This window comes from Ipomoea triloba, chromosome 12 (assembly GCF_003576645.1).
Source record: "Ipomoea triloba cultivar NCNSP0323 chromosome 12, ASM357664v1".
NCBI lineage: Eukaryota > Viridiplantae > Streptophyta > Magnoliopsida > Solanales > Convolvulaceae > Ipomoea > Ipomoea triloba.
This window is the reverse complement of record NC_044927.1, coordinates 8613244-8679939: the sequence shown is the minus strand read 5'-3', so window position 1 is coordinate 8679939 and position 66696 is coordinate 8613244. Positions and strand designations below refer to the sequence as shown.

Below are 66696 nucleotides of genomic sequence, written 5' to 3'. Positions count from 1 at the left end.
TATATATATATATATATATATATATATATATATATATATATATATATATATATGTATATATATATATATATATATATGTATGTATGTATTGCCGAAGGAGTTGTAGTACTTGTAGTAGTGTGTGTGAAGAAATAAAGCAAAGCAAAATCTCAAAAGCTTTCCTAGTTATATTCCTTCCTCCTTTCCCCTCTAACTCTCAATTAAATACATAGATATATTTTGATTAAATATATCTAACAAATACTTGTCTTATTTGCATTCTCAATGCACCATATCATTATCAATTCATCTATTTGTGTTTCTTTCCTCACGCACATATATGTATATTCTTTGCATTCTCATTTGAGAGATTATATATATATATATATATATATATATTATTGGTATATTTTCCCATTTACTCAATTCATTTGTTGTTTATATATATATTTTTTCCTATTATTTAACTTCTATTTCGCATTATTCCGCCATATTCTTAACATACTTGAAATGACTTGGTTAATTAATTGACTAATACTGCATATTGTCATCACTTCTACTCCATTTTCTACTCCCTACCGTTTACACTACACATTTTGATTTATTTAAAAAAATGAACTACAGTTTTTATTACTTTCTTTCCTTCGTTTTATAATAAAATCAATACATGTGGCGTAAATTTTCTCCCTTGGAGTCCATTTATCATTTTCAAGTTAAATTATATATAGGTCTAAAATGCCAATGACCTTGTGGTCTAGGAGCACGAAGTGGCTTTCTCAAGTGGGATGTAATAGGTTTGAGCCTCAACAGGGGCCGTACATGTAGCTAATAATTAATTAAGCATTCCTCCTCTTGGGACTATGCTCTGATACTAATTGTATCCCATTCGAGACTGGACTCGGCTTTCGCCTCGTCATTGATTTGAACCCGTGACCTCAGCTCTGATACCAATTGTTGGATCTCAGCGTTGCACGATGCTTACTTCCAATGAGTCACCCATCCTGTAAGTCAAGCATGTTTGTCATTGATTTGAACCCGTGACCTCAGCTCTAATACCAATTGTTGGATCTCAGCGTTGCAGATGCTTACTTCCAATGGGTCACCCATCCGTAAGTCAAGCATGTTACTTCCAATGGGTCACCTATCCTGTAAGTCAAGCATGTTACTTCCAATGGGTCACCTATCATGTAAGTCAAGCATGTTAAATCACAGAGTTTTTTGGATATCTAATCACAGAGTTTTTTGGATATCTAGTTGTCATATCCTACTTAAAACTAATTGGTGATAAATAAGTGGTCATTAATCATTTAACCACATCTCTCCATGATAAGCCACAACACTACGTCTCGAATCGAGCAGGGACTGAACTCAGTCAACCCAACCAATGTCCAACAAGAGACACATTACAGATGCCAAAACCAAAGATATGAAAGCAAAACAATACCAAGGTAATAATGACAATTGATCTATTTGTCATCAATCAAAAATGGATTGATCCTACCTTGTTGGAAGGAAGGAGTAAGTTTTTCTTTCCTAATTATCAGCTTGCATAAACTCATGTTAGCTATGGCATAATACTGATCAGTGATTTTTTGACATTTTTATGCATGAGACCTATTTCACTATTTGTAGTAATACTATTTTTTTTTTGGCACCAACCGTCGAACACATTGATTAATTCATTCGCTGAATTATACGTACCTTTTTGGGTGGGACAACTGTCATGGAGATTTAAGACTGCGCTGCTCCATACCCAATATCATTGATTGAATCTTTGACTTTTGATTAAAGATGAATGAATCCATTACCACTTAACCACGCTCAAGTTATTTATAGTAATACTATATAGAGTTAATACCAACCAAGGTCCCTCGAGTATAGTAGTTCCGCCATCTATCGTCCTAAACTTTCAAATCAACTCGTGTTGGGGCGGACTAACGAGCTAAATGAGCCAGCCCGTCAGTCATTTATTTATTTATATATCCATTTAATATTGTTAAAATTTATTAATTTTTGTAAAGGTTAGGAATCAAACAATTAACCTCTAAGTTAACAACTAAAACCATTTTGAATTAAGCACATTAAAAATTTTGAACAAATACCATGTATGTGTATATATATAAATTTATATACACACACTATATATACATACAAACACATATAATTAGATTTTAATTTCTAATATATAATTATATATAATTTATTCAATTTATATTTAATACTAGTATAGTTTACGTGCAATATTGTTTATTTTGTAATTATAATATTATTAAGTTATAAAGTTTATAACTTTATATAACTTATATAAATATATAATACATGTCGGATTGAAAATTCTCCATCCCATCTCGTATAAAATACGGGTTAAACATGCCCAATCCGGCGAATTGGGCCCGTTTTGACCGCTTTACATCCAATTATATACAAATATACATCAACCCAGACCATTTGTCTGATCATTAGAAGTCTAGCACAATACAATTGTAAATTGATTTTACACTTTTAATTTGGGAGCTATTACGCTATAATGTTGATACCAAAAACAAAATAATATGTATTAAAAAAAAAAAGGGAGCTCCTAAGTCCTAATCAACTAAAATACCTAAACAAATGGTAGAGTACAAATCTTTGGTACTCACGAGTCCAAAAGTCAATACCAATAGTCGAAAATTTGAAATTAAGTTTTTTAAAAAAAAAACTTGATACATTCGAATCATATTTAAATATCATTAACTATATTTATAACTTAATTTAGAAAAGAAAAAAAAACTATATTTATAACTCTCGTTTTGACTTGTCACCTTTAAATCCATGAAACATTTACGATATTTATAATATTCTTACTTTCATGTAAACAAAAAGCGTTTGTAGTCCAACGGTTAGGATAATTGCCTTCCAAGCAATAGACCCGGGTTCGACTCCCGGCAGACGCAGATTTCTCTTTCCATTTTTCTCAAGTCTCCCAACGCAAAATTACTATTTCAATTTTAACTTTCTGTTTATACTTTTCTTAAATCTCCCAACGTAACGCAAATTTAATATTACTATTTCAAAAGTGAAATTAACTCTAGTGAAATACTACTACACTAATACCTTTGTTTTTCCAGTTTGCAAGTAAATTGCATAATCAGTTTAAGCTCTAAGAACTAAGTAAGAAATGTAAATAAAAGGAATAAGACACAGGAGCAATTATCCTTAAGAGAGAAACTAAGGCTTAGTATTTGAGTCTAGTAAAAAGAATGTGGAATAAAAGACCTGGCTCAAAACACAAAATAAACCACAAAGTTCGTTCACACAACCTAACCAAAAGAATTATGGCTAAATCTCAAGGATTCTTCACCTTAATCCTTAACTTCCTGGCTATATATGTTTGTTGCTCAACTGTGCACTGGTCTTTTACTAGAATCACACTGTTCCACCTCTACCCAGTTTATAACTTTCAGTAAAGGTGCTCCTTCCCACCAACTTCTTGAAAGTAGATTATTTTTTGTAAGAATTTGCAGCCAATACATGGTAAAAATATGTATTTTAATTATTAACAAGTGTAGTAGGTTTATCTATTATGATTAAACTTGATGATTTTTTGTTGGGAGTAGGTTCACCATAAATTGAGTATGAAAGTATATACATAGAGGGGTAAGAAAATAGTAGTTTTATTGCTTAGAACGTTAGACCCAAAATGATATGTACAAAAGTCGAGATACTGACCCAAAAAGGCAGTCAAAATAATAAATAAATATTGCATGCTATAATAACCAATAATTATTATGTGGATCATACTATCAAATAATGTACTTATAGTATATTTAAAATGTATATTATATTCAGTACACGAATAATGTACTTTTATAACTTTTGTTATTGTCCTCACCATAGTTCAAATAGTGGACTAAAATAATAATACTACTGCTAAGAATCGAACTCTATAGTGTATGGGTTGGGGGTTTAATACCGGCAATTTATATCGTGGACCAAGGTCCACGTAGCATTGTGGACTCTGGATCAAAACGACGTCATTTTATATTTAAGTTTTAACATATTTTGTAACTTTCCGTTTATCATGTTTAAACACAAATTTTAATTTATTCTATGTACATAATCTTTATGCGTAAGGTACAAAATTTCGTAACATGATGTACAAAAACGCATAACATGAGATGCATACACATGTTCTCTATTTTATTTATTCTCATATCTTATTTATGTAAATCATTTGTGTTATATGCACATAATTTCATAATTACATGACATAAATTCGTTAAATAACACACAATATGTTTTCTGTTATACAACTATTAATCAATTTCATGTACAAAATCTTTATGCTTAAGGTACATAATTTCGTAACATGATGTACATACAGAAACGCATAACACGATATACATACACATGTTTTCTATTTTTATTTGAAAAGAATACATGTTTTCTATTTTACTTATTCTCATATCTGATTTATGTAAATAATTTATGTCTTATATGCACATATTTTCATAATACAAGACATAAATTCGTTAAATAATACACACAATATGTTTTGTGTTATACAACTATTAATCTATTTCATGTATAGAATCTTTATGCTTAAGGTACAGAATTTTGTAACATGATGTACAGAATCGTGTAACACGATATACATACACATGCTTTACCAAAAAAAAAAAAAAAAAAAAAAAAAAAACCTCCGTAACACGAACTGAACAACAAATGGACTCTTGGTAAAATAAAGTTTAAAACGACGTCGTATAGGACCATGGTCCATAGTTGTCCGCGGTATAGTGATTGTTTAATACCCTTGGTGGCACCTTTTTTAATATTTTAATCCATGCTTCATTTTTTCCATAGCCCAATTAATTTCCGTTATTCTTATTGGGCCAACACCTTATTAATAAAGATCGACACTCCACTTGGACTAACTTTTTCAATAAAATAGACCCCATATCTCATGGCTCCATCAAAACTTATGTAAATATCTTGTTGTGTTTGTATTTTAGTTGGTACTGTCGCGCTTTTGAGTTTTCTTAATGGAACTGGGTGTTAGAATCATATGATGATGTGTTCCAAAACTACAAGATATATTTGGAATTTTGATTATGATGGCTTCATGGCTGGGTGTAATAATTTGAATACACACTTAGGATTGACAAATGATGATGGTTGTGCTGTTGTTCTTGTTTGGGTGTGTATATGTGATTTTTTTTTTTTAAATAATGTTTGTTATGATATTGTATGGATGCTAGTGTAAGAATCATTTACCATTGCTAGGCATGCAATTATAGCATAAATGAGGACATGTATGGATACATTACATTGCATCGCGAAGTTTTAGCTAATTTATAGAATAATAATGTACTTCTTGGAAATGACACCAAATAGCATCTTAGCTTTTTTTTAGGTAAACGTAACTATTTCATTAAATTATAACATAAAATATTTACATCGACGATCAATGAAATGGTAAACCATTTCTTATAGTCCGTCATAGAAATAATTTTTCTAATTATGCTATAGAAAATTCGAATTGCAGACTGTTTCATAACTTGGAAGCTAGGTCCCTTCAAGGAACTTAACGCTTATTAATTAATCAAAGATATGGGCCTTTATCTTCATTCTTTTTGTTCGTTGCCCAGGATAAGATCAACATTTGCCGAAGCCACACTAAACGATTTATATTTATGAAAATGAAAAGCTTGTGAAAGTAACGAGAGGAAAAAGCTCGTAAAAGTAATAAGAGGGAAACACAATCATTATTATGAAGACAAAAACATAAAAATAAGAAAATGAAAAGTGAGTAAAGACAAAGTAAGGTTGGGAGCTCAAGGCTACCAACACAAACCCAAATAGCATCTTAGTTAAATTCTTTAAAAAGTGATTCACTTCGCTTTATTATAAGAATGCCTTTGCCCTTTGTTTAAGTGAGATAATTGATGTGCAATTATACATGCGCATCTAAATACAGGGCCAAAGAGCTTGAACCCACATTTCACGGCACACATTATCTCCTCTAAATTCCTTACTTTTCTGCCGCTTCACAATTTTACGCTAAGAAATATTCTCTACTGCACTAGTAAGGCAGGATGTCCGCTTAATTCTCTGTTTGGTAGAGCTTATTTAGGAGCTTATAAGCTCTGTTTGGTAATGTCCTCAAAATAAGCTAGTAACTTAAAATAAGAGCTTATTTTAAAACGCTACTTGGGATAGCTTTTCAAAAATAAGCTAGTAGCTTTTTAACTTTTTTACATCTTTATCCTTATTATTTTAAATAAATGACCGTACGGTTCTGGTTTCGATTCTAACAGTGCACGGTTCAGTTTGAACCGTCCGATTTGAATCAAGCCGTGGTCATCCCTACAGTGGGCGGATTGTGTCACTTGAGATTGACCTCCGCAATGGTGCAGCGATTCTAGAGGCAGAGTCTTGTGAGCTTAGGATTAGTGGTCCAGTAAAATTGGAATCACTTAAGTTACAAAATAATAATAATAATAATAATATAGGGAAAATTGTAATTTATGCCCGCTATAATATGTCAATTATTAATGTCACCCCTTAATTATTAGTGGTGTAAATGTTGCCCCTCAATTTTAAAAAACGGAACATATATTGCCACTCTCGTAACGACAGGAGGGGCAATATTTACACCATGGGAGGGGCAATATATGTACTGTTTTTGAAAATTAAGAGACAATATTTACACCATTAATAATTCAGGGGTGACATTATCAATTATTAAAATGGTCACTTGACTATATCAAAATGATTGATTTAGTTATTGATATTTTTTATCAATTAAGTTCCTCAATTTAAATTTTTTTTAACCAATTTAGTCTTTCGTTTGTTTTGGGGTTAGACATCCATTAAGTTGGGATCAAATTTGTAATTTTGCTATAGTTAAGGGCATTATTGAAAAAAATCATTAGGCGCTCCTCGGGCGCTCGGGGAGCGCCTAGTGCCTAGGACGCCTATGCGGGGATTAATCAGCACCTAGGCGCACGTGTATTTTTTTTTATTTTGTTTCTTATTTTTTAAAAATTTGTTTAAGTATTTTAAATGTTTAAAGACTAATAATTATAAATTATAAATTATATAATACTTTAATAGTTAATATTAAAATATTAAATATTAACCTAAAAAATATCTAGAGTTTGAACAATTTAGGGTTATTTCGCTCAAAACGATGTTGTTTTGAGTGAAATAACCCATTAGAAAAAAACAATAGTTAATCGGCCGACTAGGCGCCCTAGTCGGTGCCTAGTCGATTTAGTCGGCGTCTAGGAGGCCTAGGCGGTCAGTGCCTAAGCGGCCTAGGCGGTCGCCTAGCTGGCCAGGCGCCTAAACCACCATTTAAGGTGATACGCTAGGCAAACGATCGGCGCCTAGCGCCTAGGCGGGATTTTTGCAACACTGGTCAAGGGACCATATTGGTCATCACATGCACCCTTTTCTCTGAAAAGTTAATTACTGAAATGGTCTCTTGATTATAACGAAATTACTAATTTAGTCCCCGTGTTAACGGATGTCTAACGGCAAAATAAACGAATGACCAAATTGGTTAAGTTTTTTTTAAATTAAGGACTTTAATTAGTACAAAAATAATTAAGGACCAAATTAATAATTTTGCTATAGTCAATGGGCTATTTCAGTAATTAACTCAAATAATGCAGAAGAAAATTAAAAGTATATTATTACCTTTATGGCATTTTCCAGGCCAGCGTACCTTTGGTAAAATATAAAGGTACCCATTATGACTTTAGGATTGCTAACTAACCTAACCAAATTGTTTTTTTTTTTTTTTTTTTTTTTTTTTGGTGAAAACAACCAAATTGTGTTGATCTCACAGAGAATTGAACATAGTACAATGTACAATAACGGAACGATGATGGACATGGGCCACATGGCGGCGGGCATGCATATGAGTCTGTTCTGGGGCAAAGATGTGACCGTTTTATTCGACGATGGCCGGAAAACCGCCTTGGCATGTAAAGTTTAATGTGCTAGCTTGTGCCTAGCTTTGTGGTAATTGGTAAATAATAAATAAGAGATAATTGGTTTTTTTTTTTTTTCTAGATTTATATATGACATTCTATTTTTAGTTCTTTTAATTTTCATAATATTTTCTGTAGATTCTAGTATTATTGTGACATTATTATTTTTTAGTCCTTTGTTAACAAAGCTATTTAAATGGTGGCCTTAAATATGAAGACATTTCAGTCTATTCAATTCTAGGTGTTATTTTTTTGTCTTACATTTATATATGTCATTCTACTACTGTAGAGACTAGAGACTCAAGTTGTGGAGACTCTGCTGCGGAGGCGTGGATTGCATTTGAAGAAATCAAAAAACTCTAGTCAATGAATTGGAGTTTTTTTTTTTTTTTTTTTTAAAAAAATAAAAGGAAAATATGGCGAGATAACCCACTTTGTGTGTATATATATATATAAAAGACCGAAATATCATTGTATTTAACGTTATTTAAACATGTTTGTTAAAGTCATTTATGTAAAAGTATTACATTTTCTCATATAAGTAACAAACATTTTATTCATGATTTAGTATTACATTTGCTAGTAAAAGTATTACATTTCATTTTGACTCGACCCGTTTCACGGACAAGGATCCGTGAGACAGTCTCACACAAGTAATATATATATATATATATACTTTATTATTTCAATTATTTATACTTTACTTATCCAATCATTAATGTTGGCCTTGACGACTAATTACCTCCTGTGACTATAAAACTAACATGCACCCTCTGTGGGGATCGATACAAATGGTCCTGTGATATCTACCTCGACAAAATCCTACTCGATCAATCACCATCTAAAGCCTTTCAATCCGGCGGTCGAAAATTTGAATTCAGACCACCAATCCTCGAAAGTGAAGACGGGCAGTAGGCATCAACTATCCATTAGCCTGGCGCACATACATTTTTCGCGAATCACTCTAGCACACCATGTTATCTCATATTGAAAGTTTGTGCATGGGATATTGGTTTGGCATTTGGGTAAAACACAATTGGGGAGAATATATTTGGGTGAGACGAAGAAAATCTCAATATCAAAAATGAAATTTTAATAGCAAAGCCCAAAATACGGACGAACATATTAGCTGAGCTCCAACACTTGAGATGATCAACCATATGTACACATGCACGAGCATGTGATGAATGTCTTAAACTTATGCTTTTTCCCTGCACATTTTGGTACTTTTTGCTTGTTACTCATTATATTATGGAGTCATTTTGGTCACTTATGAATTTATTACTTGTGTTAGGTGATTTGATATTGAAATGATGTTTTGAAGCATTTTAAGAAGTTTTGATCAAGTTTTTGGTATCGCCTTAACACAATGAGCTTTGGATGTTTTAGAATGGATTGTGACGTGACATGCAGCTAAGGAGAGCACCAAAGCAACTCACAAAGCGGCCGAAGACCTACCCGAAGAGCTACGACGTGTCCGCGCCCGAGGAAACCAGACAAATATGGTAATTAAAAATAGAAAAAATTTTCCCGCCCAAAATTATTGCCTCCCATTCCCGCTGTCAAATAAACCATTTGTTCACTCTTCATGAAACTTTTCATGTGTCTATTAAATGTTTTAATATTCAATTGAATTATGATTACTGATATTTGGAAGTAATCTTGGAATTCGCACAGCCGCAGGAAGAACATTAATAACATATATTATCTTGGTACATTATTTGAGATCAGCTTTCAAAAAAAAAAAAAAGACCTTTCAAGTACATTCCACATGATGGCCTCTTCAATCTCCAATGGATTAATAACAAGCATTTAATTATCTACAGATATACAACTCATAAAATGTAATATAAATAGGAGTAATTCTACATATACTCCTAATTCACACTCTCATTTTTTACTCCATATGAGTTGGCATGCTTTGATTGATCAATTTAATAGGGGGCCATGTGTTTATTCATTCCTTTTTGTTTCATCCTCCAATCAAATTTGAACACAAGTGGGAGTAAAAATTAGGAGTATAATTTTGGGAGTGCATCTAGTATTTTTGTATTAATAGTGGTGCAGTCAGGCATTGTACTCCACAAACTAAAGGCTTTCAAATTTATCTCTGCGAAATCTACTGTAAAAATGCCCTCACAAGACCTTCTTGCCTCTAACGTTTGCCTTTTCCACACAAGGCGAGCAATAAAAGTCCGGTTGGTCCGAACTTATGAAATCCCTAAACTGCAATGAGGGACAACAATCAAGAGCAAGGAGTGTCTTTTCCATGAAGAACATGTAAGATTTATGTCTGTTTATATATTTGTATCTATATACAATCAAGTAAAATTAAAGTTTCACTACAACAAGGCATAAAAGTCAACTCTTCAATTTTCGGAAAGGATCCATATATATGCAGTTTCATGAAAAAGTGTGATTATACCAGGTAATAATAATTATTATCACATGCCATTATTATATAGGCTGATAAATAGCAATGAGTTCATAGGCAACAATTGCAACTCATACACGTTTTTAAGCATGTAATTTTAGAAGTTAGAACTGAGAAGACATGTCAGTCAACCATTAAAAAATACAAATTGTCAATTTCTAAATAGCAATGAGTTCATAGGCAACAATTGCAGCACATACACATTTTAAACATGTAATTTTAGAAGTTAGAACTTAGAAGACATGTCAAACAACTATTCAAAAAGATAAAGGTTAATTTCTATACACTGCAAGAGGAAATACACAATAGTGAATAAAGTTTTGGGTTCAGAACATACTACTTTAATATCATTATATCTATTAGGATGCATTACTTGACTTATAGTCCTTCAAAGAAGCAATAAGCTTTAGCATAACCTAGGAAATTTGAATTGTAAAAAGTGGGAATATTACACTGCTTATGTGAATGATTTGCAATTGAATAAAACTAAACTTAGAACTATTTTGATCATTGTCTGTGTATTCTATGTTTATATTTCCAGGTATTAGCAGAATGTTTAGAAAACATGGATATTGAGCATTTGGTTGAAACTTGACCATTAGCAAGAGGAAGAAATACATTATGCAAGAGACACATAGGGAGGTAGATTAGTATTTGAGCAATCACAATCGTATATCTTCTTATATATATCTCCCAACTATTAATTAGGTATTCCCTATTGCATGTAAAGGGAGATTAAAGACTTGTGGAAAGTGAGTGCACGGTTGAAGATTTCATATGATCCAATTTTATACCCTTACTTTCTCCTGCATTTTTTGTTGTATCATATAAAGTATTACAAAAAAAGAACATTTTTCCCTAATTCAAAGTATAACCCAAAGTCATGCATAGAAATATAAAACTCAAATTAAATTAATTATGAAAAGTAAAAAAAAAAAATTAAATACTATTGACTCCATGGTTTAATCAAATAGATACTTACCATTTTCAAAAAAAAAAAAAATAGATATTACCACAAACGTTTCACTCATTTTATATGTAGTTAAATTTTTCTAAGACAAATTCATTTTTATTGTACCTAATAGTAGACCTTGGTTTATTGCTTCACAAAATTCAAGCATCCATCATATATCATGATACATAACAAAAAAAAAATATCTTAACCGCTCTGTTATAAATTGCGTGCCGCGTGCATGGGGATTGGGGACGCACCCATCTTAGATTTCAACTATAAAAGTTAGTAGAACACATTTCTCTCAGAAAGTCGACCTGCATTTCTTTGAGGTGAATCAGAAATGGCGCGCAAGAAAAGCAAGGTAATTCCACAAATTGCTTATTTTGACTGTTTGGATTATTGAATGTGTATCAGTTTCACTATCTGATGTATTTCAAATAGGCTAAGCAAAAGAGGCTAGTTGCTAGGTTGTTTTGACTGTTTGGATTATTGAATGTGTATTCAGTATTTCATTATCTGATGTATTTCAAACAGGCTAAGCAGAAGAGGCTAGTTGCTAGGTTGTTTTGATTAATAGAATGCTACTTAAAAAATATTTATTTCGAAGTAAAAAAGAAATTGAACAGTTAATAGAATCACAACTAACTGCTCTGATTCTAACTCTAATATGCTCTGATCTACTGTAAGGGATCAAGGTTATGATAATTGTTCTAATAGGAAATGAAAACAACAAGGGGGTCAAAAACCATTACTTGAAATATGGTCTTTTTAAAAAAAAAAAAAATTCGTCCGGACCTATAAAATGTTTGGACCGATTCTGGTAGTAGATTTATCATCCTACAATATATCTCACTTTTAAAAGTGGTCCCACCTTTATATTATATTATAAATATAATAACCAAATAATAATATAATAACTAATAAGAAATAAAAAAAATAAAAAAAAAGTACACAAAGGCTGCCGCAGCTGCCATGCGGCAGCCTTTGTCAGTTTTAGCAAGCTTTCTTAATTAAAAAGCTTGCAAGACACCTAGCCAAAAAAAAATAAACAAAAAAATAAATAAAATTCACATCAAATGGCCACCTCACCTAGCAAGTGGAAGACTTGCTAGGATGAGGACAACCTAAAAAATGGAGTAGAGAGTGATAGACTGATAGTACATGTAGTATTACTTTTATAGTATAGATTTTATATTACTATATATTATGTATATAATTTCAGTAAGGACCTTGTGATCTAGTGTCACCAAGTTGTTCTCCCATATGGGAGGGTTTAGGTTTCTCATTTCAGTTGATACTTTGTGTTTTGGTAGGTTGAGAAAGTAATTATGAACAGATATTACATTGTAATAGAGTCATTATTACTCAAAAAAAAAATATGTTCAATTTTACAAATAAAATTAAATATAAATTTCTTTTCTTAAGCCAACAAAAATATCTTTATGTTTTTTTTTTCAAAGAAACAACATTATTATTAAAATTCAACGAGAAAATCATACAAATGAGAGTTATAACATATCATAACCTAAAAACATAATAAATGTGAATGAAGGTTATACCCCTCATTTATGTCCATTTTTTCCGTTAAATTTTTTTGTACATTATGCTATAAAAGTTGTACTACATAATATTTTGGACAAATATACCCCTACCGTTATAACTTCCGTTACCTTTTCCACTATTGTTACTATGCACATGCATCCACCATATATTTTCTTATATTCTTCAATAATAATAATAATATATACACTTTAAATATTAGATTAATATGTTAGTTATTTTTTAAAATATAAATATCCAATTTATAAAAATATTTTACATTATTATTATTATTATTATGTACTATATTAAAATTTAAATAAATATAAAATACTAATATTGGGCACTTATTTTTTGCGCATCGCCCATAAAAAAAATTAGTTATATTGATACAAGTGAATACAACTTAACTTCTTATATAAAAAGCATAGAATTTATATATTTTATGGATTAACACGTACAGCCAGCTAAGCCTTTTATTAGTCAATATAATAATAATAATAATAATAATAATAATAATAATAATAATATAGCATTATTTATATATCAGTGATGAATAGGGGTTCCTTTTCCGGCAATACGAGACTGGTAATAGGCCAGTAATTTATCTCTGGGAGGCAGATTTTCCTTGATAACACTGCACTTACTCAATAACGCCTCCATCCATTCATATATTTTTGCATGTTTTTCTCTGCTCAGTATTTCCAGCCCTGCTGCCTCTTGAAGAACATCCATCCAATACCCTACCACAATCGCAGCGATATCCACAACTCCCACACTCTCTCCTCCGAACAATGTTTTCCCCTTGAGTTCATCAACCAGAAGTTTTAGGGCCCCCTGCATTTCGTCTCTTGCCTTCTCGCTTTCTTCACCATACACTATTTTCCTCGCTGCAGGCACGCACTGTGGAGCATATATATATAATATATAAACATAAATGTGCAGCCCATTTAAGTTTTTAGTAAGTTGAGATGAAGCACATGCTTCAATTGGTTATTAAGTCAATCCATGCCAAAGATAATGGACTGGGTTCTAATCTTCGTAAGTGACACTCACAGGTGAGACTCGTGTTAAGCATATAATATTGATCTATAAGGTATTAGGGCGCTGACTGGTCGAACTGCCCCTTCGACAGTTGGTCAGATTGAAAGATCTCAAGACCGGATGGTACAAGCCCAAGAAGCAATCAAAGAGCAAGAAAACCCAAAAAGGACACCGGTAAATTATTGTGTGGACTATGAATACAATATACATTTTTAATATACTAAAAGGTATTGAATATACATTATTTAATAATATAAAAAAATTATGTATTTTTAAATAATATACTTTTAATATATTAAAAATGTACTATTCACACCAATGTGTGGACCATGGTCCATTGAATAATGATTGCATCCAATACAAAACAACTTAGAAGCTTAATTAATAGGATGACTCTCAGCCCACCATGCAAATAGACCACTCCATACATGGGGACAAGGACAAACAATTTTCCATAATAGAAAATATTTATTCTCACTATATTCGGTCTATACTTGATATTTTAACCGACCCTAATGTTGGACCGCAAATTATATTGTGGACCATGGTCCATAATGCATTGTGGACCATGATCATAACTGATACTGCAGTTGTGTTGAACGCTGCAGTTGTATTGAAAAGATACTGCACTTGTGTTGAAAGGAAACTGCAGTTGCTCGGAACAGAGGTTGTTCATCCGTTCAACACAACTGCAATATCTATTCAACACAGCTGTATCTTTTCAACACAACTACATTATCCGTTCAACACAATTGCAGTTCCAGATGAATGACACGGCCTCTGTTCCGCACAACTGCAGTTCCTTTTCCAACACAACTACAGTATCTTTCAACACAACTATAATATCCTTTCAACACAACTTGCAGTATCAACCATAACCCATGGTCCACAATGCATTATGGACCATGGTCCACGGTATAAGGACCGGTGTTGGACAACCATATTGTTGACTATAAAATTAACAAATTAAATATAATGAAGATGGAGGATGATTATTGTACCTTTTCGTCGATAAATTTAGCCCAAAAACGAGCCTGAGCTCGGTGGTAAGGGTCTTTTGGTAAGAGAGGGGCAGTGGTGTCCCAGGTCTCATCAATGTATTCAAGAATGAGGAGAGACTCGGCAAGGGGCTTCCCGTTGTGAACCAGCACGGGGATCTTCTTGTGGACAGGGTTGTACTTTACAAGTAAAGGGCTCTTGTTGAAGTGATAATCTTCTTGTATGAAATCATATTGTATGCCCTTCAGTTTAAGGGCGATCTCCACTCTGAAACTGAATGGGCTCAACGGACCCCCTACCACCTCTACTTCTGACATCTTTCTTGGCTTTCAATTCGCAAATCTCAAGTGATTTTAATTTGGTTCCCAGCTGATGTTAGATGAGCACCTGAATTGCCTCCTTATATAGATAGATAATGCTTTTTGTTTTGGGGTAAACCACGAGGTGTTTTGAGTCTTTATCCGTCCACTTAAAGATTCAGGTCCGCCTGAATAATTCCTGCTCGCTCCGAGAGATACAGGAGAAGTTCCTTTGGCACTTGAACTACTCTTTGGATTATAAATAGATAATGCAGATTGGAAATTTATTTGTACCTAACAATCTTGGTTTTCAATCTCGGGGGCGTCAGGTTGAACAATACAAAGAGGAATATGAATTGGAATCGTGGTTTTCAAAAAAAAAAAAAAAAATGAATTGGAATCGTGAAAGTAGTATTGATTGAATAGCATAGATCAAAACGTGGTTCCTTTATTATATATATAATATATATATATATTAAATAAACGAGTATTGGGTGATTTGCTTTGTAATTCCTGGGTGTAAAGTGAATCATGATGTACACTTTTATGTGTGATTAGTGCACACAAAAGTCCATCAGATTCCTCAATCCCTTTTATATAATAGCTCTGATTATGACAGCTACCATTCCCAAAAACTCATTATGATAAAGTGATAATTGAGTAGTTGTTAGAACAATCTCAATAGTTCTAATTTTAGTAGGTTTTCGTAGAGCCATATAGGAGTGAGGGAGAATAGAGAAGACGAAAAAAAGAGAAAATAAAAATAAAAATAAAAATTTTGGACATGAGACGAAGAAAAAAAAAAAAAGACTACGTGCCCAAAATGGCACGTGCAAACTGTTGCGCCATTGCTAAGCGCGACAATGTGCACACTCACCAGCGGGAGAGAAACTTTATTTTTTTTTCTTCTATAGTGGACCTTACAAAAATTTGTTGTTTTCAAGAATAAAAATTATCCAAAAACTCCTACCAAAATTCATTAATGTAGATACTATTATTGATTACAACTTCACTTCTATTTAAAAATTAATGGTTCGGAAAACCTGAAAAAATGATTTTTGAAAATTATTTTCTAGATTTTCAATGTTTGGATGTGCTTGAAAAATCCAATCAACGAAAATCGTTACCCAACAACCCTTCCCCATTTATTAAAAAATCCAATTCAAGTTCTTTCTACTAGAAACCCCTCAAAATCCATTAATGTGAATATGGTATTATTAATTACAACTTCACTTCTACTTACAAACTAAAGTATATTAAAAAATCTATCTATCTCCCAACGTGACATGTGCGCTTATGTCACAACATCCTAACTTTTACCAAACTCATATGTGGCTGACTGGCTAGCTTCTGTTCCAATATAATAATATCAGCTGAAGTTTTATGCTGACCATACTTAAGAGGTAAAAGGGATAGAGCAAAACAATATAATAATTTTTTAAAAGAAAAATGCTCATTACACTAAAACTTTTGACAAATATTTAATTTTGTTAGAAAATTAGTATGAAAATATAGCATATGATAGTGTCCATAACAAAAATCAAATTGCATTGCACAAAGTGCAAAAAACAATGTCACAATTGTAGGTGGTGTAGACCCACGCCAACTCACAAATGAGTGATAAGGATGACAAGCACAGAAGTCAACAACTAGTACTATCATTTTTGTTAGACTACAAAGTGATATTTTTGTTTATTTTGGCGGTGGATATACACTGTAAACTTCTAATCACTTTGTGTAAGCAAAAATGAATACTGTCATTTTTTCATGGATATACACTGTAAATTACTAGTGATATTATTGTTGATTCAAAGAATTATTGCCTACAAATCATATTCAAATAGCATTGTTGTTCTTTTGTGAATTTTTCTCTTTTACAGCACAACGTGATAGATGGAAAAAGAAGAATAATGGGGGATGGGGAAAGGCTAACAAGGTGTACGTGAGGGCTGGGAATGAAAGAATAATGGGGATGGGAAAAGGGAAAAATTATTAATTTTTTAATTAAAATAATGAAATAACAATTTTGCCCTTAAGTTAAATCATTCGCCAAAAAAAAAAGTCACCCGTGACCGGAATTTTGATCGGAAGGACCAAATGTGGTAGAGATTTGAAAGTTGTGGGACCAAATGTGAAAATTTTAATAGTCATGGACCAAATGTAAAAATGGTTCCATCCATACTCCTGGGACCAAAAGTGGAAATAACTCTTAAAACAATCAAGCACTACAATTAGTGCTTAATCACCACTTTAGTTCTTTTAAATAACACTTTAAATTCCTTGTTAATGACTTCATTTTGAATGTTACTGTTAGTGCTACTAGCAAGCACTCTCATAGTGCTTAATTATCACTTTCCAGCACTACCATCATTCATAATTAAGCAATTAAAGCTTAATAACAAATGTAAATAGGTACTACCTTTTGTGGCACTAACCAAAGTGCTAAACAATTAAGTACTAATTTGACTTCTCTCAAATAGGTTCACTTTGAGAATCAATTTCTCATTCACCTATTACCCATTTTGAGCGTACATTGTATCAATTTCTTCGTCTCACTACGAAGACTGCAAATCCACTTTGACCCGATCCAAATCGAAAGCAGATCCCACATACAATTGTACCACAAAATAGACGTTCAAAAATTGTCATTTTTGCTAAAAATTCCAACATACCAGACTAAGCTTGGGGGGCCATTGACGGTAATAATGTGTTTCCCGGTATATTATTTGAGTAATGTTCGAATACAATATTGAGCGTAGTGCTCAGTGTACAAGAGAGTTCAGTATGTGTTGTCCAGTAAGAAGTATAGTCAGAAGTCCCCCTTCACTATGTGGTTGTGAGTCTTTTTATTCCCTTCAGCTCAGTAACGGAGCATTGATGAGGAGTTGAACGTTGGACATCAGTACCTGAGGTGTTGAATGCTGAGGAGCTGAACGTCGGTCATCAATGCTGAGGAGCTGAACGTTGGCCATCAATGCTGAGGAGTTGGACCGTTGCGCATTGATGCTGAGGAGTGAGGTGTCTTGGGTAGTTTGAACGGCAACTGTCTTGGTCAACGGTTCCGGGTCGGGTGCCCAATTACCCTGTCAGCCATTTCAATGGATTTTATAGAGGGGTTACTCAAATCCCAAGCCAGATAGGTCATTTTGGTGGTGGTTGATGAATTTACCAAATATAGTCATTTCATAGCCTTGGCACAAGCCAATCCTTATATTACTAAAGTTGTAGGAAAGGCCTTTATGGAGAATGTCTACGAGCTTCATGGGTTGCCTAAAGATATTATATTAGATAGGGACAAGGTATTCCTCAGCAAATTTTTGTAGACGATCTTCAAACAATTTCAGGTGCATCTAAGTTTATCTACAATCTATCATCCCCAAACTGATGAGCAAACAGAGAGGTTGAACAAGTGTTTAGAAACTTGTCTCAAGTGCATGGTTTTTCAATAACAAAAATATTGGGTGAAGTGGCTTCATTTGGTTTAATATTGGTATACCACCAATTACTATTCCACCCTACAGTGTTCCCCATTCCAAGCTCTTTATGGCTATTCCTCTTATGCTAAGTATATAAAGAACAATGAAAAGGATGTTGAACATGACTAGATAGTAGGGAGGGCTACCTTGGTGGCCATATTGAGGGATAACTTGACCAAGGCACAAAACATAATAAAGCAATAAGGTGATAAAAGGAAAAGTGAGAGAATATTGGAGATTAGAGATTGGATTTATCTCAAAGTGCAACCCTAATAACATTGAAGGCTAAGAAGGAGCAACAGGCAATAGTGCAAGTGGAGAAGGAAACGGCGCCGTTTGACAAGCGGTTAGTGGAAGTTGAAATGAGATTCAGACAACCTCGTATAAAGAGTTCGTTGGGAGGAGTTCATGGGATGACCTAATGACATTGTTTAGGCCTATTTGTGGAATTCTATTATGTTGTGGTCTTAGGAGATTTTGTGGGACGTTAAGTTTGGGGGTATTTTAGGCTTGTTATTGATTCCTTGGGGAGTTTAAATATAAAGAAACAACATGTATGGATTCATGCTTGAATTAAATACAATATCTTAGTTTTCTCTCCCTTTTCTACTCTATTTCTTTCTCAGTTTTCTATTGTTCTTTTATCCATGTTATGATACTGTGTTGGGTTGTCACATAATCATGTTCAAAAAGTGTCACTTTAAAATAAAAGATTGTAGTGATAATCTTGCTAGATTTAAACCATATACACATTACAAAGATTAAGAGAGTTGTACATAAGTTAATTATCATTTTTGAACACGTAAAATAGACTAGATAATTTCTCTCAATTATCATTTTTGAACCTTGATTACATGTCAAAAAGTGAGAATTCGATTTAATTATCTTGACTATTTTGCATACATAAGTTAAAAGAATGATGACAATGGGAAAAAGTTAACTGTAAGTAATGGGGATATACATAGCATATATCATGCTTACTAGCCTGGTCTGATTCGATTGGCACGTTCGTGAGCCCTCAGGTCAGGAAGTCAACCTTCTAGACTTGGTATCCGACCTCCAAAACGTTTATTTAGTCGTCACATCAACCCAAGTTACTCTGAAACCAACACATAGCATGTCATTGACGTGTCGTCTGGGTGGTGTCACCTTGACACACCTGGAATAGGAAAATTGACATATTCCAAAATGGTCGTCTCATAATCATGTTGATGGTTGTGGAATTCTATTTAAGCGGCGTTTCAACACTTTTGAGAGACTACTTTTGAAAACTTCAACCATGTTTTAGGAGACCACTTTATACCTCGGAAAAGTTTGGAATCAAGATTTTTCACGAACTAAAGTGGCTTTTCTATGTTATTGAATTCCTTTATCGTTTTTGTCTCCATGCTTAGAGGTTAAACTCCTTTTTTCTATGTTATTGAATTCCTTTATCGTTTTCCTAATGAAGCACAAAGAATCAACAGTTGCCTCCACTGAGGCTCGAACCCACTCCCATCATCAATGTGGGAGTGTTAACCGGGACACCGGATGCCACTAAACTCCTAATATTTGAATTTATGATGAACCCTAAAATGAAACCTTGTCCTTAATTGTTTTTAAACTCAATACAATTGTTTATCCTTTGATCAAATCCTTGAATTAATAATTGCTAACTTATTAAATTTATGTTTGATGAAAATATTTGCAACAGAGATACCCTTTCTATGTTTAGGTCATCACACGATTAACAGGGAGTGCATGTAACCCTAGAGATTCGATGTCATCAATCTTTTAGTTAAATTTTTTCCAACACACTATTAAATTGTGCCTCCGATTGATGCCTCATTCATTCAATTACGCTTATTCTTTATTACTCATTTCTTTATTTTGGTAATAGAATGAATAATTAATATATCTCTAATGTCCCTTGTCAACACCGTGATGATCATGTGTCACTCTTTACATCAAATATTGTAGTGATAATCTTGCTGGATTTAACCCATATACACATCACAAAGATTGAGAGAGATATCCAGTTAATAATAGAGGGGGGGAATGAATCTAAGAACTCAGCCAATATGGTAGTATTAGTATTGTAACTAAAACTGTATTATTACATGACAATATGGGCGATGTGTTAACAGATGTATAGAGTGCAACTCTATTCACAACTATGACCCTGGCTGGCATCTTATGGTTCACATCACTACACCAACTAAACTAGTCAGTCTATATGAAATCTAGACCACCTCCAAAGTGCTACAGATCAGGATGGTTCCTACCTCTTCCGGCGTCTAGTTGGGTCCCTGCAAAAATGTTGCCAACAAAAATTGCACTTAGTCGCGGATGAGATGAGCTACCAATATAGAGTTTTGCCTTTTGCATTGCAATATAGAAAATATTATTTTGAAATGCTATTCTAAAAACATAACTAAATAAGACTTCCCAAATGCTATAATTCGGCAGTACCCTTATATAGGAACACTATTTAACCAAAATAATTGACTATGATCAATATGCATAAATATACCTGCTAAAATGACCTGGCTCAGAACCAGGAACGTCAGGTGGACCAAATGGATCAAAACGACCACCTGGTGGAATACCCCTGTAACAATAATAGGGCAGTTTAGAGTCAACACAAAGTAGATTTACGTATAGATGGGAGGGAGGAGATAAAAGAGTGATTGCATTAAGAGCCTTGTAGTCGGTGACACATGCTCGAGACTTTATATAAGAAGAGGTCTTAGGTCCAATTCCCATTACCCTTCGATGTATCAAAAATAAAAACAAAAAATAAGTCTGCAAAGGAGAATGCAGTGGAAGAGAAGCAACTTACTGGGCTCCCCTAGGAAGACAAGGATCTCCACTTATCCCAGTTAAAAAAAAAGCATCACTAGGTCCTAAAAGAAATTAGAGTAGCCATCAACTTTAGAAAAGGATTTAATTCAAGATTTGAAAATCAGAAAATCAAACACCAGGTAGGAACTGTCACAAACCTAAAAGCATGCCTTCATAGCCTCCACTATATCTGAAAGGACATGTATCAAAAAATAAATAAGCACATTTAGAAGTGCCATCAAAGAAGAGCCATCTAAAATGGACGTGCAAGGGGAGCTAAGGTAACCTGGTAGGGTAAACACCGGGACCTGGTGCATGGTATATGGGACTGCCACCAAAAGCACATTTAGAAGTACCATCAAAGAAGAGCCATCTAAAATGGAGAAGAGGTGCAAGGAGAGCTAAGGTAACCTGTTAGGGTAAATACTGGGACCTGGTGCAGGGAATCTGCCACTGCCACCAAAAGCACATTTAGAAGTACCATCAAAGAAGAGCCATCTAAAATGGAGAAGAGGTGCAAGGAGAGCTAAGGTAACCTGGTAGGGTAAACACCGGCACCTGTTGCAGGGAATATGCCACTGCCACCAAAAGCAGGAACGGTTCTGCCACCAAAAGCAGGAACGGGAAGAACCGCATATCTATATAGACAGATAATAATAATAATAATAATAATAATAATAATAATAATAATTATTATTATTATTATTATTATTGTTATTATTATTATTATTATAAGAGAATCATAAATAGAAAGGAATAATAACAAAACAAGAAACACTCCCCATGAAAATCAATCAAAATCTACAAAAGTATTTTCACAATGTTAAAGAAAAAAAAAAGGATTGAACATAAACCAGAAATACAGGAGCAAAAATTACATATTCAGATGCATATTTTATTGATATTCCATAAGACATGCTTATTACTGCTACAAACAAGGGAGAGTTGAGAAAAACACTGGCACTTCGTATTTACTCAATGTTCAGCTACTTCATGTTATAGCCCAACATAGCATCTAGGTGCAGTTTAACAAAGAATAACACATAACAGGTTGTCTACATCTATAATCCAAGAATGCTAGTTATACATCTGAATTAATTATTATGTACTTTGACATTCAAACTCCAAGCAATTCCCAGGGCATCTGAATACGTCAATCACATGAATTCAATTCCACATGATTCAAGAAAACAGTTGGTATAAGTACCCACTTAGGCAAAAACCAATAAATAACACATCAAATAACATAAAAAAGCATATCTACAATTTAATTGCTAGTTTAATGTAATCCTAAGTGCAAAGAACCTGTGGGTCAAAGATTTCAAGACATGTCGAATTCCGATGAGTACCTCATGGGCAACACAACCAATTAATACAATAGCATATACAAGCAGATAAATAAGTAGTGCAATCCAACTTCTAATTTGGCATTACCCTGGAGGAACTGAACCCGAAGGCTGATATGAGTCATTAGATTCAGCGCCACGTCGATCAACATTATCTCTGATTCCTCCCTTTTCAGAACTGTACATGGGTATAGCAAAGTAATTCATTAGTGGCAACTAAAATCAACAACGTCTTTAGCTAAGCTAAACACAATAAGGATGACTACAACAACCATCCAGATCACACTGAAGTAGTACCGTTCCTTTTGTAACAGGCCCTGAAACGGGACCATTCTTGTCCCAGTTTAGGGTCCTATATTTTGAGGAACAGAATAGGTGTCTCCCATTCGAAACTTGCTATCTTATATTTTTATTCTTTTATAATTTAAAATGCAATTCAATCAAATGTACAAATATTTTTTACAACAGAAGTTTAATTACTTTCAATTTTGCACTAGTTTATATTTCCAAATCCACAATTGTCTCATATTCCAAATAAAAAAGGAAAACTCTAATGCAAAAAAGGAACAACAAAGTGTCAAGATCATATTTCAATTTCAATACACATGTTCGCCAACAAGCTAAGTAGACCAGATAACCCGTACCTTGATGATTTCGTTGATGGAGAGCCCTTGCTCAAAATTTCTTTATTAATTTCTTCAACAAGCTTACCAAAATTCTTATACTGGGAATCATAATTAGCCCCTCCATTCTCAACATAATCCTGAACACTGAACATTACCAGCAATGACAATCACAAACAGAGTAGATTTTAAAGAACTCCCTTATTCCTATGCTTACTTCACTAATTAAAAACAGAAAATAATTTGGAAGGAACTTACTTCAGTTCAAGATGAAGAGAAGCACTAGCGCCTTCCCACAATGCACCAATGAGGAGTTTACCATTCAAGACAAGGCACCGTATTAAAAACTTCTTTGAAGGTCCCTCAGGAGTTGAGTAGATAAAGCCGTAGTTGTCCCCAAAATCATTCCAGTGATCAATCCCCACCTCATCTAAAACAAAAAGTAAATAATAAACCTCAAAACTTTCACAAGTTATTTCGCTATACATTAGCACGCCCATAACCGTAAACCACACGTCCACACCCTAAAATTCACAAATATAACCGCAAGAATCGAAATAATAACTTGTAAATTTTATTATAGAGGGAGTTTACCGGCGAAGGGTAAGGAGAATGGATCGCCGGAAAAAGCAGAGGGGCCGGTGGCAAGAAGAACAAAACCAGAAGCAAGACACGAAGCGTGGACGGCGAAGGCGACCTTGTCGTAGGGATTTCGGAAGGTCGGTCTCGATGCCCTAATCACCATCATTACTGTGTTCGCCATTGGAGATGAAAATGAAATTGAGATTTACGCTAAGGTGAGGGACTAAGGGAGGGTTTAACAAAATATGGTGATCGGTGCTTGAATATCAAATGTCAGGTGGAAATATAATTGCCAATATTTTTCCCGCCACACAAAACGTAGTCGTTTTGATAGGGTCAAAATATTATATGTCAAATTGATTAAATATGGAAACGGTGGCCAATGGCCTTGTTCGTACATACAAGATCCCACAGACAAAAAGGGAGTGAAGCCATCAAAGATAAAGAAGTAGTTTTTCATGATCAAAAGGTATATTAATTTATTAGTTTTTTAGATTAATTTTTTCATAATTTTTTGAAGATAGTCTTTCGTGTACCATTTCACAAATCTATCAACTTAGAGAGGTATTTTATATTACTCTTTTGAATATGTGTACCACAAAATATATAGCATTAGATTTTAATAGAGTTAATTTCACCAATGGTCCTCCGACTATGTTGATTTTCCAAAATTAGTCCCCCGACTTTTAATTTGGACAATTTAGGTCCCTTGACTTTCAAATTCTTTTCAATGTTGGTCCTTTCGTCAAATTTTGGTTAAGTTAAGGTCAAATGAATGGGTAAATTATTCGTTCACATGTTTAATGTATTATTACTCGTATTTCTTCTGTCCTATACATTGTATATATGAATATAATCTCAATCGAAGTCTAAATCGGAACCATTAATCTCAGTCAAAGTCTCTTCGACTGAGATTATATTCATATATATAGCATATAGGACAGGAGAAATACAAGTAATAATACATTATACAGGTGAACGAACAATTTTACCCCTTCATTTGACCTCAACTTAATCAAAATTTGACTAAAGGACCGACATTGGAAAGAATTTGAAAGTCAAGGAACTTAAATTGTCCAAATTAAAAGTCGGGGACTAATTTTAAAAAATCAACATAGTCGGAGGACCATTGCTGGAATTAACTCGATTTTAATATCATCATTTGTCAAGTGTTTCGGAGTTAGTATGTGTTATAATAAACAGATTAAAAAGATATAATATTATATCAATTAGAGGTAAATAGACAAATAATCTACTTCATGTATTGACAAGCAAAGGCAATATAAATAAGTTCTATTCTACTTATATTTGTTATAATGTGCTTTTTTACCGTATGGGAATTATTGGGTTGCTGCCAAAATTGTTGGCATTGAAGGTTCAATCGATTGGTGTTATAGTTCGTGCAAGAGCACTGGTTGCAACAAGAAGCTCATTCCAAATAATCGGCTATATGATTATCTGAGATGTAATACGAGTTGGGCACACAATTTTAAACTTGAAAATTTTGTAAGTATTGTGCATGTTTACTTACAACTGTATTCGTGTGTGTGTCTATATATATATATATATATATATAGGGGTTGCTCCCATGCAAAGTGTTTCTCCTCTGAAAAATAGGACTAAATCTAAGCCATTGATAGGGGTTGATCAAATGGCCCAAATATCAGTGCCTTTTTTAACGTTTAATGCTAATTAGAAACTTTTTTGTACTTTTGTAATATTCATAACCGACTCTCCTAACCACCTTCAAGAGTATCTTCTTCCCATTCTCTCTTTCATAATCTCCATTATTATGTTTTCAGAGTTCTTTTCTTCTTTCTCTATACGTAAATATTAGGCAAAACTATGGTAATTGTTCTTAGATGGAAGAATTCGATCAAGGTATATTTTTTACATTCAATTCCAATCACTCTTAAACGTAAATTGTAATTGTGCTCATATATTTAAATCCTTTAACTTGTATGCATTATGTTTTATGAAGTTTTAAATTACATGCATTCAAATATTAAGGATTATGAATAACAAATTTCAAACTCTAGGTGCATGGATTTAAGGCTTAAGGTGCATAGTTTTTCAACTTAAAGTGCATCAATTTAACCATTAAGGTGCATCACTTTGATTCCTTATAAACATCATCTTACATACTCTAGGTGCATCACTTTAAAACCACGCACCTTAAACACTAATTCCATGCACTTTAAGGCTTCATAGTTGTAATTCTTAAAGTGTAAATTAGCACACCTTAAGTCTTAAAATCACGCATCTTAAGGTTTAAATTCACGTACCTCAAGGCTTTGCAGTTGTAATTCTTAAATAGTAAATTAGCGCACCTTAAGCTTTCAAACCACGCACCTTAATGTTTAAATATACACACTTAAAGCTTTGGCAATTGAAATTCTTTACTTTTTGGTCTAAGGTAGTTGAAATTCAAATTAGCGCACCTTAAGTCTTAAAACCACGCACCTTAATTAAACACTAAATCCATGCCCCTTAAGGTTTAAATATATGCACCTTAAGGCTTTGGCAATTGAAATTCTTTACGTTTTGGTCTAAGGCAGTTGAAATTCAAATTAACGCACCTTAAGCTTTCAAACCACGCACCTTAAGCATTAAATCCACGTATCTTAAGGTTTAAATATACGCGCTAAAGGTTTTGGCAGTTGAAATTCTTTACTTTTTAGTCTAAGGAAGTTGAAATTCAAATTAGCGCACCTTAAGCTTTCAAACCACGCACCTTAAACACTAAACCACACACCTTAAAGACTAAATCCACGCACCTTAGGACTTTTGCAGTTGAAATTCTTAACTTTGTACTGTAAGGCCGTGAATATTCAAATTAATGCACCTTAAGGTTTAAATAGACGCACCTTAAAGAGTAAATTTGTGCACCTTAAAGTGCATAAATTTAACCATTAATTAAGATGCATAACTTTGATTCTTTATGGACATCAATTTCCAGACTATAAGTGCATAAGTTTAAAGCTTAAGGTGCGTGGATTTAACACTTAAGGTGCACAACTTTGATTCTTGATTTTCAGAGTGTAGATGCATAACTTTAATGCTTTTGAAGAACTCAAATACTTTAATTCATATACCCACATAATGTTTTATATGTTATAGTTCCAGAATCATTACTCCATGACTTACAATCCGGAAACAACCTCAATTTGAGTGATATAAATTCCAGCAACAACAAGGATGGTTAATCTTTGACTATATTGTTGGTCCCGAAGGGTTAGATCACAAGTCAGGGAGATAGGGTGAATAGACTTGTGTACTTAAAAAATATTATCTACCTTTCATAACCCTTAATTTGAGTTTCGTTAAATTAAGAATATACTAGAAGTAATTTTGAAAGTAATGCAGTGGAAAATTAATTACCCTTCTTAATTTAGTTGGCATGAATTTTATCTTGCAAAATACTTAGCTTATGTGAGCAATGCAAAATGAGATAAGCAGCAAGTAAATAAAGCAAATAAAGAAAGAGAGAGTGATTTTTAAGTGGTTCGGCCAACTTCAGCCTACGTCCCCTTTTCTCCTAAAAACTCCTTAGGAGTATTGCACTATCTTTCCTTAGTAGTTAGTACAATGAAGAGCGCTTGTGTTTTGAACACCAAGCCAACCTCAAGCCTAGTGTTTACAAGACTCACTTCTTGTTACTCCACCTCTATCTACTTTCCAAATAGAGATTGATTAGGTTGAACAAGTAAATTTAGTTCGCCCAACAAAAGAATCTTGGCCTAGGATGATCGCCAAGTTCTTTGTATCTTGATATAGCTTCAATTCCTTTTTGTGTATCTTGATCAATTGCTTGTGCTTGCTTCTCTATTCTCTATCTTTTTCTCTTATTGAATTTCATCCCTTATATAGAGAAGAATTAATCCGTTAAGAAGATTAATTCTATAAGTATCCGGCTTTCGATAATCTTTTTCTCTTATTGAACTTCATCCCTTATATAGAGAGAAGAAGTTAAGAAGATTAATTCTATAAGTATCCGGCTTTCGATAATCTTTTTCTCTTATTGAACTTCATCCCTTATATAGAGAGAAGAATTAATCCGTTGGGAAGATTAATTCTATAAGTATTCGTCTCGATGACCTCCCGTATGAAAGAGCCACTACATGCCATCACTACTCGATGACCTCCCGTATGGAAGAGCCACTACATGCCATCACTACTCGATGATCTCCCGTATGGAAGAGCCACTACATGCCATCACTTCTCTTACTTTCTTAAGATGGCACTTCTCTTACTTTCTTAAGTTGTCGGGCATTATGTTCTTACTTTCTTAAGATGGCACTTATCTTCTTACTTTCTTAAGTTGTAGTTGTCTGTCGGGCATTATCTTGAAAATGGTCTAAGACTGCCTTGGGTAGAGTATTTCTTCATCTTAGGACTGCTTGTCTCTGTCCAAAACGTTACCTTCTGGAAATATTCACGTTTGGCTGAGAAGTAGTTTCCACCGAGATTTGAACTCGGGTTACTGGATTCAAAGTCCAATGTCCTGACCACTAGACCATGGAACCACTTACAAACAAATTGAATGCACAAGTTACAGTAGATATGAAAGAAGAGCTTTCTAAGTACAATCTATTGGAAATGTTTTATCTTGATTTCTCTTCTTCAAAATGTTTGCTGCCACTTGTTCTTGGATTTCCTTGTACTTTCTATTTATTGCCATCCTGGAAACATATTAACATACGCATCGCATGGTACTACTAAGGATGCCCAATCTGAAGTTACGTTCATCCTTAGGTAGTTTGCAAGTGCTTCACCTATGTTATCACCTTCAATGATGTTCCTTCTCCACCATTGAATGCACTCCCGCGCACTTAACCCATTAGAGAAGGATAATTGGGTTTCCTTTAGAATATTGGTTAAGTTTACGCTGATTTTTGGTGTACTAATGGAGAAATGAAAAATAATACAGAGTAAATAAATATACACGCGCGCACACATACATATTTCTTTATTTTGGTAATATAATGAATAATTAATATATCTCCAATGTCCCTTGTCACCACTGTGATGATCATGTGTCACTCTTTACATAAAAGATTGTAGCGATAATCTTGCTGGATTTAAACCATATACACATCACAAAGATTGAGAGAAATATCCGTAAGTTAATAATAGAAGGGGGGAATGAATTTAAAAACTCCGCCAATATGGTAGTATTGTAACTAAAACTGCATTATTACATGAAGATATGGGCGATGTGTTAACAGATGTATATAGTGCAACCCTATTCACAGCTATGACCCTGGCTTCTTGTGGTTCACATCACTACACCAACTAATCAGTCTATATGAAATCTGAACCACCTCCAAAGTGCTCCAGATCAGGATGGTTCCTGCCGCTTCCAGGTCTAGTTGGGTCCCTGCAAAATGTTGCCAAGAAAAATTGCACTTAGTCGCGGATGAGATGAGCTACCAATATTCATAACTCCCAGAGAGTTTTGCCTTTTGCATTGCAATATAGAAAATATTATTTTGAAATGCTATTTATAAAACCTTCCCGGCTTCACCAAATAAGACTGACTTCCCAAATGCTACTATTCGGCAGTACCCTTATAAGGAACACTACTTAACCAAAACAATTGACTATGATCAATATGCATAAATATACCTGATAAAACGACCTGGCTCAAAACCAGGAACGCCAGGTGGACCAAATGGATCAAAACGAGCACCTGGTGGAATACCCCTGTAACAATAATAGGGCAGTTTAGAGTCAACTCAAAGTATATTTACGTATAGATGGGAGGGAGGAGATAAAAGAGTGATTGCACTAAGAGCCTTGTAGTCGGTGACACGACATTACATAAGAGGTCTTAGGTCCAATTCCCATTACCCTTCAATGTAATCAAAAATAAAAAACAAAAATTAAGTCTGCAAAGGAGAATGCAGTGGAAGAGAAGCACTTACTGGAATCCCCCAGGAAGACGAGGATCTCCACTTATCCCAGGGAAAAAACGACGATCTCTGGGTCCTAAAAGAAATTAGAGTAGCCATCAAGTTTAGAAAAGGATTTAATTCAAGATTTGAAAATCAGAAAATCAAACACCAGGTAGGAACAGTGACAAACCTACAAGCATGCCTTCATAGCCTCCAATATCTCTGAAAGGACATGTATCAAGAAATAAATAAGCACATTTAGAAGTACCATCAAAGAAGAGCCATCTAAAATGGAGAAGAGGTGCAAGGAGAGCTAAGGAACCTGGTAGGGTAAACACCGGCACCTGGTGCAGGGAATATGTCACTGCCACCAAAAGCAGGAATGGGAGGAACCACATATCTATATAGACAGATAAAAGTAGTAATAATTATAATATTATAAGAGAATCATAAAGAAACTAATACTAACAAAATAAAAAACACTCTCCATGAATATCAATCAAAATCTACAAAACAATTTTCACAATGTTAAAGAGGAGGAAAAAAAAAAGGATTGAACATAAACCAGAAATACAGGACAAAAAATTACATATTCAGATGCATATTTTATTGATATTCCATAAGACCTGCTTACTACTGCTACAAACAAGGGAGAGTTAATAAAAATACTGGCACTTCGTATTATCGTATATACTCAATGTTTAGCTACTTCATGTTAGAGGCTTATAGCCCAACATAGCATCTAGGTGCAGTTTATTAAAGAGTAACACATAAAAGGTTGTCTACATCTATAACCCAGGAATGCTAGTTATACATCTGAATTCATTACTATGTACTCTGACATTCTAACTCCAAGCAATTCCCAGGGCATCTGAATACGTCAATCAGTTGAATTCAATTTCACATGATTCAAGAAAACAGTTGTTACTTCAATCGCATATAAAAGAAAGGAGAACCAGATTATTGCATATTCAAAATCATTCTTGTAAAATAACACAGTTCTAAAGACATGGAGTACAAAATATGAATCATAATAAGCACACACTTAGGCAACAACGAATAAATAACACATCAAATAACATAAAAACGCATGTCTACAATTTAATTGCTAGTTTAATGTAATCCTAAGTGCAAAGAACCTGTGGGCCAAAGATTTCAACACATGTCAAATTACGATGAGTCCTCATGGGCGACAACCAATTAATAATATAGCATATACAAGCCGATAAATTAGTGCAATCCAACTTCTACATTACCCTGGAGGAACAGAACCCGAAGGCTCATATGAGTCATCAGATTCAGCACCACGTCGATCAGCATTATCTCTGATTCCTCCCTTTTCAGAACTGTACATGGGTATAGCAAAGTAATTCATTAGTGGCAACTAAAACCAACCACCTCTTTAGCTAAGCAAAACACAATAAGGATGACTAAAAGTCTAAAACAACCATCCAGATCACACCGAACTAGTACCGTTCCGGTTTGTAACAGGCCCTGAAACGGGACCATTCTTGTCCCAGTTTAGGGTCCTATATTTTGAGGAACAGAATAGGTGGCTCCCATTCGAAACTGGCTTTCTTTATATTTTTATTCTTTTATAATTTAAAATGCAATTCAATCAAATGTACAAATAGTTTTTACAACAGAAGTTTAATTACTTCCAATTTTGCACTAGTTTATATTTCCAAACCTAAAATTGTCTCATATTCCAAATAAAAATGGAAAACTCTAATGCAAACTATGCATAGGAACAACAGTGTCAAGATCATATGCCAGTTTCAATGCACATGAGTTCATCAACAAGCTGAGTAGACCAAATAACATGTACCTTGATGATTGAGTGGATGATTTCACTGCTGGAGAGCCCTTGCTCAAAATTTCTTTATTAATTTTTTCAACAAGTGTACCAAAATTCTTATACTGGGAATCATAATTAGCCCCCCCATTCTCAACATAATCCTGAACACTGCACATTACCAGCAATGACAATCACAAACAGAGTAGATTTTAAAGAACTCCCTTATTCCTATACTTACTTCAGTAAGTAAAAACAGGAAGGAACTTGAAAGGAATTTGGAAGGAACTTACTTCAGTTCAAGATGACGAATAGTACTAGTGCCTTCCCACAATGCATCAACGAGGAGTTTACCATTCATGACAAGGCACTTTACTAAAACCTTCTTTGAATTTCCCTCAGGAGTTGAATAGATAAAGCCGTAGTTGTCCTCAAAATCATTCCAGTGATCAATCCCCACCTCATCTAACCAAAGTAAATAATAACCCCCAAAACTTCCACAAGTTATTTCGCTATAAATTAGCACGCCCATAATCGTAAACCAAACCCTAAAATTAACAAATATAACCGCGAGAATCGAAATAATAGCATGTAAATTTTGTTCTAGAGGGAGTTTACCGGCGAAGGCTGAGGAGAATGGGTCGTCGGCAAAAGCAGAGGGGCCGGTGGCAAGAAGAACAAAACCAGAAGCAACACACGAAGCGTGGACAGCGAAGGCGACCTTGTCGTAGGGATTTCGGAAGGTCGGTCTCGATGCCCTAATTATCATCATTACTGTTTTGTCGGTCGCCATTGGAAATGAATATGAAATTGAGGTTTACGCTAAGGTGAGGGAGGGTTTAACAAGCTGATGGAACTGTGATGATCGGTGCTTAAATAGCTGAATGTGTGTGTGTGTATATATATATATATATATATATATATAGTGTAATTGTATGATTAGTGTGGTTCATGTATACTTATTTCATTTCTCCAAATTATTTTACTAGTTTAGACCTTATTTTATTGCATTCAAGTTAATTAATTTCAAGTCTGTAAATTGCATATATAATATCAATTCCCTGGTTCAAACCTTTCGTTGCACGCTATATTACAATTGACTCGTGCAGTTGCGATGACTTATTAAAATTGTCCATCAGACACCATTAACAATGCAAGCCTCCAAAGATTTGTTGAGGCCTATAGTAGTTGTGGCCTCCTGGATCCCAGATATTCAGGTTTGAAGTTTACTTGGTGTCGGTCTGTGGGTAACAGAATCACCAAAATGCATAGACTAGATAGAATGCTTTGGAATGTGGAAGCCCAATTGGCATTCCCTGGTTGTTCTCCCTAGGCTACATTCAGACCACAATCTTGTTCTCTTTATGGGCGTGACAGGTACCCCCCCCCCTAATAGCAATAGGCGCCGAAGGCGCTTAGAGGCGGCTTGGTTGACTAGAGAGGACCATGGTAACATTTGGAGTGAAGCTACTCGGTCGAACGACAGTAACATCGTGGATATCATCACAGACGTTTCGGAGAAAAGTTTTCAGTATAATTGAAACGCCTTTGGGAATATTTTTAAAAGGAAAAGGCATTTTGAAGCAAGAATTCTGGGAATCCAAAGAAAAACTAACTATACCTCTTTAGCAAATCTTCAGGCCCTCGAGAGGAAACTTATTAAGGGTCTCAACAAAGTCCTAGACCAAGAAGAAACCTTGTGGTTTCAGAAATCCAGAAAGGATTGGATAAGAGATGAGGACAGGAATACCCGGTTCTATCACAATGTGACCGTGATTAGGTTGAACAAGGGTCGTGTTCATTTTTTGAAACTTCAAGGGAGCTAGACGGATGACTCTACAATTGTATCTAACCACATTATTGATTATTTTTCTTCCCTTTTTTGTAGGTCGGTGCGGGAGGAAGAATTGGACTTGGCGCATATTGATGAAAATCATAGAATCCCTAAGGCACAAGTGGATAAGTCGAGACGTAGAGTTACCACCGAAGAAGTTAAAAAAGCGGCGTTCGGTATGAAGAAGTTTGGTAGTATGGGTCCTGATGGAGTCGAGACGATTTTTTTCAACATTTCTAGGAAGAGATCGGTCCTGCATTGACTAAGCTGGTTAACCAAACGCTGGAGATGCGTTCGGTACATAAATCCCTGCTGCAAGCTGTCATGGCTCTCATTCCTAATCCTAAAAAAGATGTTTCAGAGTCGGCAGCTGACTTTAGGCCAATTACATTGCTCAATGTCGCCTTCAAAGTTATATCCAAAGTGTTAGTTAACAGATTGAGACCTATCATGTGCAAGTTGATAGGTCTCCATCGGAATAGCTTCCTACCGGTCGTTCTACTCTTGACAATGTAATTATAACTCAAGAAATCATCCATAATATAAACAGAAGAAAGGGTAAGAAAGGGCGTATGGTGGTTAAAATTGACCTTTATAAAGCCTATGGCAGTGTTGACTTGAACTTCCTTGAGGAGACCTTGGAGGGCTTTGGATTTCCAATAAAGATCACCGATCTCATTTTGTTCTCTCTTAAAGAATGTGAAATATCTATTATTTAGAATGGTAGTTGTCTCCCCTCCTTTACTCTAGGGAGGGGTCTTCGCTAGGGGGACCCCTTAGCACCCAACTTATTCAATCTCATCATGGAGAAGTTGGCACATGACATAATTCAGAAGAAGGTGCCCCTAGGATCTTGGAAACCAGTTCGTATCACGAGAGGGGGGATTAGCATCTCTCACCTCTTCTTTGCCGACGACGTCATGCTCTTTGGAGAGACCACTGAACAACAAGCAAAAACGATGATGGATTGTCTCAACAGACTTAGCAAGGCTTCTAGCGTAAAGGTAAATCTTTCTAAATCCCAAATTTTCTGTTCTCCTAACACTAATGCAGGACTAAGAAGACGCATTGCGGACAAGATGGGCATTCCTATATCCTCTCACCTAGGCTCTTACCTCGGGATCCCTATGCTTAGCAAACGGGTATCTAAGGAGACGTTCAATGCTGTCATTGATAAAATGAGAAAAAAAAAACTAGTCATGTGGAAAGCTAGTTCTCTTAGCATGGCCGAGAGGAAAGTTCTAGTCCAAGCTTCTTTGGCCATGGTCCCAACTTACACTATGCAGTCCATGGCTCTCCCGGTGAGTTTTGTAATGACATTGATAAAATTTGCAAAAACTTCCTGTGGGGACATTCCGAGGATACGAGAAAAATCCACACCGTCAATTGGTCTAAGATATGTAAACCCCAGGACGAGGGGGGTTGGGTCTTTAGAAAGTTAGGGACTTTAATCTGGCTATCCTTACGAAATTAGGGTGGAAAATCCTTACCAACGAGAATAAATTGTGGGTCAAAGTGTTGAAAGATAAATATATCAAGGATGGAGCTCTCTTCAATGCTAACACTGGGAGCAATTGTTCTTGGGGTTGGCGCAACATTATGTAAGGTAAATGTATTCTTGAGAAAGGTGTGAAATGAAATATAGCCATTCTGACATCGATTAACTTTTGGCATGAATGGTAGACGGGTGATGGATTCCTTGTGAATGCTCCTAACATGAACATGCCGACAAATAACAATAATATGCTGGTTAACCATCTCATTATTGCTGACAGAAGTTGGGACGTGGAAGCTTTGGAAGGTCTTATACCCAATAGCGTCGTTAACACCATTCGCGTCACTCCAATCCCAATGGATAAGAACTAAGAGGACTCTCGTTCGTGGCCGCACTCAGGTACTGGTCTTTTTTATATCAAATATGCTTACTCTCTCATTGTAGGTTCTCTTGAGCAAGAGGGGAGCCATGGCTGGATTTGGAAATTAAAATGCATAGAGAAGGTAAAACTCTTTATTTAGAAGATCATCACCAATGATCTCCTCATCAACGCGGAACGGAAAAGACGCGGGCTGACTGAGCATGGAGACTACATGATATGTGGCGATGGGGAGGAAACACTAGATCATTTGTTCAGGTGGTGCTCTGTGGCGATAGATTGCTGGAATCTTTCCAATACTCCCCCCGGTTTCAATGCTAGCTCGCATATCCCCCTAGCGAGATGGGTTAAAGACAATTGCTTTGTAAGCAGCAGACAAAGGATGCGGGATACTAGTTGGCGGTGACGGTTTTCGTACATACTTTGGAATATTTGGAAGGCGAGAAACGCATTCGTCTTCAATAACGTTACGGTAGCAGCGGGATAAATCTCAAGATAGGCAACCAGTGAGGTCTCTGATGCTGCGAAATTCATCCTCAAGCACCATGGTCCCATGCTGAGTAAAAAAAATTTGGGTTTGTTGGTCCCCTCCTCGTCAAGGGTTCATCAAGCTCAATTCTGACAACACTAGAAAGGCCAGCTCAGGGCTAGCAAGTGCGAGGGGAATCTTTTGTGTTCATCATGGTTCATGGATTGTGGTTTTCACATCCAAGATCGGGATTACAAATAGTTTTATCGTTGAGCTCTAGGGACTCCGTGAGGGCTTGAACATTGCGATTAACTGAGGCTTAATAATCTCATTGCCAAAACGGACTCCAACTCGATGGTGCAAGCATTGGGCAACGATGCGGAGTCTAGGCCAAATGCCGATACGCTTATTGCAGATTCCAAATTCTTGATGAACCAATTCCAAAATCTAGAGCTCGTCCATGTACTCAGGGAAAGGAACTAGTGTGCTGACTATCTGGCGAACATGGGTCAAAACAGTCAATGGGGCACCTCTATCGTGAATCTTCCTCCAGTTGGCTTCATAGGCATCCTCAACCAGGACGCCAATAACTGTGCTTCTAAGAGGATTTACTAAGTCTCTTCCGGGGATCAATGTTGTCTGGACCTTGTTAACAAGGTTGTTGTTGTTGTTATTGTTGTTTTACACGCGCATTGCGTGAATGAGTTAATGCCCAATGTTTATATTTAAATAAATATTTAAAAGTATATCAATACAAGATTATATAGGAGAAATTTATACATAGATAATTGAATGTCGAATTTGTTTATTTAAATATATATGTAACTCAAAGTATATGAATCCAAGATAATATAAGAAATTTATTATAATTGTCACTAAAATAAATGTTTGCAACTTTGTAAAATCGATAGTCTAAATACTTGGTCTAAAAATGATAGTATAAATAAATACTACTTTTGGTTTGAATTTTTCTAAGTATTTTTAATTTTCTTTGAGTAACAATGTCATTGTCTTCATCTTTACTATTTATCCTCTTCCTTTTTGTTGGTAGTGTGTTATTTGCAATTGGGTTACTGTTGTTAGCATAGATGACAATGTCATGCAATGAGATTATGATATAGGAGCTATGGACTTTTCTTTAGGTGTTATGTTCGGGGTTCGTTTGGTTCAACCATTATTGTTGAATGAGTTATTGTGGATAAAGAAATCCCTAGTTTAAGGAAAAAGATTAAATAAATTATTAAAAATTTGAAAATTTTAAATATGATATATTCTAAAGATATTAAAAGGTAGTTTCTCGCTTCAATTTGTTGGGTAATGGGTTATTTGAGTACTTTCATTGTCAACAAATCCCCAAGTAGTTAATATGATTGGTTTCAAACTATTGTTTTTTTATTTTTTTCATGATATTAATAAAATATTTGGTAAATAAATATATAACATTATTTTGTAATATAACTTTGATATTTAATTACAAGATAGTATAAAAAGAACATAACGGGCAATGTAATGAAAATCAATTCACCATCATTAATGAAAATCAAGCAACACACGAAGCGTGGACAACGAAGGCGACCTTGTCGTAGGGATTTCGGAAGGTCGGTCTCGATGCCCTAATTACCATCATTACTGTTTTGTCGGTCGCCATTGGAGATGAATATGAAATTGAGGTTTACGCTAAGGTGAGGGAGGGTTTAACAAGCTGATGGAACTATGATGATCGGTGCTGGAATAGCTGAATGTATATATATATATATATATATAGTGTAATTGTATGATTAGTGTGGTTGATGTATAATTGTATTAAGGTTAGAAGTGTATTAAGAAAGTATTTATAATGTAATATCAATCAATATTATTATTTGGAGATTCTTTATTATACATAGAAGTATATATGTACTGTAATTTTAATCATATATAATTGTATTAAGGTTAGAAAAGTATTTATAGTTTAATTTTGATAAATATTATTATTTGGAGATTCCGTAAAATAATGAATAGAATTGTATTACGGATAAGAAAGTATATGTATTGTATTCATCATATATAATTGTATTAAGGTTAGGAAACTATTTATAGTATAATTTTGATTAATATTATTATTTGGAGATTCTATAAAATAATAAGTAGAATTGTATTACGAATAGGAAAGTATATGTACTATAAAACAATTTGCAATTCTACATTATTAAAATTACCGTACAAAGTTCTTCCACAGGTATGCCTCTGCCCGTAAACGAAAGAATACTCTTACTAGATTGAGAAATGGTTCTGGTGTGTGGGTGGAACATAATGATTTAAATGCTGTTGTGCTTAACTATTTCAATGATATCTTTGCCTCCAATGCTTCTGCGTTTGCTATGGATTCTTTTGTTGCATCTGTTATCCCTCGTGTCACCCAAGAACAAAATCAGACTCTGCTCAGACCTTTTGAAGTGGAGGAAGTAAAGTCTGCCTTGTTCTCAATGTTTCCGGATAAAGCCCCAGGCCCGGATGGTATGAACCCGGGTTTTTATCAACACTATTGGGATGTGGTAGGGAGTGATGTTACTGCTTTTGCCTTGAATTGTTTGAATGATTGCTCTTTCCCACCTGGTCTCAATGAGACAAATGTAGTGCTTATACCGAAGAAAAAGGGCCTGGAAGTGGTGTCTGATCTTAGGCCCATTGCTTTGTGTAATGTGGTTTATAAGATCATGGCCAAGATGGTGGCAAATCGTATGAAGCCTTTATTAGGGGAGATCATATCTGATTCTCAGAGTGCATTTATACCTAATAGGCTTATCACAGATAACATTCTAATTGCAGCAGAAGTGGGGCACTTTCTGAATAGGAAACAGTGTGGAGCGGTAGGATGGGGTGCTCTCAAGCTAGACATGGCAAAGGCATACGATAGAATGGAATGGGCCTTTCTGCGCCAGATGCTATTAGCTTTGGGGTTTGCGGTTGAGTGGGTTAATCTGGTAATGTTATGTGTTACCACGGTTTCCTACAATTTTATGGTTAATGGTGAGAATGTTGGCCAGGTTGTTCTCACACGGGGTATCCGTCAGGGAGATCCTCTCTCCCCATACTTGTTTATCATTTGTGCTGAAGGACTATCACTATTGCTACAACAGGCAGAGGCCAGGGGTGCCTTTCATGGGTGTAGGGTGGCCAGAGGGGCACCACCAATCTCGCACTTATTTTTTGCTGATTACAGTCTTCTATTTTTTAGAGCAAATGCAGAAGAGGCTGGAGTTATCAAGCAGTGTCTGATTGATTATGAGAATATGTCGGGCCAAGCTGTGAATTTTCACAAATCCAGTGTGTGCTTTAGTAGGAATACAACAGAGGCCAAAAGGGAGGAGGTGGCATTGGTGTTGGGTGTTGATCAAGCTCCTAATTTTGGAAAGTATTTGGGTCTTCCCTCTTTCATTGGGAGGGAGAAGAAAGCAGTATTCTCATATATTGAGGATAAGATAAAACAAAGGATAAGTTCCTGGAGTAAAAAGCTAATTTCACAGGCAGGGAAGGAGGTTTTGCTAAAGAGTGTTGCTCAATCAATGCCAACCTTCTCCATGAGTGTTTTTTTACTTCCAGTTTCTGTGTGCTTATCTATAGAGAGAGCTATGAATAGGTACTGGTGGGGTTCTGGAAATGATAGGAGTATTCACTGGAAGGCATGGGATAGATTGTGCATCCCAAAGAAATATGGTGGGTTGGGTTTCAAAGATCTCAGAGCTTTCAACCTGGCGATGTTAGGAAAACAAGCTTGGCGCTTCCTAACAAGGCCTCAGTCCTTAGTGGCAAGAATTTATAAAGCAGGTACTATCCTAGATCCTCTTTTATTGATGCTGCTTTGGGTAATAACCCGAGTTTCTGTTGGAGAAGTATCATGGCTGCCCATGAGCTAGTATACGGTGGTGTAAGGAGGAGAATTGATAATGGGAACTCCACTTTAATTTGGGGACACCCCTGGCTCCCGGTGACCTGTCCCCTATGATTCAGACCCCCATGCCTGATGTTTTAAATGGCTCTATAGTTTCTGGTCTCATTGATCACAATACTGGTATGTGGGATCTTGCTATTATTCAGGATATTTTTACTACTGCTGATATTGATCGTATATTGTCAGTCCCAATTAGCCCCCATCATGAGGACTCTTGGTATTGGTATGGTGATCCTAAAGGGTGTTATACGGTGAAAGAAGGTTACAGGCGCATTATAGGGGATGTGGTAAACCCGCCTGGGACATATGATAGATGGTTACATTTGTGGAAGGTTAAATGCCCAGCTAAATGGAAAATATTTGTATGGAGAGCACTATCTAATATTCTCCCTACCACAACCAATCTGATTTTAAAGAGGGTGGAGATTGACCCAACATGCCCTATGTGTGGAATTTATCATGAAAATGTTATGCACTCTTTAGTTTTGTGTGAGTATTCAAGACTTATTTGGCATGAATCCTCATTACATGTACCAAGTGTGATTGATGATGATTTTAATGTGTGGTTTCGAAATGCAATTTCCGTGCTTAACAAGGAGGATATATTTGTTATGCTAGCTGTTTTATATCATATTTGGAGAGCAAGAAACCATGCGGTGTGGGATGCTTTCTTGCCAGTTCCAGCCCGTGTATGGTGGATGGCCAACTTAGCCGCAGCCGCATGGAAGCAGGTGCATGGAACACAGCAACCACAACAGCATGTCGCACACGAGGCTGTGGCAGCATCAGCGCAAATTGGCTCCCCAATATGCCATTTCGACGCTGGTTACTACCCACGGACGAAGTCTGCTACGGTGAGAGCAGTTTTGACGACGCAGATTGGGGACTTCATTGCAGCCTTCAACGCTCGACTTCCGCCGTGTTTTTCGCCCCTAATGGCAGAATCCTTGGCATGTAAGGAGGCTTTATCTTGGATCAAGGATCGGGGGCTCGCGGCTATAACAATGTACACCGACTGTTCCGTGCTCAAGGATTTATTAGTTTCATCTAGTTCAGAGCTTTTTTCATATGTTAGTTATTCAGTAGATGCCATTAAGGCTCTTATGTCATCTTTACTTTCTTGTTCAGTTGTTTTAATTCCTAGAACTCAGAATCAGGGTGCTCACACCCTTGCTACAGTAGCCTTCTCTCAAGAGGCACCGATGTACTGGGATTCAATCCCCCCGAACTCTATTTCTCACTTGTTTTAATTTACATCTACCAGTTTGGTTTTCAAAAAAAAATTACCGTACATATACTTTTTATCCGTAATATAATTCTACTCATTATTTTACGAAATTTTCAAATAATAATATTTATCAAAATTACACTATAAATAATTTTCTAACCTTAATAAAATTATACATGAAACATGCAATTGCAAATATTCATGCGTACTAATTATTTGCACAAGCAATTATTTGGCAAATAAATCGCTCACTCCTTCCGAATGTCTCTCACTAGGAACCAAAGTTCTTATCCGATCACATGAATGTTTCTCACTCCTTCTAATACGAGATTGTCTTTCAAGTTCCAGCCGTTGATGCTCGCATATGTCATGACTATCAACAAAAGTCAGAGTCAAACGCTAACTCACGTTGGATTATTGCTGAAAAACTGGTCTTTAATCATGGTCAATTATACGTGACTTTTTCTTAAATCACCCATGAAACTTAAATGTTGACCGCCATTTTTTTCTACCTATTTTAGGCCTAACTCTCTTTGGCTCTTATTACTATAGTAGATAAAAGAGTTCTTGAACAAGCAAATGGTTTGACTATCTTTATCTATGCACACCATAAAACATTGGCAATGATGAGATCCTTTACAAAGAAGCGAGACATAGTTAAGCCATGTGTGACTATATTTGCTTATGCATTTCTTACTTTACAGAGTTCAGCTGGTAAGAAAGTTGAATTAAAGGCTATGTTTTCAAACAATGAATGGGATGAATGTAAATTTGTCAAAATAGTTAAAGGGAAACATGCCTATTCTATTGTCTTGAATCAGGCATTTTGGCAAGGGGTGGCATTATGCTTGAAGGTTTTTACACCGTTGGTGAATGTGCTTTATATTGTTGATCATGATAAGAAATCTTCAATGGGATTTGTTTATGGTGATGAGCTTATGTAGGCTAAAGAAGACATTGAATGGAGTTGAAATAACTATAAACATGTCATTAGAATAATTGAAGAGAAGATGAAAAATAGACTAGACACCCCTCTTCATTTGATGACTTTTTTGTTGAATCCTTATTACCATTATAAGGATTCTCTGCTTCATTTGGATGATGATATATCTATTGGAAGCATTGAGTTCTTTGAGATGCTAATTGAAGAACCTCAGGTTCTTCAATTATAACCTCAATTGAGATTCTAATTAAAGTTAGACTTTGACTGATAAGAATTTTCTAAACACCTCTATGCAAAATATAAAATTATGATCCAAGCTAGTCATCCAACTATTGAAGTAAGTTTAATTAAAGGGGTGTATTCAATCAAGAATTTTAAAGACTTTCAAAACTTTTAAAGTGATGAATTTTAAACGATTTTTGTATAGTTCTTGTAGATTTTCCGAGAATCGTCTATAAATATCCGTAGGACAAACATTTATATTTTTAAGAACCCTTTCATATTTAAAAGCCTACAAAAGTCATTAAAACTCTAAATTGAATACACCCTTGCAAACATTTCATAATTTCTATTAATATATTATTTATAACTTTCTTACAAAATATATTTTTATAGATCATAAATAAATTAATAAATTGTAAAAAAAATATTGATTGTCATAAAAATAGAATGTATTATACATAAAAAAAATATAATCAATTTTCACTAAATATAATTAATGAACATACAATAATATAATATAATATAATATTAATTAAATAAAATTTTAAATTTTAGATCAATTCTGCTGCAAGCGAACAACAACAAGTTGCTATTGTTCGCAACAAATTTTTTTTTGCTGCGATCTCTTGCTACTGTTCGTAGCAAAAAAAAGTTGATGTCAACATCAACAAATAATAATGTTTCGTAGCAAAGTTTGAAACATACTGTAAAATTGATGAAAATTTTGTCTAGTTTAGATGGAGGAAAAAAAGTTTGTAGAAAATCTTTAAAGGTTTGGGGTTGGAGGGTTGGATTTCATCTATTTATATTGATGAAGAAAAAATTTACAAAAATTCTATTCTGACAAAGTCTATGAAAGTTAATAACTTTTTGAATACAGTAGAGTTTTAAAAACTCTATAAAAGTCTGAATTGAATACCAATATACTTTTAAAGTGCTTTGAAAAGTCTGGATCTAATATTGGTAGACTTTTAAAAAGTTTTAAAAGTTTAAAAGTCTAAATTGAATATTGCCAAACTTTTAAAGTTGATAAAAAATTTTAAAAGTTTATAAAAGTCATGATTGAATACACCCCTTAGTAATTAATAAGAGTTTGGTCAATCGTAGTTAACCTAAAGGATATTCAGTTACCTATATTGATCAATGAGATATTGGTATAAGGTTTCTGGAGTCTTCTTATTGCTTAGTTAACGTAGCTGATACACTAAGTAGAAGTGAGAGAAAAATAACAAAGAAACACTTATGATTTTTACAGTAGGAGACTAGCAGCCTGGGCCTTCCCGCGACTCATTAGGTAGAAAATGAGGCTACTCAACCTTCATCAAACAGAAGCTGGGTAAGGTAGAGGTTATTATTTAGTACTGGTTTATATTGTTCATGTACTTATGTGATTATGTGCTTTACAATGTCATGACAAAATAAAAACTATTTGTTTGTATTATGGGATTTTTTTTTAAATACAAGATGAGTGCAAAATAAAAATACATTTGGCTATTATTTCTACATGATTGTATAGAGTTCATATTCGATTTGATCCCTCGATTATTAAGATTTTACTACTTAGGTCATCGACTTCTAAACTTATCAATTTTATCTCTAACTATGCAAGTCATTGGTTCAAACCAATTCAAAATAGTCCTGAATAAGGACAATTTTGATTAACAATTGCATAGTTGAAGATGAAATTTAACAAAGAGTAAATTACACTTTTGGTCCTGTGACTATTGGGGTCCTATTAATTTGAGTACGCGACTTTAAAAAGCAACAATTTAATCCCTTGACTATCGGTTTTTTAACGGATTAGGTCCTTCCGGCCAAATCACCAGCCAAATTTGGCCGAAAAAATGTAAAATATTTTTAATTATTTAATTATAAGGGCAAATCGGTCAATCTACGTGATAAAAATTCACCTCATCCCGCCGTGAATGAACTCCTCCGTTTGACGCTGCAGGCCTGAATGCACTCCTCCGTTTCAATCCAGTCCTCCATCTCTTGTTATTGGCTCTTCTTCTTGATGCAGAGAGCAGCTGAAATTAACAGGACCAAATCCTTAGTTAGCTCTGGGTTCCAGTGAAATTTTTTTCCTGTTACGTTCCCAGCCAAATTGTGTCCCCCTTGGCATCTTCTGCTCCTTAGATAGTTAGATACCCCTTTTCCTCTCTAACTCTCCCCCCTTTAAACCTCTTTCTTCACTCTTAATTCTCAATTTTTCATTTTATACACACTCATATTGATAATTATGTTTGTCTCTAAAGACGACATGGCTGCTGTTGCTTCTTCAGCTTCTATATGTTTTCCGGCGACCGGAAAGGGGACTGATTTCCGGTCTGGGTCTACTGGATTATTGCGCCGTAGTGGGTTCCGGGTATGTTATCCGCTGACTCCATGGTTTCTGCCATGAGTACCAACGGCAGTGTCTCTTTGTGGTCGGATTGTTCTGGGTGTTCTGCCGGACTGGCTTTTCTCGAAGAAGGAAGAAGAAGAATGAAGAAGAAGGGTGGAGAAGGAAGAAGGGGAGCATGAAATGACCTATTTACCCTCGTGAATAAATAATTTAAAAAGGTTTACATTTTTTCGGCCAAATTTGGCCGGTGATTTGGCCGGAAGGACCTAATCCGTTAAAAATTCAATAGTCAGGGGATTAAATTGTTGCTTTTTAAAGTCGCATACTCAAATTAATAAGACCCCAATAGTCACAGAACCAAAAGTGCAATTTACTTTTTAACAAATTTAAAAGTCAATAACTAAAATGATGAAATTCTAATAGTTAAAGAACCAAATCGGCTATTAACTCAGTCTCTATAATATATTAATATCTACCCAAAAAGTTGCTTATTTTGTGTTTTTTTTTTTTATTCTTCTAATTTTTACACTGAATCTGTGACTCTTGGAGAGGCGCTGGGACTGGAAACTGGACTGTCATCACTTGCATTTTTTCTTCCCGTCGCTCTAATGTAACAGAAAACAGCCACCAAGAAAGTGGTGGCTAAGCCTCCAAGAATCACTCCGCCGCCATAAATCGACTTATTGAATCCACGGTGGCGCCGCTGTTGCTTCTCATCTTCGCCGGCACTCTCTTGCTTCTGAGCCTCAAAGCCGCCGCCGTCATTGTGGCGGCGCGTACTCTCTACCCAGATTTTTCCGATTTTCCGGCTCGAAGGCCCTTCAGAAACGCCATTGACGTTGGATGGACTAGAAGCCGGAGAATTCGCAGCAACACTGTCATCATCCGCCACGGATAGAAGCAGAAATGCATCAGTTAAGATCAAACACAGAACGAGGAACTTCGCCATTCTGATCAGATCAAGTTAATTAAGACTCAATTGGTTTTTTTGATGCTTAAATTTAATTTCTGGGTTTTTTTTCAACGCAATGAATTGGAGGTTGTAGAGATGTTAAGGCAGTGGATTTAGAGGGTTAATTTATAGATAGAAAGATAGAGGCCCGCGTGTGGAGAATCTTAAGAAGCGGCATGTGGTTGGATAGAAGGTTCCCTTTGTATAGTAGTACTGTGTCTGATCTGCTGGAATTAATAAGAAAACCTGATAAATTTAATGACTAGATTGTCGGGGGAAACATCGTTTGAATAATACAGAGACAACTGGCCTGGTTCCTAATCAGGGACACATGATTTGTACTCTACATGTTTATTTATAAAACAGCAGTACATGCTGCTTTTTACAATGTAAGCACTAAAATAATGACAGCATGCCAGGGTTCTGCCCGCATCAGTATAACTCACTAGTTCAGTAGGAAGTATTTCGAGGAAAAGATCAAGGTTCCAACTCCGGAATAGGACAAATTCTTTGTGTATATTAGCATTTAGCCATGTTGAGTCACTAAGTTACCTTAATTTACATCATCCTAAATGTTCTGTCGGGCCGGCCAGGGTGTGGGGACCCTGAAGTTGGCGATTCAACCTTTTAGGGGAAGCATGCCATGTTTCTGCCGGCACGGGCTTAACTCACTAGTTTAGTAGGCAGTATTTAAAGGAAGAGACCAAAGTTCAAACTCAGGAACATGGCAGAGTCCTTGTGCTGGCATTTAATCATGTCTATTGAGTCCCTGAGTTACAGTAATTTACATACTCTTAAATGCTCTGTCGGGTCGACCAGGGTGTGGGGACCCTGGAGTTGACGATTCAACCTTTTGGGGGAAGCATACCATGGTTCTACTAGCATCTACTTAGCTCCTTAGACAGTATTTGAAGAAAGAGACTAAGGTTCGAATTCGAGAACATGGCGGACTCCTTGTGCACACTTGGTATTTAGCAATGTCTATTGAGTAATTGAGTTATCATAATTTACATTCGTCTAAATGTTCTATTGGCCGACCAGGCCAGGGTGGAAGAGACTTTGAGGTTCGCGATTCAACAACATGCCATGGTTCTGTAGCTTGAAGAACACTCGTGTTAAAGCATTATTGTGTTAGCAAAAATCTATTGTCAGATTTTGATCCTTAGATAAAATGTTGCTGGGTGTATCCGAATCTGCAAACATTAAAGGCAAAATCTGTCCAAGAAAACATCGAAATGAAATCATTATATCTTGGCGGTGTTACTTTAATTTTCAATTATATAGTAGGTAAACATCATTCAACAAAAACAAAACAGAGTGGATTTCTTGTCTCATGTACTAGGAATATATTGTTAGAATATAATACTTGACATATATTCTAGCCTACCTACATGACTCATATACAATAGATCGAGTCTAGATTAGTCCGAGGAAATGAACTCCATCGATCGAAGATGCAGCAGTGTTCATGCACCTTCATTACTTTCGGTGGTACATTTTCGATCACGGACTCTCATTGTGTACGGTAGACAAGTGAATTTGCAGACAATCCATGGGACCATGACAGGAATATGACGGAGTAATTAGGTACCCGACTCGGAATAATGTGCAGGACCTGAAGGCAATGAACAGACGTGTAAGGAAGTCAAACAAGCGGTTACCCATTAAAGATGAGGAGCCACTCCAACGGCTCCCCAGTATTAATCTTCACGGATACATTAAAGAGGCCACTTACTGCACATTGAAGTGGAAGCAGAGAGTCGTTGGTGCTCAGAATATAAAAGGACACTCACACTTGTAGAGGATGACACACAACATCTTACTAGATTGAACTCACTATTGTGAACTCATTATTGTACTCTTACATTGAGCTTAATAATACAAAATATACCGGTAACATTCTTACCGTCACACTCTAATAACAATTGTTGGTCCTAAGTAAGATTTGCTAAGTTTTTCTCCTAATGCCGGTATCTCGTTTATTAAACGATCACCGAATATGGCCACTCACTTGTTAGTTAGAGAGGCTCTTTCTTTGTCTGGTTGTATGGATTGAGTAGATCATCTCCCTTCTTTTCTTTGTAATATTTTATTTTCGAACCTAAGTTAAATACATCACTCTTTCTTCTTCTTCTTCTTCTTCTTCAAAAAAAAAGTAAGATTGAGTCTAGGAAGGTTAAATAGATTTAAAAGTGTTTTTAACAAAGTACATAGCATATGATTAACTAGCTAGAGCCATCATAATGAGTTTTGCCCATCGGGCTAACCCGCCTCACCCCCTATAGCTAAGGGGTGAGTGGGTCCAAAATACACAATTTACATACTGAAGGTTCACAACTAAATGTTCACAAAATGTTCGCAATTTATATACTGAATGTTCACAATTTAAATTGTGAACATTCTGCATGTAAATTGTGATGCGTCCACCTTGCAAGGTGGACCCGGGTCCATTGTATAACTATTAAGAGTACCCTAGCAAATTATACCATGAAAATCTTTTTTTCTTTTTCTTTTTTTTGTAAGATTTACCATGAAAAGGAGTACAATATGCATACGTCAAATGGAGTAAACCTATTCTTTTACGGAGTATTAATTGTGATGGTGATCCAACACCTAGAGATACAACCAATATATTTGTAGGCATCTACCCATGTACCATGGGCACGACCCAATCCACTTCACTCCTTGTCTTTATATGAGACAAACTTAAGAAATCTCCACATTGGCGAATATGCCCTTTAGGAGAAAATACATATCTCATATACCCATGTGTTGGGACAACCATATTCATCTAGCATCTGAAAACACCTAACAAGTCCAAACAATGTTTTAACTTCTCACTAGTAATTGCCTTTGTTAACAAGTCTACTGCATTCTCACTAGTCTGAATTTCTTCAATAATATCTCACCAAAAACAACCAACTCCCTAACCTGAGAATCTTACATTAATATGTTTGGTCCTAGCATAATATACTTGATTTTTAGCCAAAAAGATGGCATTTGACTATCATAGTGTAACTAAACTCCACATTTCTGAATGCGTAATTCTTTAATCAAACCTGAAAGCCACAAAACCTCTTTAGATGCCTTAGTCACAACCATGTATTTTGCTTCGATATGTTGTAGACAAAGTTACAACAGACTAAACTGATGATCTCCAAAAAACAGGACCACCCCCAAGAGTACGTAAAGACACGCCTCGTTGTATAACGTTTGTTATCCATATCACCAACATCTCCAGGATACAATACCATGCCCCATAGTGCCCCTTAAGTACCGAAAAATCCACTTAACTGCCTCCCAATGCTACTTCTCAGGTTTAGACTTGTACTTACTAACTTGGCTAAGAGCATGATCCAAATCAGGTCGATTACAAACTATTGCATACATTAAGTAGCCAACTACACTAGCATAAGGAACTTTTGCCATATTTTCAATCTCACCAATTGTTTGGGGACACTGACTAGGTGAGAGTTTAAGATGATTAGCCAAAGGGGTGTTACCAGTTTAGGCTTACCCATCCCAAACCTACCAATGACTTTCTCAATATAACTCTGTTGAGTTAGTCACAACTTCTTTGCACCTCTATCCCTATGAATTTCCTTGCAAAGGATTTTTTGTGCAACTCCCAAGTCTTCCATATCAAATTGTTGACTCAACAAAGCTTTACATGCAGTAATATCATTCATACTCTTAGCAGCAATCAATATATCATCCACATACAGTAATAGAAAAATAAAAGAACCACCACTAAGGCACATATTATAGACACAACAATTGTACTCACAATGTGTGTGCATCCAATTTGAATCATATAAGAATCGAACCGCTTGTACCATTGCTGTGGAGCCTATTTCAGCCAATATAATGACCTCTTGAGCCTACAAACTAGATACCCACCTTCGAGTTTAACAAATCCTTCAGGTTGCTTCATAAAAATTTGCTCATCTAGACCATCAGGTAGAAAAGTAGTCTTCACATCCATCTGCTCCAAATGCAAATCCCAAATAGCTACCAAAGCTTTGAGTTGGATTAAGGCAAAAAACTTTGACAACATCTAAGTTGAATCAGACTCCCTACAAGTGGTTCAAAGTATCAACTCAAGTAGGGGAAATTCTTCCTTTCATTTGATTATTAGGGATATTAAAAACATGATGAGTGACTTCTCCAATGTGTTTGTATCCTTCACTAAACGATCAGCGAATCGGGCAGCTCATAAGCTAGCTAGGTAGTCCGTCTCTATGCCTGGTTGTACGGACCCTCCATCTATCATTTGTAATGTGTTATCTTCGGACTTGAATTACTTTAATGTCTTCATTCTTTCAAAAAAAAAATCTCTTGCTTTTTCAGTGCATTTCATGGCTTTATCTAAATAGTGTAGCTTTCTTTGCTAACTTTCTTTTCTAGTGTCAAGATCTTTTTTGTCATCTTAGAATTCTATACTCAACACCTATTGTCAAAAGATACAAAGAATGTTTTGATTTTCTTTTCAGAAAATATTCTCTTCTTTATCATATGTAATGTCTTGTTCCTTCTAAAAGTGTAATCTTTTTATCTTGATATTTTTGCCTCTTCTGATAGTTTGTCTTTTCTAATTAGACAAGCCTTCTGGTAGTTTATCTAAGAGCATTCCTACCAGGGGATTTTAGTTGGTTTATGTCAGTTATTTGTCACCAAGAGATGAGGAGAGAGAGGAAATGGTTCCTCTACAAGGAAGAGGTGCATAGTACAGTAACAATTTGATCAACTCTCATCCAAACCTCAACTGTTGTGCGTGTTTCGCGCACAGCAGCCAGTGCACGTGCCCGCAGGCGCGCCTAACAACATACTTTATTTATTTTTTTTTTAAATTATATTTGTTTTATTTTTTTCTTCACATCCCATTTTCTCTTTCATAATAACACTTACAAAAACTTTTCAAAAACTCTTAAATAACTCCACTAATAATGCTCTAATCTTCTGACTAGTTTTTCTTTTATACCTATATCTTTTGTTTTTTGAAAACTTTCTCTTACTTTCTAATCAAATGGGTCTTTTGTTAAAACTTTTCTTCTATTAAGCCTTTTCTTCTTATCTAAATACTCTTTTGATTAGGCTAGATATCTTCTTATTTGTTGAGATAGACTCTTCTATTTTGTCTTTTCTTTTATTTTTTTAAAAAGTAATTGAGTTTTGATTTAAGTTCTCTTATTTTGATTAGGATCGATATTTTATGAAAGACTTGTCTTTCGATTTGTTCAAAAAATCTTGTAATGTCTCCTTTGAACTTGAGTCTTCTGAGTATTCAAATGCGAATTTTTCTAAACGCATTTCTAAAAAATTAAAGCAATTTTTTTACCTTAACATCAATTCATCTAATAAGATAAAATTTATTTTATTCTAAATTAGGGAATTTAACTTCCTAATTATATTACATTTATTTACAACAATATATATTAGCTTGTAATTTCACTTAGAACTCTTTAACCAACACTTACGAAAAGTGTTTAAAGGATATCTGGTTGTCATATTCTACTTAAAATCAATTGGTGATAAGTAGGTGAACATTAATCATTTGACCGCATCTTTCTGTAGTAAGTCACACCGTCACGTCTCCAATACTGATCAGGGGCGGAACTCGGCCAACTCGACTGACGCCCAATTGTGTTTAATGAAATCGAAACATAACACCAATTAATTCTAATATTCTTAAACAAGCAACCCTGCTGCATTACCAATAATTTATTGGTTTTTAAAAAGGCAGATGGCTTGTGATTGTAGAGACAATAAGAATCTCCATTAATAACATGACGACTTGCCTGTCTCTCTCTCTCTTGAGAGACTGCGAATGCATATGCATCATTACAGAGACAAATTGAAGCATTTTAAACACACATATTTGCTGGCATTATATATGTTAGTTGGTAAGCTTCACATGCATAACCCATACAGGCTAGGGGAATTTTGAAGAAGGCTAGGAAGTTGCTAAGGAAACCAACATCAACTCCAATTGAGGTGTGAGTTTTGATTTTTAAGAGTTAATACTCAAAATGGTCTCTCGACTATAGCAAAATTCACAAATTAGTCATCGACTATTCACTTTAGCAAATTAAGTTATCAACTATTCAACCCTTACTCAATAAGGTCTTTAATTATTCAATTTTTACTAAATAAAGTCCTCAACTAGTCAATTCTTACTCAATAAAGTCATCAACGAATGATTAATTTGTGAATTATTGAGAAAGAATTGAACAGTTGAGAACTTAATTGATAAAATTGATAATTGATGACTAATTTATGAATTATGGCATAGTAGATGAACCATTATTTGTATTTACCCTATTTTTAATTATGCACGTACTCGGAACAATAAATTTGATTCGTTAACATAGCACCGGACACATTGGTCAAGGACCAACAGGTAGGTGGATGGCTATGATTTATAAGGAAACATAGCTTCTTATTTTTTATTTTTGTCTCTATATTAGGATTTTAGGCTCTTAATTATTAATGTAAGCATCCATTATTGATCATCTATTTTTTTAAGTGATAGTTTTGATGATTTTGATTCATCGACATGCTATCAGAGATTTTAATGGTTTAGAACTGTGAATTATAATTTTATCTCTCTATTTACAAATAGTTCTACACGACAATGTAAAGATATTCAAATCGAAAGTTAATTCACTAAATATATTAACAAAATCAATTTTGGTTTAGTGATTAATTTAGAATTTTAGAGATTTCTTAATTGGGTTTGAAATTTTAATTTTTATTAAAATAATAAAAATTTCATCAAAGAGTATATATTGGTCAATATGCCCTTAGATCAAACTCAAAAAAAAAAAAATAATAAAAAAATAATAGATCTTTAAACTCGATAAAAAAACGCAATTAGCTCATGCTAACCTATTATTGTTAAGAGTGGGCAAAACCCGACCCACCCAAATATTTCATCAAACCTTAAATTTGATGTGGATATTTGAATCCAAAATGTGGAGAACCAATCCAATATGAGCATAATGCGGGTTGCCTTAATCGAGTATTCGAGTTAGAGACATTATTTTTTTGTTATCATCTGTCTGAATATCTAATGTAAGATACTTGTCTATATATCATATACTTATGGCGTGGTTTTGGGTGTGTAGTCTCTCAGCAAATATGTGAAAGGATTTTTTACCAAAAAAAAAAAAAACAAAAAAAAAAACAAAAAACAAAAAAAAAAAACAAAAAAAAAACCCTTAATTTTAACACCTTACACATTAACTAAGTAACAAAGTTAACTGATTGACACCTTAGCTATTACATAATGCATTCATAGAATTTGAATATCCTCCTTAAGCCTCCAATACAAAAAGTAATGCAGATGAACATAAGTTTTGTTTAAACTTCAAATTTGTAATCAAACAAACAGAAAATGATCCCCAGTCACACTGGGTAACTAGGTCAGTCCAAGCCTCAGACTGAATCTGGAATATGGTTCCTGAGGCCCATCATGCTGAATTGGTTCTCCGCATTTAGATCAGGAGCTTCTCAATGGCATCCTACACCAGTAAACAAAAAGAAGGGTTTCAATATGTGGCATCCTACACCAGTAAACAAAAAGAAGGGTTTCAATATGTGATCATAAACGATGACTGTTAAAGTAGTATTTTTAAGCATAATTTTGTTTTAAAGAGTAAATAAAAATGTCTTACCTTCAGTTGTGTAATTTGGGATTTCAATTGGCTCCCTTCGTTGCTAGTCACTGAACAAGCAATCACAGGTCTGGTAACACCACATGCTCGCCCAAGAGCTTGTTTCGAAGGAACAAAAACATATGGAACATTCTGAAAGTACAACAGGAACGATTGATAATAAAATGTCAGCCAATTTTGATAAGATCCTTTTGCCACATGTTGGAACAATGTGGCACAATAGTGTAGCAAAAACTTGGTAGAGTGTACAAATAGGCAACTTCCAGAAAAGGAAAAGTTGTAAATGCAATTGACAAATCACCACTCAGCTAATGATGCAGAACAATCAGAGAATATACATCAAGGCTCTGTCTGATAAATAATTTACATCATAAAATTGCAGGATACAGCCCAGTGCATGATGTATTACAGAATAACAGCTCAAATGCTCATATACTAATAATTTGGTTCAGGTTTACGATGCAACGTATCATTCAAAAAATATATGCTTTTGCATCTACTATGAACAGAGAGAATGAATTTACTTGAAAGAAATACTAGTATCATAACAGATTTCATTTAAACCAAGCATCAAAGTGCAATAAGTTGGACGAGATTAGATAGTAGCAGTAAAACAAATCTCAAATAACTTGTCATAAAACCAAAAACTGTGTCCCCTAGTAATTAAAAGTAATTTGAAAATTCCTTTCACTGAAATTAAAAGTAATCATGTAAAAATATTGAAATATTTGAGGTAAAAGCTCTCTTTTATTGTATACAAACTCAATATATTTCATATCTAACAAAACCTTATTCAGCTTCATACTTGATCACTTAAAATTGTTTGGTAACAGATTTATCAGGCCAAGTTCATCAAATTGGGGATTCCCTGTGTTCTTGTAAAGGAGCCATTCATCTATGTATCCATTACCCTTTATCAATGAGTTGTTTAGTGAGTTACGAAGGGCAAGAATACTCTATAAATTTAGATTTCAGAAAGGGCAGTCTCAATCAAGGCAAGCATTCAAGTGTAAATCATTTTGCATCTTTATTTTTTCTATTTTAAACATCTCCAAACAGAGCTAGAGGGGGTATATCGTAAACATAATGCTAAAGGATAGCTGTGAAGCAAGATTGCACAATACCTTATCTTCTGCTAGAAGTGGCAGGTGAAGAAGGATTTCCAGTGGTTCTGTGTCGGCAGCCATGACAATAAACTCAGAAATACCTCTGTTCAATGTCTTAGTAGCTGAAACAGAAACAAACCATGCGTTTATTAATTTTCATTAATACAAAAATTGTGTAAAAATCATAAACCAAATAGCAAATAAAATTAAAAATTAACCTTCATTAGCACCCTTCTTAAGCTGCTTATAGTTGGCAGCTTGTTGAACCAAGTCCATTATAGTTGTGGTGAGCTGCGCATCAGCGAGCGGGTATGCTTTGGAGTTCACAGCTTCTTGAGCCTACAGATACATAATAATTGTGTGAAAAAGTACATTAACTGTGCGATTCAATTCATAATTATGAAGCAAACGATAGAGAATTAAGAAAATCAAGAGCCTAAATAACTTTGAATCTAGAGAGAGAGATATAGAAAGAGAGTACCATCGCTTCTAAGAGTTCGGGTTTCTGCGGGAGGGGAAGCTAGGGTTTTGGGGAGGCTGAAGGGATTACGGAGAAGAATCAAGGTTTAAAAGGGTTCCACGGAAGCGGACAAATATTAGGTTACAGTTACTACTGTTCAATCACAAGGGAATTTAGGCCCCGTTTGGATGGTGATTATCATTCTAATTGTTAGGAATATATCGGAATAATGCGGAAGCGAATAATCGAAAATTGAGAATTATATAAGTTGAATAATAGGGAATAATATAATAACACGATAAATGAGAATATGGAATAAATATATATTGAACTCTCAATTGAAATGCAAGAGTAAGAATATAATATATATGTTGCCTACGTGAGAAAGAGACAAAAGGGAGAAAGAAATTCAATTGATGAATTGATAAAATTGAGATGCAATTACAAACAAATGAGTGACAACTATTTATACACTAAAGCATGTGAATCTTGCGGCAATTGCAAGGAGATCCTCAATGTTCGGAGATCATGTAAGAATGAGGCAAGCATGCTACGTCGCTAGGTGGATGGTGACATAGTCTCAAAGAAATTTGAGCCATAGATTATTTCTAACAATCTCCACCTTGGATCAAATTCACTTAAAATTAACAATTGGAACACCCGACTAAATTCAAGCACTGCTCGAACTTAGTAATAGGAAGAGACTTTGTAAGCATGTCTGCCGAATTCTCCAATGTGTGAACCTTCTGGACAACAATATCTCTCGCAGCTACAACATCTCGGATAAAATGGTATCTGACATCAGGTGTTTGGTTTTGGCATGATATGTATCATTCTTGGTGAGATGGATAGCACTTTGACTATCTGAGAACACAACGGTCTGACCTTGTGAAACACCAAGCTCCATAACCAAACCTCGTAGCCAAGTAGCTTCTTTGACACCCTCTGTTGCTGCAATGTATTCCGCCTCAGTCGTAGATAACGCAGCAATAGACTGAAGCGTAGCTTTCCAACTAATAGCACAATTACAAAGAGTGAAAATATAACTGGAAAGCGACCGACGTCTGTCAAGATCACCACCATAATCAGAATCTACAAAGCCTATAATGTCAGTAGATACAGAAGAACTCCGGTAAAAAACCAAGCCCAAAGAGGAAGTACCCTTTAGGTACCGTAGAATCCATTTAACAGCGTTCCAATGTTCCTTACCAGGGTTGTGCATATAACGGCTCACAACACTTACAACATGAGCCAAATCAGGTCTAGTGCACACCATAGCATACATAAGACTACCAACAGCACTAGAGTAAGGAACTTTTGACATATAAGCCACATCAACATCAGATTTAGGGCATGAATCAGAAGACAACTTAAAATGTGCACCAAGTGGAGTAGACACAGGCTTACAATTAGACATATTGAATCGATCAAGCACCTTCTCAACATACTTTTTCTGGGATAGATAAAGTTTACCAGCTTGACGATCCTTATGTATCTCCATGCCAAGAATCTTCTTTGCTGCACCAAGGTCTTTCATCTCAAACTCATTGCTTAGTTGAGACTTCAACTTCTCAACAAGAGACATGTCAGGGGAAGCAATGAGCATATCATCAACATAAAGTAGAAGGTAGACAAAAGATCCATTAGAAAATTCTTTGAAATAGACACAACTGTCATATTGGCTTCTTGAGAATCCTTGCCCTAGCATACAAGCATCAAACCGCTTGTACCATTGCCTTGGAGCTTGCTTTAGCCCATAAAGAGACTTCTGCAGACGGCATACACAATGTTCCTTACCAGGAACCTCAAATCCCTCAGGTTGGTACATGTAAAGCTCTTCATCAAGCTCTCCATGTAGGAATGCAGTCTTTACATCAAGTTGCTCCAACTCCAAATCAAAAAGAGCAACAAAAGCAAGTAGTATACGTATAGAGGTATGACGAACAACAGGAGAAAAGATCTCGTTAAAGTCAATACCTTCACGTTGATCGAAACCTCGAACAACCAACCGTGCTTTCCACCGTGCTTTCTCAACCCCAGGGATGCCTTCTTTCTTCTTGTAAATCCACTTACAGCTCAATGGGCGTTTACCTTTTGGCAACTCTACCAGCTCCCAAGTTTCATTCTTATGGAGACTTTCCATCTCCTCTTGCATAGCAACCAACCACTTGGACGAGTTGGCACAGGAAATAGCTTCAGAGTAGCAGAATGGATCACCATCAACCTCCTGTGCAACTGAAAGAGCATAAGCAACCAAGTGGGTTTCATCATCACTAGCATATCTAGCAGGTTTTTTAATTATCCTCCTAGGCCGGTCTTGGGCAATAGAGTGCTCCCGTTGTGGCTGAACGAGAGGCGCAGTGCTAGTAGATGCATCATCTTTAGTATTACAATCAATGGTAGTAATACTATCAGTAGGCTTGAACTCAAACTCCACCTTCTCTCCAGTACTCTGTGTATCACCTGTACTGGGAATAACACGATCCTTTCCAGAAGAAAGTAGTGCATTTTCATCAAAAGTGATATCTCGACTTAGAATGATCTTGTGGGAATCAGGAGACCATAGACGATATCCTTTTGACTCAGAGGCATAACCAAGGAAAATGCATTTAACAGCTCTAGGGTTTAATTTACCCGTACTGGAATGAGCATAAGCAGGACATCCAAAAACTCGTAACATAGAGTAGTCAACAGGATTACCTAACCAAACTTCTTCTGGAATTTTGAAATCGAGGGATGAATGTGGAGACCTATTTACCAAATAGGATGCAGTAGAAACGGCCTCGGCCCAAAAGTCACGCCGTTTCCATAACCCAGCATTAGAGAGCATACAACGAGCTCTCTCTAACAGAGTCCTGTTCATACGTTCGACAATACCATTCTGCTGGGGTTTTCCAGGCAAGGTCTTGTGCTTGGCAATTCCTTGTGCTGCACAGAACTCAGTGAAATCTGACTCACAAAACTCCAAGCCATTGTCTGTCCTAAGCTTCTTGACCTTTTTCCCTGTTTGAGTCTCAACGAGAATTTTCCACTTTTTGAAAATAGAAAATGCCTAATTTTTATGTTTCAGGAAATAGACCCAGACTTTACGAGAAAAGTCATCAATAATAGACATAAAATATCTACAGCCTCCCATAGACTAGACTTTTGTCGGTCCCCATAAATCAGAATGTATATATTCCAATACATCTTTGGTACGGTGTGTAGCAGTAGAGAAACTAACCCTCTTTTGTTTCCCAAAAACACAATGCTCACAAAATTGTAATTTACCCGTACCTGAACCGAGGAGGCCTTTCTTGCTCAGGATATGCATGTCTTTCTCACTCATATGGCCTAGACGCATATTCCATAATTGAGTGAGATCAACATCAGACACCGATGAGGATACCGCAACTGAACCTGTCACTGTACTGCCATGCAACACGTACAAGCTTCCAGAACGAGAAGCTTTCATAAGAACAAGAGAGCCTTTAATAACTTTTAGAACTCCACCTTCAGCTGTGTACTTGCACCCCAGAGATTCCAAGGTGCCCAATGAAATCAGATTGCGTTTCAAATCAGGAATATATCGAACATTGGTAAGAGTCCTGACAACGTTATCATGAGTTTTGATAGGAACACTTCTAATTCCACTAACCTTGCATTGGGCATCATTACCCATCAAGACAACTCCACCATCATCTGGTTCCAGAGAGATGAACCAGTCTTTGTGTGGACACATGTGGAATGTACAACCAGAGTCCAGAATCCACTCAGTGTCGCTCCGTTTGTCACCGGAGCTAACAGATAACATAACATCGCCTTCTGAATCACTTTCAACAACACTAGCTTCAGCAGATTTCTTCTCTCTCTTGCTTGTTCTTCAACTTGAAGCATTCAATCACATCATGACCATGCTTCTTGCAGTACTTACAGGATTTGTTGGACTTACGTCCTTTGGACTTGGATCTAGATTTTTTATTGCTACTCTCCGTTTCAACTGAACGACCCCTAACAGTCAAGCCTTCACCTTTGTCCTCAGACTTAGTTTCTAAGTCAAATTTTTCTTTGGACAATAGGTTCGACTTAACACTGTCGAAAGTTAGGACATCAAGACTATTACCATACAGCATAATTTCTTTGAAATGCTTGTATGACATAGGGAGAGAAACAAGCAACAAAATAGCACGATCCTCATCTTCAATTATGACATCAATATTTTCCAAGTCCAGTAAAATAGAATTGAATTCATCCAAATGAGACTGAATTGAAGTACCTTCCTTCATACGGATTGTGTACAGCCGCTTCTTCAGGCGCAACTTGTTCGCCAGAGATTTGTCCATGTAGCGCGAATCCAGCTCGGACCATAAACCTGACGTAGTCGTCTCACCTATCACCTCACGTAGAACCGATTTAGACAGGCACAACTGAATGGTTGAACGTGCCTTGTCATCTAAATTTTCCCAATCTTCATCTGTCATTGTAGCCGGTTTCTTCTTCTTCCCAACTAGCGCTTTCTTCAAACCGTTCTGGGTCGGAACGGCTTCCATCTAAACCTTCCAGATAGAAAAGCTAATTTTCCCGTCGAGCTTCTCGATATCGAACTTGGTAACAGTCGATATCTTTGAAAATAATCCTCAATTAAACCGCTCTGATACCACTTGTTAGGAATATAGCGGAATAATGCAGAAGCGAATAATCGAAAATTGAGAATTATAGAAGTTGAATAATAGGGAATAATATAATAACACGATAAATGAGAATATGGAATAAATATATATTGAACTCTCAATTGAAATGCAAGAGTAAGAATATAATATATATGTTGCCTACGTGAGAAAGAGACAAAAGGGAGAAAGGAATTCAATTGATGAATTGATAAAATTGAGATGCAATTACAAACAAATGAGTGACAACTATTTATACACTAAAGCATGCGAATCTTGCGGCAATTGCAAGGAGATCCTCAATGTTCGGAGATCATGTAAGAATGAGGCAAGCATGCTACGTCGCTAGGTGGATGGTGACATAGTCTCAAAGAAATTTGAGCCATAGATTATTTCTAACACTAATCATCCTCAAAATAGTCATCATTTAAGAGTTAATACTTGATTTTGTCCCTTGACTATTAGAATTTTATCATTTTAATCCTTAATTTTAAACTTGTTCAATTTCATCGTCAATTATGTAATTGTTAATCAAAATAGTTTCAATCAGGATTATTTTGATTTTGACAAAAAAATTATTTTAAGTATAATTATATAGTTATAGATGAAATTGAATAAGTTTAGAAATGATTAAAGTGGTGAAATCGAGTATTAGTAAGTTAGCAATTAAAATGTTCATATTGCATCATTTTAATTCAATTTTTCATTAGAATGTTCATATTCTGGATAGGACTATTATATCCTCTATATATATATATATATAGGGTCAGGTTCAGGTGCGGCCGTGCGGTTCACACCACTCAATGTTACGAAATACACCACTCAATGTTAAGAAACACACCACACAAATATGCACTGTGGTGTGTTTCTTAACATTGTGGTGTGTTTCATTCACTACAAGAAAAATGCACATAGACAACACTAAAAAGACAACAGTTTTTAACAAAAGTGTTGTCTTTTGTGTAAAAGACAACACTTTTGGACAAAACCGTTGTCTTTGACGCAACACTTTTATCAAAGACAACGATTTTTACCGAACTGTTGTCTTTAGTGTGTTGTCTTTGTACATTTTGTCAAAAGACAACACCGCAAAGACAACAATTTTTAAAAACCGTTGTCTATGTGCATTAAAAAAAAAAAAAGACAACAGTTTTATGTAACCGTTGTCGTTGGTGTGTTGTCTTTAAGTGCACTTGAATACACAACACTACAAAGACACCGATTTTTTAAAACTGTTGTCTTTGCGCGATTTTTCTTTTTAAGACAACGATTTTATTTAATCGTTGTCGTTTGTGTGTTGTCTTTAAGCACACTTGAATAGACAACACTTCAAAGACTACGGTTTATTAANAGAATTGAATTCATCCAAATGAGACTGAATTGAAGTACCTTCCTTCATACGGATTGTGTACAGCCGCTTCTTCAGGCGCAACTTGTTCGCCAGAGATTTGTCCATGTAGCGCGAATCCAGCTCGGACCATAAACCTGACGTAGTCGTCTCACCTATCACCTCACGTAGAACCGATTTAGACAGGCACAACTGAATGGTTGAACGTGCCTTGTCATCTAAATTTTCCCAATCTTCATCTGTCATTGTAGCCGGTTTCTTCTTCTTCCCAACTAGCGCTTTCTTCAAACCGTTCTGGGTCGGAACGGCTTCCATCTAAACCTTCCAGATAGAAAAGCTAATTTTCCCGTCGAGCTTCTCGATATCGAACTTGGTAACAGTCGATATCTTTGAAAATAATCCTCAATTAAACCGCTCTGATACCACTTGTTAGGAATATAGCGGAATAATGCAGAAGCGAATAATCGAAAATTGAGAATTATAGAAGTTGAATAATAGGGAATAATATAATAACACGATAAATGAGAATATGGAATAAATATATATTGAACTCTCAATTGAAATGCAAGAGTAAGAATATAATATATATGTTGCCTACGTGAGAAAGAGACAAAAGGGAGAAAGGAATTCAATTGATGAATTGATAAAATTGAGATGCAATTACAAACAAATGAGTGACAACTATTTATACACTAAAGCATGCGAATCTTGCGGCAATTGCAAGGAGATCCTCAATGTTCGGAGATCATGTAAGAATGAGGCAAGCATGCTACGTCGCTAGGTGGATGGTGACATAGTCTCAAAGAAATTTGAGCCATAGATTATTTCTAACACTAATCATCCTCAAAATAGTCATCATTTAAGAGTTAATACTTGATTTTGTCCCTTGACTATTAGAATTTTATCATTTTAATCCTTAATTTTAAACTTGTTCAATTTCATCGTCAATTATGTAATTGTTAATCAAAATAGTTTCAATCAGGATTATTTTGATTTTGACAAAAAAATTATTTTAAGTATAATTATATAGTTATAGATGAAATTGAATAAGTTTAGAAATGATTAAAGTGGTGAAATCGAGTATTAGTAAGTTAGCAATTAAAATGTTCATATTGCATCATTTTAATTCAATTTTTCATTAGAATGTTCATATTCTGGATAGGACTATTATATCCTCTATATATATATATATATAGGGTCAGGTTCAGGTGCGGCCGTGCGGTTCACACCACTCAATGTTACGAAATACACCACTCAATGTTAAGAAACACACCACACAAATATGCACTGTGGTGTGTTTCTTAACATTGTGGTGTGTTTCATTCACTACAAGAAAAATGCACATAGACAACACTAAAAAGACAACAGTTTTTAACAAAAGTGTTGTCTTTTGTGTAAAAGACAACACTTTTGGACAAAACCGTTGTCTTTGACGCAACACTTTTATCAAAGACAACGATTTTTACCGAACTGTTGTCTTTAGTGTGTTGTCTTTGTACATTTTGTCAAAAGACAACACCGCAAAGACAACAATTTTTAAAAACCGTTGTCTATGTGCATTAAAAAAAAAAAAAGACAACAGTTTTATGTAACCGTTGTCGTTGGTGTGTTGTCTTTAAGTGCACTTGAATACACAACACTACAAAGACACCGATTTTTTAAAACTGTTGTCTTTGCGCGATTTTTCTTTTTAAGACAACGATTTTATTTAATCGTTGTCGTTTGTGTGTTGTCTTTAAGCACACTTGAATAGACAACACTTCAAAGACAACAATTTTTTAAAATCGTTGTCTTAAAAAGAAAAATCGCGCAAAGACAACAGTTTTAAAAAATCGGTGTCTTTGTAGTGTTGTGTATTCAAGTGCATTTAAAGACAACACACCAACGACAACGGTTACATAAAATCGTTGTCTTAAAAAGAAAAATCGCGCAAAGACAACAGTTTTAAAAAATCGGTGTCTTTGTAGTGTTGTGTATTCAAGTGCATTTAAAGACAACACACCAACGACAACGGTTACATAAAATCGTTGTCTTAAAAAGAAAAATCGCGCAAAGACAACAGTTTTAAAAAATCGGTGTCTTTGTAGTGTTGTGTATTCAAGTGCATTTAAAGACAACACACCAACGACAACGGTTACATAAAATCGTTGTCTTAAAAAGAAAAATCGCGCAAAGACAACAGTTTTAAAAAATCGGTGTCTTTGTAGTGTTGTGTATTCAAGTGCATTTAAAGACAACACACCAACGACAACGGTTACATAAAATCGTTGTCTTAAAAAGAAAAATCGCGCAAAGACAACAGTTTTAAAAAATCGGTGTCTTTGTAGTGTTGTGTATTCAAGTGCATTTAAAGACAACACACCAACGACAACGGTTACATAAAATCGTTGTCTTAAAAAGAAAAATCGCGCAAAGACAACAGTTTTAAAAAATCGGTGTCTTTGTAGTGTTGTGTATTCAAGTGCATTTAAAGACAACACACCAACGACAACGGTTACATAAAATCGTTGTCTTAAAAAGAAAAATCGCGCAAAGACAACAGTTTTAAAAAATCGGTGTCTTTGTAGTGTTGTGTATTCAAGTGCATTTAAAGACAACACACCAACGACAACGGTTACATAAAATCGTTGTCTTAAAAAGAAAAATCGCGCAAAGACAACAGTTTTAAAAAATCGGTGTCTTTGTAGTGTTGTGTATTCAAGTGCATTTAAAGACAACACACCAACGACAACGGTTACATAAAATCGTTGTCTTAAAAAGAAAAATCGCGCAAAGACAACAGTTTTAAAAAATCGGTGTCTTTGTAGTGTTGTGTATTCAAGTGCATTTAAAGACAACACACCAACGACAACGGTTACATAAAATCGTTGTCTTAAAAAGAAAAATCGCGCAAAGACAACAGTTTTAAAAAATCGGTGTCTTTGTAGTGTTGTGTATTCAAGTGCATTTAAAGACAACACACCAACGACAACGGTTACATAAAATCGTTGTCTTAAAAAGAAAAATCGCGCAAAGACAACAGTTTTAAAAAATCGGTGTCTTTGTAGTGTTGTGTATTCAAGTGCATTTAAAGACAACACACCAACGACAACGGTTACATAAAATCGTTGTCTTAAAAAGAAAAATCGCGCAAAGACAACAGTTTTAAAAAATCGGTGTCTTTGTAGTGTTGTGTATTCAAGTGCATTTAAAGACAACACACAAACGACAAGGGTTACATAAAACCGTTGTTTAATTACAAAAACCGAATGCACATAGACAACGGTTTTTAACTGTTGTCTTTTCATGAAAAGACAACAGTTAAAAACCGTTGTCTTTGCACGGGACTTACAACAACACCGGCTTCAACAATACTCAATAGACAACGGTTTTTAATCGTTGTCTTTTCTAGAAAAGACAACGGTTTTTAATCGTTGTCTATGTGCGTGACTTTCAACTACACCGGCTTCAACAACACTCAATTAGACAACGGTTTTTAACTGTTGTCTTTTCTAGAAAAGACAACGGTTAAAAACCGTTGTCTTTGCGCGGGACTTACAACAACACCGGCTTCAACAACAGAAATTTTACCTTATAGACAACGGTTTTTAACCGTTGTCTATGAGCATTTTTCTTGTAGTGATTGTGGTGTATTTCGTAACATTGAGTGGTGTGTGACCGCACGGTCGCACCTGAACCAATATATATATATATATATATATATATATATATATATATATATATATATATATATATATATATNAAAATATATATATATATATATATATATATATATATATATATATATATATATATATATATATATATATATATATATATATATAGTTTATTTGTTATGGAGCATTTGGAATCATTAAGATTGATATATTTTTAATTTTATGCGAGTAAATTAGTTGTTTACTCTTAACTAACTACATATAAAATGACCTATAAAGATATAAGTATATTGTGTTTTACATAACTTTTATAGTATTTGATAGTGAATATACTCCAGGACCGGTCGAATGCACTCCAGACCCGGTCTTTTGCTTTCGGTCGGGGAGTCGGCTGGTCGGGATTCTGATGTGGGCTCGGCCATCACGGGTCGAACAGTGCCCCCGGCGGGCTCACGACTCGGCGTCACGGGTCGAACAGTGCCCCCGGCGGGCTCACGACTCGGCGTGCCGGGTCGAACAGTGCCCCCGGCGGGCTCACGACTCGGCGTGCCAAGGACTGCCACGTACTCCTTCCCGCTTGGGCGCGGCGTGCCAAGGACTGCCACGTACTCCTTCCCGCTTGGGCGTAGAGTGAAGAGGGCGCATGCGCGCCACGTTCCCGCCATGCCGGAGGTCCGGCAATCGTACCTTTTCCTCCCTTATAAATAGCACATTTATGAGGAGAGAGGGGGGCTTTTTGACTGTTTCTAGACGAAGACTTAAAGAGAGCTCGGAAAGTAGGGAAGCCCACTGCCGACCTGCCGAGCCCTTTGAGCATTTATTGACTTGTAACCGGGTTTTGATCCTTGAGTTAATAAAGATCGTATTTTCCGGTTTTACTTGGTGCACGTATTTTACCACATCAGTATTTTACAATTTATTGTTATCGTATTATTAATTTATTATTAATTATTTTTAACTATATTGTTTGGTTTAATATTTCATCGTTAATAATAATTCAATATAAAAAATATAATTTCAAGTTGTTATTAAATTAATAATTCAGAACGGTTAGCAAAATTATAACATATATATTAGTTGTTAACAATAATTGGCATGAATAAACTAAGCTAAAAAGTTGTTACCGAATACTCATATTAGCTTTTTGACCCGTGAAACAACTAAAATTGGTCAAATAAGTTATACTTTGGCTGATAAGAATTTTCCAAACAGCTCTATGCATACTATAAAGGTATGATCCAAAGTCATCCAACCATTGAAGTAAGCTTGAATAAAGGTTGCTTGCACGGGCTTAACTCACTGGTTCAATATGTAGTATTTGAGGAAAGAGATCATGGTTCAAAACTCGACAACTATAATGTAGGGGTTATGTCTAAAGTGGATAGATCATCTGTACACATCGACATTTGGTTAAAAAAAAAAAAAGTAAATTGAATCATTAGTAATAAAGTAGTTTTTTGTTAGACCACGGGGTGTCCTGAGCAGGCCATAACTGTAAGAGACATGTGCCCGTACCGTAGTCAGCGTAATCCTCATTCGCACCGGATCGACCCAAATGTTCAAACTCTCGACTCCTCTTAACGGATGAGAGTGTGGGACCATTCGCACCAATAAAACTGGTTATTAGTAATAAAGTAGTTTTTTTTTTTTTTCTAGTACGACTAAATTTTCAGAGAAATCTGTAACTTATTATAGTTGAAAATGGAGTCACGTGTCCCCATGCACTCGATCTATAACCGTTGTGAGCTAAGAATCTTTCAAGTTTTTGAGTTGAAAACGTTTGAGAAGTTAGTCTATGACACATGGTTATTGATTTCTTCCACAGGATTTTCTGGGCATGTCTTAATGATCTTCAATTACTTACTCTGGTCTACCTTACGCCATGAGAGACATGTTCTGATATTCCTTCTGATTTATTTTGTTTTTTTCCCTTTTTTCTTGCATTTCTCTAGTCTATGCTGCATTTGAACACTAAAGGAGGGAGAACCCAACTATTTATTTTCTCCTACACCTTTCTTAATTCTTGTAAAAAAAAAAAAAGGTGAAATCTATCGTTCCACATTTCTATGAGTATGTGAGACACGCACCATTCTTAGAGCATCCTTATCAATGGAGTTTTTTCACGATATTTTAAGAGTTTTTGTAAGTGTGATTAGGAGAGAGAAAATGAGAGGAGATAAAAAATAAATGAAAAACAAATTTGAAATAACAAAAAAATTAAAAAAAAAAAAAAAAAA

At 35.3% G+C, this 66696-nt stretch overlaps 5 protein-coding genes and 2 non-coding genes across 9 annotated transcripts; 2 read left to right on the top strand and 5 right to left on the bottom strand.

Annotated features, from left to right (window-relative positions):
• The first annotated feature begins 2840 nt into the window (after positions 1–2840).
• Positions 2841–2912, top strand: TRNAG-UCC. Its single transcript has one exon. It is a non-coding gene; the product is annotated as a tRNA-Gly (tRNA).
• A 10375-nt stretch (positions 2913–13287) lies between these two features.
• LOC116000150 (glutathione S-transferase U8-like) lies at positions 13288–15530 on the bottom strand. Its single transcript, XM_031240184.1, has 2 exons — positions 14932–15530; positions 13288–13789 (listed from the first exon to the last, which is right to left on the bottom strand). Exons 1-2 carry the CDS (start codon positions 15244–15246, stop codon positions 13433–13435), a joined length of 672 nt encoding a protein of 223 aa, XP_031096044.1. The 5' UTR covers positions 15247–15530; the 3' UTR covers positions 13288–13432.
• Positions 15531–20742: 5212 nt separating this feature from the next.
• Positions 20743–32642, bottom strand: LOC115998084 (probable proteasome inhibitor). Of its 2 annotated transcripts, XM_031237551.1 has the most exons (11): positions 32389–32642; positions 32064–32235; positions 23518–23643; positions 22962–23051; positions 22064–22165; positions 21939–21980; positions 21814–21855; positions 21686–21717; positions 21526–21589; positions 21217–21294; positions 20743–20992 (listed from the first exon to the last, which is right to left on the bottom strand). In XM_031237551.1, the coding sequence occupies exons 1-11, from the start codon at positions 32561–32563 to the stop codon at positions 20965–20967; spliced, it is 951 nt and encodes a 316-aa protein (XP_031093411.1). In that variant the 5' UTR covers positions 32564–32642; the 3' UTR covers positions 20743–20964. The 2 variants fall into 2 exon arrangements, with proteins under 2 accessions (XP_031093411.1, XP_031093412.1); XM_031237552.1 differs by lacking the exons at positions 20743–20992; positions 21217–21294; positions 21526–21589; ... (4 more) ...; positions 22962–23051; positions 23518–23643 and adding exons at positions 29140–29458; positions 29707–29784; positions 30006–30069; ... (2 more) ...; positions 31232–31321; positions 31804–31941.
• Positions 28533–28604, bottom strand: TRNAQ-UUG. Its single transcript has one exon. It is a non-coding gene; the product is annotated as a tRNA-Gln (tRNA).
• A 7301-nt stretch (positions 32643–39943) lies between the features above and the next one.
• On the top strand, positions 39944–42050 carry LOC115999311. The gene is made up of 3 exons (XM_031239167.1): positions 39944–41082; positions 41811–41820; positions 41928–42050. The coding sequence occupies exons 1-3, from the start codon at positions 39944–39946 to the stop codon at positions 42048–42050; spliced, it is 1272 nt and encodes a 423-aa protein (XP_031095027.1).
• A 3056-nt stretch (positions 42051–45106) lies between these two features.
• On the bottom strand, positions 45107–45564 carry LOC115999310. Its single transcript, XM_031239166.1, has one exon. It carries the CDS (start codon positions 45562–45564, stop codon positions 45139–45141), a length of 426 nt encoding a protein of 141 aa, XP_031095026.1. The 3' UTR covers positions 45107–45138.
• A 7217-nt stretch (positions 45565–52781) lies between these two features.
• On the bottom strand, positions 52782–54944 carry LOC115999753 (NHP2-like protein 1). Of its 2 annotated transcripts, none has more exons than XM_031239657.1 (5): positions 54831–54944; positions 54568–54688; positions 54368–54471; positions 53244–53375; positions 52782–53132 (listed from the first exon to the last, which is right to left on the bottom strand). In XM_031239657.1, the coding sequence occupies exons 1-5, from the start codon at positions 54831–54833 to the stop codon at positions 53118–53120; spliced, it is 375 nt and encodes a 124-aa protein (XP_031095517.1). In that variant the 5' UTR covers positions 54834–54944; the 3' UTR covers positions 52782–53117. The 2 variants fall into 2 exon arrangements, with proteins under 2 accessions (XP_031095517.1, XP_031095516.1); XM_031239656.1 differs by having other exon boundaries at positions 52782–53090.
• Between the last annotated feature and the right edge of the window lie 11752 nt (positions 54945–66696).

Coding starts and splice junctions, on each gene's coding strand:
- LOC116000150 (XM_031240184.1), bottom strand. CDS start 15,246: ATGTCAGAAGTAGAGGTGGTAGGGGGTCCGTTGAGCCCATTCAGTTTC. Junction 13,790..14,931: donor CTAAATTTATCGACGAAAAG/GTACAATAATCA, acceptor TATGCTCCACAG/TGCGTGCCTGCAGCGAGGAA.
- LOC115998084 (XM_031237551.1), bottom strand. CDS start 32,563: ATGGCGACCGACAAAACAGTAATGATGATAATTAGGGCATCGAGACCG. Junction 21,856..21,938: donor CCCAGTATTTACCCTAACAG/GTTACCTTAGCT, acceptor TTTTGGTGGCAG/TCCCATATACCATGCACCAG. Junction 20,993..21,216: donor GAGCCAGGTCATTTTAGCAG/GTATATTTATGC, acceptor ACATTTTTGCAG/GGACCCAACTAGACGCCGGA.
- LOC115999311 (XM_031239167.1), top strand. CDS start 39,944: ATGCCTGATGTTTTAAATGGCTCTATAGTTTCTGGTCTCATTGATCAC.
- LOC115999310 (XM_031239166.1), bottom strand. CDS start 45,564: ATGGCGAAGTTCCTCGTTCTGTGTTTGATCTTAACTGATGCATTTCTG.
- LOC115999753 (XM_031239656.1), bottom strand. Junction 54,472..54,567: donor TAAGAAGGGTGCTAATGAAG/GTTAATTTTTAA, acceptor TTTCTGTTTCAG/CTACTAAGACATTGAACAGA. Junction 53,091..53,243: donor CCCAAATTACACAACTGAAG/GTAAGACATTTT, acceptor TTACTGGTGTAG/GATGCCATTGAGAAGCTCCT.